Source organism: Prionailurus bengalensis, chromosome X (genome assembly GCF_016509475.1).
Source record: "Prionailurus bengalensis isolate Pbe53 chromosome X, Fcat_Pben_1.1_paternal_pri, whole genome shotgun sequence".
In the NCBI taxonomy this organism is placed as follows: Eukaryota; Metazoa; Chordata; class Mammalia; order Carnivora; family Felidae; genus Prionailurus; species Prionailurus bengalensis.
This window is the reverse complement of record NC_057361.1, coordinates 38925895-38997983: the sequence shown is the minus strand read 5'-3', so window position 1 is coordinate 38997983 and position 72089 is coordinate 38925895.

Genomic DNA, 72089 nt, shown 5'->3' with positions numbered 1-72089 from the left:
AGCCGAGATTAAGGGCTAATGAGAAGAAAAACTAACCTATCTGCAGGCTCGTTAACTATTATCGGCCTATCCAAAAGTGCCCCTTTTAGACATACATGAAAGCCTCAGAATCTTCCGAATGCCCAGTGCAACAAGTTACCATCGAGGGAGCCTTAGGAAAAATGCGGATTAGACAAAAAAAAAAAAAAAAACGTATGTATCAGAAGTTCCCCCATCCCCCATGTCATCCTACAAGTTTGCTGAGAGAGGTTTGAAGGAGCTTCGTAACTCACTGCGGAAGGCTGGAGATGAGCATGCAACCCTTACGCCCCTAGAGATTTCTGGTTAGAAACGTAGTCACTGTGAAACTGAAAAACCAAGGCCAAGTCTGAGGCTTACGACGGCCTGATGAAATCAGAAAGGCAAGGTGGTATGTCTGAGGATTGGAGATGTGTGCTATTTCCTGTGAATTGAATCAATCTCTAGGGCGAGCCATACCTGCGTGAGCTGCTGACTTCAGAGACCCCATCCCCCGCCCCCCACCTGCTTTCCCGATGTGGCTTCACTCTTCGTCCTTTTTTGTTCAGGGGACTTAAATGTCCAATCCTGCCTTTCCTGACCCAGGAAAACAAACGTAGAGTCTCTTTGTGTGAATAATAATAATAACCCTGCAATAAATGAATGTGGGAGAGTGAACGCGCCTCTGGGTGTGAGGGATTTTGATTTATTGTGGCAGCCTGCTGTCCTTCTCTCTGTCTCTCTGTCTCTGTCTCTGTCTGTCTCTGTCTCTCTGTCTCTCTCGCTCTCACACACACACACACACACACACTCACAGCCAAACAGAAGCACTAAATGATTGGAGGTACACGTGCCCTTGGAGAGCAACCGCATCATACTGGATGATCATGCCCAGAGTCTCCGAGCACGAAGGGAACTGCCATTTAGAATACCTTCCATTGAATGGAAAGTTAGCTTGATTTTGTTTTTCCACTTTATTTCAGGAAGGGAACAACTGACCAACTGATCGGCTCCTGATAAATCACGGTAAGCACCAACGTACCCAAACTCGATCCAGTCCCGAGGTGCGGCTGATGGAGGACAGAAGCACCGCGTACCGTTGGTTCACTATCAGTTAATCTTTCCGTAAAAAAAGGTCAGCCGTCTCCCTGAAGGAATCGCTCCCTTGTTAGAACAACATTTGTGGTCCCAAGAAACACGGGATGGTGTCTTTCGGGGGTAATTTAACACGGAGTGCGGTTTTATCTAGGTCCTTCCAATTCACTGTTTCTTTGGGACAGGTTATAATTCACCCTCCGGGTTGGAAGGTACTTCTGGGGAGCCCAGGACACCACTCGGGGCCTCAGGGACTAGACAGGCACACTGAGGCGTAACCCCTACCCTCAGGAAGCACGTAAAGTTATCAGTAAGACGAGACTGCGCATGTGCTAACAATGCTAAGTTGTGCAGCAGGAAAGAGGACGAAAAAGGTCCCAGTCTGCTGAACCCAAAAGTTCTATATATATCCCCTAGTTATTCCTCACGACAACGTAGACGAGGCAGTTGTGTTTAGCCCGATTTCAAAGATGAGGACACGGAAGCTTGGAGAGGCGAAGTGGCTTCTGTAGGGGAGCAAAACTTGCCAGTCCAAAATGTGTCACTTTGGCGTGTGAATTATTTCAGGATGATTCTTTTTTTTTTTTTTTTCATTTTAATTCTAGTATAGTTCGCATACAGTGTTATATTCGTTTCACATCTATAGTATAGTGATTCGACCCTTCCATACGTCACCCGGTGCCCGTCACAACTGCACTCTTTAATCCCCATCACCCATTTCACCCATCCCCCCACCCACCTCCCCTCTGCTCAGGCTGATTGTTTTTAAGAAACAAAAAGACTCAAGAAGTTTTTCCTTTTTTGCCTCTCCTCTAACTGCCAAAAGGAATTCAGATCGAGGACCGGCTCCAGGAGAGCACTGTCACCATAGATAACTACAGTATAACACAAACTAGGTGTGGTAGACAGGGAGGAATCTAGCAAAGCCCATTTGTTAAAATTCCTCTCTGCGTTCGGATGTTTCTGGATAGCCCAGCAAACATTTGTTTACCAGACATTTACTCTTTTTCATTTTCCTGTGCAATGTCTCCCTTCCTCCCTCCCTCCCTTCTACCCTCCCTTCCTTCCTTCCTTCCTTCCTTCCTTCCTTCCTTCCTACCTTCCTGTCCTAGACCCCTACCCCCTTCTCCTCAGCTCTGGATGGCGTGTAAACCTCAATTGCTTGACTGCCTGTGGGCCTCATATTCTTATGGAGCCCTCAAATGTAATGTCATTTTTATGTAATTTAAATTTTGTTTTCTCCTGTGAACCCCTCTCGTGTCAATTTATTTCTTAGACCAGCCAAAAGAACCTGGAAGGGTGGAGGGAATGTTTTTCTCCCCAACACTTCCCTAAGTTCACCCAGCTGGTAAAGGGTAGAGCTGGAATGGAAGGCAGGCAGTCTCACTCTGGAATCTGGGCAAGCTTCACCATGCCGGGTTGCCCTCCGTAGTCTTGCAGCACAGGCCATGTGAGTCAGGGGACTCCAGAGCGGAGGGAGCTCTCTGACGTTTCGAGTACAGGAACGTTTTCAGAGAACAGGTGGGATCCAAGTTGGTTCCCATGGGGGATAAGCAGAGGAGAGAATACCAGGTGAAGAAACAAAATGGCAAAGGCAGGGATGAGGGACACTCAGGAACTGCATGGTACTTTCTTCTTGGGCGCTCACTGAGCTGTTCTACCCAACAGCTCCTGTCCGTGAGAACCATCTGATGTGAATTCCCCTCGCAACCATCAGGATCATCCAAAACCAAATTCTCAGCCTTGATTTTACTTATTGGCAGCATTTGACCCAGTGGATCACGCCCTCTTCCTTGAAACTCTTGGACAGTTGGCTCTTTGAGGTTTCATCCTCTTTCTGGTTTTTCCTTCTCATTCTTCCTCATTTCCCTGACCTTTAATTGGAGTGCTTCAGGCCTCAGTTCTTGGACTTTTTTTTCTTTTTTTTTTTTTATTAAAATTTTTTTTAATGTTTATTTATTTTTGAGACAGAGAGAGACAGAGCATGAGTGGGGGAGGGGGGGCAGAGAGAAAGAGAGAGAGAGAGAGAGCCACAGAATCCAAAGCAGGTTCCAGGCTCTGAGCTGTTGGCACAGAGCCCAACGTGGGGCTCGAACTCACGAGCTGTGAGATCATGACCTGAGCGGAAGTTGGATGCTCAACCAACTGAACCACCCAGGTGCCCCTGGACTTCTTTTCTATCTAAACCCATTCCTTTGGTGACCTCACTCAACCATAATAATTGTTTCAATGTCATAACTATGTAATCTAAATGAGTGAAATACAATAAATATCATGCATGCACACGTGAACAAAATTCCCAGAATGTCCAGGGCCAGCCAAGATGGAGTAAGCTCACTTAGTCTATCTTCCTACTGATTACAATGGAAAATTCTGCTGTGGTGACTATGTTGGTGGTGGTTCAGGCACCTGAATCTTATCTCCATGACTAGTGGAACCAGGAAGAGGGACCCCCCCCCCCCCGTGTGAAGAATGTAGGAGGAATTCCCATTATTTTTTTTTCTTGCTGCTTCACCCCGAGGGTGGTTCCAGTGATGCAGAATTGTCTGACAGTGTGCTGGAGGGACGGAGGGCTGAGAGTCTGAGAAAAATCCATTTTTCTGGTCAAAGGAATTGGGGAAAGGGGAAAGTGGGAGACAGAGAACATGGAGAAAATCCTAACGAGAAGAAAGGTGGAAAAAGGGAATCCCTCTAATTCTGTGTATGAACTGATACAAATCCTGGGTTCATCCCTAAGCTGTGCATGAACAGCACAGACCCAAAAGCACAGGAAAATCTCTGATAACTGAGCCGTGATATTAAGCACTTCCAAGTCCCAAACACACTCCTGACGGTCACATATACTGGGAGAATAAAGACAATAGGATTGAATCCTGAAATGATATTTGAAACGTGATATTTGCTCCACAGAAAGTGGAACAAAACTTGTGGTCTTAGCTGGGTTGATTTCCTGCTTTAAACAACAACAACAACAACAATAAAATCTATTGACATTCCATTCTCAGGAGGATTTCAACAGAACCCAGTCTCATAACATAATAGTATGTCCAGAATGCAATCTACAAATTTTCAACATACGAAGGAGGAGGAAAATCTGACTAATTCTCAAGGGAAAGGACAATAAACAGAGGCCAACACCGCAAGGATCCAGATGTTGGAATTAGCAAAAACATGAAAGCAGCTATCATAGCCACGTTCCGTAAAGGTGAACATTCTTGAAATGAATGGAAAGATAGAAATGCTCGAGAGAAAAATAAGAACTATAAAAAAAGAACCAAGTTGAAATTTTAGGACATAAAATATGAGATCTTAAATTAAAAAAAAAACATCACTGGATGAGTTCAACAGCAGAACGGAGATGATAGAGTAAACGTGAAAATAGATCATCAGAAATTATCCAGTCCGGGTGTACCTGGGTGGCTCAGTTGGTGAAGCGTCCAGCTCTTGGTTTCAGCTCAGGTCACGTTCTCACGGTTCCTGAAATCAAGCCCCGCCTCAGGCTCTACGATGACAGCATGGAACCTGCTTGGGATTCCCTCTCTCCCTCTCTCTCTCTCTTTCTCTCTCTCTCTGCCCCTCCCCTGCTCATGCTTGCTCTCTCTCTCTCTCTCTCAAAATAAATAAATAAACTTAAAAAAAAAAAAGAAAAAAAAGACAAAGTATCCACTCTGAAGAACCAGAGGCAAATGTTAAAACGAAAAGAAGGTAAAGATTAAAAACATGAACAGCGCTTCAACAAATGGTGCTGGGCCACTTGGACACCCAATATGCAAAAAAAAATAAAAATGTACCTCGATTATACCTCAAGCTTTATACCAAAATTCACTGAAAATGGTTCATAGACCTAATATAAAACATAAATCCGTAATACTTTTAAAAGAAGATAAAAGAGAATATCATTGAGACTTTGAATTAGGCTTCTTGGACACGAAACCAAAATCATGATCTTTAAAGGAAAAAAAAAAATGATAAACTGGGCTTCATCAAAATTTAAAACTTTTCCTCTGCCAAAAACACTTTTAAGAGAATAAAAAGATACTACAGACTTGGAAAATAGATTTACAAATCACATGTCTGATGAAGGACTGGTAAGCAGATATATAAAGAATTTTCCATGCTCAATAAATAGCCCAATTAAGAATAGGCAAAGATTTTAATGGACATCTCACCAAAGAAGATATTTGGATGGAAAACAAGTACGTGAAAAGAAACTTATCATCAATCATTAGTGAAAGGAAAATGAAAACCACAGTGAGATACTTTTACACACCTACTTGAATGGTTAAAAATAAATAAATTAGGGGTGCCTGGGTGGCTTAGTTGGTTAAGCACCCAACTCTTGGTTTCAGCTCAGACCATGATTTCACAGTTTGTGGGCTAGAGCCCCGCGTTGGGCTCTGTGCTGACAGCACAGAGCCTTCTTGGGATTCTCTCTCTCTCCCTCTCTGTTCCTCCCTGGCTTGTGCTTGCTTTCTCCCTCTCAAAAAAAATAAAAATAAAAATAAATAAACATGAAACAAAATAAAAACAAATAAGTATCTTTTTTTTTTAATTTTTTTTCAACGTTTTTTATTTATTTTTGGGACAGAGAGGGACAGAGCATGAACGGGGGAGGGGCAGAGAGAGAGGGAGACACAGAATCGGAAACAGGCTCCAGGCTCTGAGCCATCAGCCCAGAGCCCGACGCGGGGCTCAAACTCACGGACCGCGAGATGGTGACCTGGCTGATGTCGGACGCTCAACCGACTGCGCCACCCAGGCGCCCCCAAATAAGTATCTTAAACCCAGCCTGTCCTAAACCAAACTCCCAGCTTTCCCCCCAAACCTGTCCCATTTATTGATTTTTGAGACACAGAGAGAGAGAGAGAGAGAGCATGAACAGGGGAGGGTCAGAGAGCTCAGGGCCATTCTTGATCCTCCCTCTTTATCTTACATTGAGAAGGAACTCAGAATCCCATTACCTCCCAGTCCTACCAACCTGGTCCAAACCATCATCGTTTTTGCAATGACATTCTCACTAGACCCGCTGCTTGGTGCGTGGAGATGCACCACCCAGCTGCCTCTTTCAGGAAGGGAGTTGCCACCAGCTCCTTCAGCTGTTAACTCCTTCAAAGTCTGCTTCAGCTGCAGAGAGCCCCGTCACTCCCTCTACCCCAGACACACGGGCCTCCTTGCTCTTTCCCAAGCAGACAAGCAAAAGACCTGCCTCAGAGCCTTTGCACCTGCTGTCCTCTCTGCTTAACCATTCTTTTTTTTTTTTTTTTTTTGCTACCCTCTGTCTTAGTCTCCTAGGGCTGCCATGATAGCACTGCAAGCTTGGTGGCTTAGAACAAGAGAAATCGATTCTCTCATTGTTCTGGAAGCTTCTGTCCGAAATCCAGTTTTCACAGGGCCATGCTCCCTCTAGAGTCTCTAGGAGAGGTCCCTTCCTTTCCTCTACCAGATTCTGGTGGCTCCAGGTGTTTCTTGGCTGGGGGCTGCATCTCTGCGATCTCTGTCTCCATCTTACCGTGGCCGCCTTCTTTGTGTCTCTGTCTGTGACCTCCTTGTCTGTTCTAAGGACACTGGCCATTGGATTTAGGCTAATCCAGGATGATCTCATCTCAAGATCTTTAACTTAATCACGTCTGCAAAGACCTTTCCCTCCCCACCCCCCCCCACCCCCAATAAAATCACATTCACAGGCTCCAGGGATTAGGAAACGGATATAACCTTTGGAGGGCTATCCCTGAACCCACTCCACCTCCTTAGCTCAGTCCTTCACTTCTTTCAGAACTTTCCCCTGAAGATGCCATCTCAGTATGTGACCTTTCCCCACCCCCCTACTTAAACCGGAAGCTCCCGTACCCCTTTCCCCTGCCCTGATTTTTTCTCCACTGCACCTAGCACCACCTGCCATGCCGTATAATTTACTTCTTTATGCCTTATTATTACAATAAACCCACCTCCCCCATTAGAATCGGAACGACTTTTTTGTCTGTTGCGTTCACCACCATATCCCCCTCCCCCCCAGTGCCCGGTGGGGTAGTCATGTTGAACGAGTGATTATCTCCATCTTATGAATGCTTAAACACAGGCACAGAGAGGTCAGGTAATTTGCCCAAGTGGGGCATTCAAAGCAAGGCCAAACCCATGTTCCTAGTGTCATGATAAACTGTCCTGGACAAGGACAGTTCCCTGGGGTGGCAGTGACTTCTAGGGATGTCTGTGGTCTTAGGGCTGAGGATACGTTGGGTTGTCTTCTTACCCTCAGACTATCTGGGACACATGGCACACCTCTGTCATCTCAAAGTTTTCCCATGCTCTTCCTTGTACTTGGTGACATTCCCCATTAAAGTTTTCCCTTCCAACTAGCCTACATCTTAACATGCTGCCGTGGAGGTTCGTTCTTCTGTCTTGAGGGGCAAGAGAGGGCAGCTGGTCTCCGGTCCCCTTGCATTTGGAGCCTATTATCAAGTCGCCCTGTGGGCATTGCTGGTCCAGACAAAACACATCAGACACGTTTTTTTAGCTTTTTCCAGAAATCTCGTTTTATTGTTTCCCGCCCCCTCCCTTCTCCCCTTCCCCGCAATGGGTTTCTGATAAAATACAGGATGAGATTTTTGGCTTGTAGCACGCACTGCCCTTAGGTGATGTTCTATAAATAATGAGTGGAACAGAACAACATTTTTTAAAAATGCATGTCTTGGCACAAATTCAATTAGTGGTGTTGGCACTTGCTAAACCTAGCAAATAAATGCATTTTCCCTGGCAACCAACGCCAGACTGAGCTCTCTTAATGCCTGTTTTCCGGGAGTCCTAGTTTGCAAACCGTACTTTCATAAACAGCAGAGAATGCTCAGAAGGAGGGGAAGAAGCAGCTAATAGTCCCACCCAATTCACAGGCAGGGAGACCGAGGTGGGAAGGGACTGTGTCCCTCCACGATGGACAGCCCGGAGCTTCCCATACGGGGTCACACGAATTCATACAGCTCCAGAGGCCAAAGGCATTTGCTCATTCCATCATGCAAGCCGCTCTGGAAAGCAAGGCCAGATAAAATCCAAGTTGATGTTTGGATGGACATTATTCCGGGCTCTGTCAGCCAGATTCTCAGCCTGTGAAGCTCTGTGGCAACGTGTGTGGAGCCTCATCTCAGGCTCTAGCTGATGGGAATTTCTATAATAGGGGTAGCTGAAGCCAAATTCTCAACCAATATAACTCTGTGAATTCCCATAGAATTACGTAAGTTGAGAATCTGGCCTGTGTGTACATGCATGTATATAACTCACATTATTTTATGAGGTCAATCATAAGGATGACCATAAAAGTATGGATGACCATAAAAGTCTCTCCGTTACATTACTCTTTTTTGTTTTTGGAAGGGTCATGATCTTAGACTGGGATTCCATAGTGGACTAAATGGGAAATTATATGTGTTTGTGTGTATGTGGATGTGTGTATACATATATATGAATATGTATAGATATATATTAATATGTATAGATATGCATGCATATCTATACATACATATATATGTGTATATATATACTGGATTCTGCACAAGAATTAAAAAATTCCACCTTGGGGCGCCTGGGTGGCTCGGTCGGTTAAGCGTCCGACTTCGGCTCAGGTCACGATCTCGCGGTCTGTGAGTTCGAGCCCCGCGTCGGGCTCTGTGCTGACGGCTCAGAGCCTGGAGCCTGTTTCGGATTCTGTGTCTCCCTCTCTCTGCCCCTCCCCCGTTCATGCTCTGTCTCTCTCTGTCTCAAAAATAAATAAACGTTAAAAAAAAAAATTAAAAAAAAAATTCCACCGTATTTGAATCCACTGGGGGCAGTTATGATTCCGTTTTGTTTCTGCCTTCCCAGGAAGTCCTGTTTTCCTCCATTTTTTTTGTTTGACTGAAGTACGGTGACCCCAGTCGTGGACAGTTCTAATCAACCTCGGACAGATGAGCTCCTTAAATTGTCCAGAAAGCGCTTGAGAATTCCATTCAGGAAGTTCCAGACACTAGAGCAATTTGGAGTTTTCTGTCCGTGCCTCCCCCTCAGTGCAGGTGGCTTTTATCTTTACTATAGGTTGTTCAATGAAACGTCTTGGTCATTGGAGTTCATGTGCAATGTAGCGTTTAAACCTGTAGAGAATAAATCCCATATGTGCAAGAGGGAATAACAGCAGAAAAGGAGACATGGAAACTTTCACCTTTTCCCTGCAGCCATTGGTTCAGGGCCAGCCCAGGCCTGCATCGGCAGGACCCATCTAGCCTTTCAATGAATACCATTTCTTGTGCTGTGTGAAAAAAGGTTGGTGGTCTTGGTCTGGTGGGTCTGTGCGGGTAACTGCCTACATCCCTGGCCTGAGCCCAACAGCTAGCGCCGACTCCATCGTACAAAGGCTGAAGGGCAGTTGGACTCAGTGTCCCTGGGGGGAGGCCGATGGGAGGTATTCTTCCACCGTCCCCGATGACTCTTCCCTGTCTCCTCTCATCTGACTTCATAGACTGGTTTTCTTCCCGGGGAAATGGGCGGTGTCTCCCCAACGGTTTCAAACTCATGTCGCATTTCAAGGGCATTTCAGCCAATTACTGAGCAGATTCTCCACTTTCCACGCCTCGGGTTGGGCTCTGAGCTGAAAGAGGGAGTCCAAGCCTGAAGGAGCTCATGGCCTGGGAGGGAAAAGGAAGACCGAGGGCATGCCCAGCTCATGGCTTCCTGGAGCTGAGAAGCAGTGGGGTGCAGTGAACTATGGCTTGCGGGGGGGCGGGGGGTGGCAGGGAGGGGAGAACCAAGTACCAAGACCTTGGAAGAAGAGTAGAACTTTGACAAGAAGCGGGAGCGGAGGTGGGGGAGAATGTTCCAGGCTGAGAATACCCCAGGTACAAAAGGACAGGATAGTGCAATATGCAAATGGTTCCGGGAGTCCCTTCAGTGGCCCTTCTTGGCCGTCATGCTAAAAGGCAAACAACCGCCACAGCCTGCTCCCAAAGCCCTTCACTTGGCTAACCTCTCTGCCTCTGAGATTATTCTTTCATTTTTTTCACCTTCCCTTGTGCCCCACCCCCATACATTAACTCCATGGGCCAAATCTTCTCACATTCCTGCGTATTTACGACTGCTACCTTCATCACCTCTTTCCTGCTCTTTTTTTTTTTTTTCTGGATAATTCTATCTCATCCTTTGGAACTCCTCCTAGGTTTTTCCCCTGACTCCTTCTCTCCTCCCCAGGGGTGACATTTGATGCCCCTCGTGGTATTTTCACAGCCCCTTGTACACAGACAGACAGTGTTGTCATTGACAGGCCCCTTGTGGCACAGACTGGGCCTCTGAGCTCTGTGTCCGAAGAACCTAAAGCTGCCTATCGTTGTGGAGGAAAAACTTTTCCTCCACCCTCTTAGGTTTAGAGATTGGGGGCCTGCAAATGAAACGGACAAAAGACAGATTAGCAACAGGGAAAAAAAAGCGGATCTAAATAAGTCCCTACGCTCAGGAGCTTACAAAGAAACGTGACCCAAGGTGGTTAGGATTTTTAAATACCACCTTCACAGAAGATGAGGAGAAGCAGGGGGGTACTTCTGGGAGAACGGATGACTTTTAGGAAAAACGAATGGGAATTTAGGAAAATAGATGGGAGATACGACAGTTCTATGACAATGTCTGTTTAAGTGATTTCTTATCCAGACGCTGACTTGTACTGACTTCTCTCTTCAGTGATAAGAGTCGATCTTTCCTGGTTGTGAAACTCCAGAGGGATTTATGGCAGTTGAATTATTTGGGGAGGCATTGCGTTTAGGAAGAAGGGGAAGTTTAGCAAAAAAAAATCTCTTACTGCAGCTGTGGACTCTCCAATGTCTTCAACTCAAAATAATCCTTATGGCACCATGGCATATTCTAGACCTCTTCACCAGCACATAGTGGAGGCTCTCACAACATTTGGTGAACAAGTAAAGTATCCCAAGCCTGCTCCTTTTCCAGTGTTTGGTAAAAGGCACCATCATTGGTTAGTTGCCCAAGCCATAAACCTAGGACTTGGCCTTGATTTCTCTCCCGTGCCACATCTCATCCATTAGCTGTTCTTGTCAGCTCTGCTTCCGAAATATATCACGAGTCTACTCGCACCCCACCCCCCCCCATCTCCACTACCATCCACTCCTCTCAAGAGCCATCGTCTTTCGCCTGGACAACTGCAAAAGCTTCTTCATGCATTCCTCATAATTTCCACACTCGTCCCGGCATCACCATCCACCCACACAGAAGCCAGAGTGACCTTTTTAAAGGGCAAATCTGCATATGTCTGTCTTAGCTCCCTAGTAAATAGAGTCTGTGGTAAAGCTTATGTGGTACTATGCTATTAGGATGTCTAATCCCAGGAAGTTGGAGTGAGGGGTGGTGGAAGTGAGGCAGGGAAGGATGGAAAGCCAATGGAGGGTGCCACTTTTTCGTATCAAGTGACGCCGATTGCTTGAGCTAATGGGCTGGCTTCCGAGAAGTCATGTAAGGACTGTATCTCAAGACCATCTGTCCAAGGGAAGGAAGGGGGGTCGGAATCTACCAACTCCTGTCTTCTGGGGGTCAAAAGAGATCAACTCCCAGTCAGATATCAACTCCCTGCACTTAGGAGTTGGCATATGTATAGGCTCTACACATGCCTCCTTGTCGAGGAGGGGAAAATTCCAGGGGGAGGTGAGAGCCACATGGAGGAGGCATGAGGCGAGGTGATGTTGGAGTGTGTCTATGTTATGTTAATCACAGAGCTCATACAGAGATGGTCGTCACCACTGTAGTCAGGGCGGAAAAACTAGAGAAAGGCCCAGTGGACCAGTGAGGCTGAGAAGATGTTAAGTGATGTCTGAGAAACATCGATATAATGTCCCTCCCCTACCTCAAACCCTCCGGTGGCTTCTTAGTCATATTGTCTAATATGCCTAGCCTACAGAGCTCCTACTTATTCCCCAATTCATCCCTTCCTATCCCTTTTTCAGACATCTACATCAGCCACCATGACCTTAATGGTTTTTGAATATACCAGCCTTGTTTTCACCCTAGGGGCTACATGTTTACTGGTGTCCCTCCCTGCAAAATTTTCCCCTCAGATTCACATAGCTACTTGTCATGGAGGCCACACCCCCAAAATCCCCTGCTTAGAGAACCCTTCCCTGGATCACCTACCCCCACCCAGTCACTCTCTATCAGATCATCATTCCTTTGCTTGTATGTGGTCTTCCTCCCGTGACTAGAATGCAAATGTTCTTATCTCACCTGGGGATCAGGCCTTCTGAGGCTTCCATGTAATGATTGGTGAATCCGAAATAGTCATTAGAGATAAAAATAGAGAGCTAGAAGAGATCCATCCCCCAGGGCACGATGGCACCCTCACTTCAATTAATAATAGTAATTCCTGATTTGGGTTCCCCTTCTTCCCCACTGAAAATCTTTTGGTGGTTTCTTACTGCCTCCAGGAAAAATCCCCCAACCCTCAGGATAGTAGAAGATTCTCCTTGATCTGAGCTCTGGCAACCTGCTTTCTTCCCCGCGTATTCTTTCACAGGAGCGCTGAGGGTGGATGGGCAGGTGGCGCACAGCACCATTCTCGAGGACGCCATTTTCATCTTTGTGAATGGCATCCCCTTGAGCTCAGGGTGCACAACCCGACCTGGACAGCCCTGCCCTGCCCTCTGCCAGTAGACCTCCAAAACACCCTGCTCGCTCTTGCCCCCGGGGCCCCCGTGCTTCCTCTTTGCCCCGCCTGAAAGGCAGAGTTCACAATGTCAGCCTACCTAAAACCTACCGTGTCTTCCAGGAAGCCTCTCCCTCTCCTTTGTGCCCTCGTAGCATCCTGTGGTGTTCTGGTCACAGTCCTCATCCCGATGTGCTGTAACTGGGTTTATTGGTCTCTGTCTTCCTCTGGTGTATCCAAAATGGCCGCATCAGGTGGTCCACCCATACAATGGAATACTATTCTGCCTTCTAAAGGAAGGAAATTCTGACACATGCTGTGACACGGGTGAACCTCGAGGACAGTATGCTAAGTGAAATAAGCCGGATGCAAAAAAGACAAATATTGTACGAGCCCACCAGTATGAGGTATTTAGAGTACCCAAGTTCACAGGGACCGAAGGTAGAATGGTGGTTGCCGGGGCTGGGGGAGGAGAAATTGGGAGTTCGTGTTTAACTGGTACAGAATTTCAGTGTTGCAAGATGAAAAGAGTTCTGGAGATGGGTTGCACAACGTGAATGTAGTTAATGCCACCGAACCGCACACTTAAAACTGGTTAAGATAGTAAATTTTATGTCATGTGTATTTTACCACATTGTAAAAAAAAAAAAAAAAAAACAAAAAACAAACGAAAAACTTTTAAGGCTACAACAGTATGTTGCATGCCCACATGTCCTTGTTAATCCATCATCAAATGATGGAGTCTACTGCTACTCTCCCTGAAGCTTTGCAAAACCACTGTGACTGCCTTGATAAATAGAATCCAGGAGAAACGCTGCTATGCGGCTTTCTGAGGCCGGGTCATAAAAGCTAACACAGCTTCTGCCTGGGAAATGGGCCTGGGGATCCCAGAGCTATCATGCGAGAACTCCAGCTACCTGGAGGCCACCGTGCTAGAGAGGCCACACGGAGAGACCACCTAGAGACGGAGAGAGATGCCTGACGAACAACTGTCCCAGACCCCAGCTGTTTGAGTCTCCCCAGTATCAACCACCAGATGTGAGTGAGCCTTGGATGGTTCCAGCCCCCACCCTTCCGAGTGCCCTCCCCCACCATGAGTAGAGCACGTATGAAGTCCCTCCTCTGAACCCTACCCATGTTACAGATTTGTGAGCAAAATAACATTTGGGGGGGGGGGAGGGAGAAGTGACCAATTTGTCCCGGCTTACCTGAGTCTTTCCTGGTTTTAATACTGAAAGTCCCACATCCCAGGAATCCCCTCGGTCCTGGGAAAATGGGATGGTTCCTATTACGGCTGGGTTGTGTGCCCCCAAATTCATATGTTGAAGCCCTCAGAACGTGAGTGTGTTGGGAAATAGGGTTTCTAAGGAGGTGGTGAGGTTAAAATGGGGTCATAGGGTGGGCCCTAATCCAATCTGACTGGTGTCCTTATAAGAAGGGATTTGGGCACAGAGAACGCACAGGCTGAGGGGTCACCGTGTGAGGACACAGCAAGAAGGTGGCCATCTGCAAGCTAAGAAGAGAGGTTCAGAAGAAGCCAATACTCCTGACGCCTTGATCTCCGACCTCCAGTCTCCAGAACTGTAAGAAAATACATTTGTGTTGTTTAAGCCCCCTGGTTTGTGATAGTTGGTATGGCGGCCCTAGTAGACTAATAGAGTTGGTCACCGTTTGGGAAGTGATTAGGTTTAGATGAGGTTTTTATGATGGGATTAGTCCCCTTATAAGAGCAAGAGTGAGAGGTCTCTCTTTCCGGGCACACACAGAGGAAAAGCCATGTGAGGGCATAGTACAAACCAGAAGCGGCTCCCCCCAGGAACCAAATCTGCCAGCACTTTGATCTTGGACTTCCAACTTCCAGAACCGTGAGAAATAACTCTGTGTTCTTTAAGCCGCCCCATCTATGGTATTCGTTATGGCAGTCTCAGCAAACTAAGTTACCCTGGTCGTTCTTAGATTGAAGCCCTGAGTTTCAGGGTGGGGTGGGCGGGGGGGGGGGGGGGGGCGGTTCTTACGTAGTAGCCAATCACCGGGCCAACTTGACAATGGACGTCTCGAGGGCCGGGATTTTATCTTTCATTATTATATTCCCAGCATTTCATACATAAATATTCTCCCCCCCGCCACCCGATGTCAGAATGACTAGCATAACAACTGGATACATTGTGGGGTGGGGGGGGGGCACACCTGTCCCAAATGGGCAGCATCTTAGGTGAATTGTATAATTGGATTTTAGAATGTCTGGATACATAAAACTGTGCCAAAACGGTTGACTTTAGCAGAGTAATTCCATCCCTTTCCTCCCGGCAGGCTCAAGCAATGTGACGCCTTCGATCTTTGCAATTGCTCAGTGACCTAATCAGACCTTTAGCAGACCCTCCCACCCGGCAGGGGCTATCGGAACCTATAAAAATCATCCTGGCTTACATCTGCTTCCCCAATCATGACTAGCTGGGATTTTGGACCACGATCTGTCTGTAATGATGCCTCTCTGCTCTCCGTAGCGTCCAGATTTATTGAATTTGAAAGTCTGGGATCCTTCTTGCTAAGGACGAACCCCCTGGGTTTACAAACTCCTCACCCAAGTCTCAATTCAGAGTCACCAACAGCTGCTCAGCATACGCGATGTGGGCTGCAGGTATACTTTGCTAGTAAAATAAACACCCGATTCACATGCGTGTGCGATCCAGAATATCACCCAGATGTGGGGACGAATACAATGGTATCATCTGTGGGAAAAGCACACTTCGCTGTTGCAATGGGCAAAGCCCTTGACAGAGATGATGTGCAGCTTGGCGTGTGACAGGCGGAGTCGTGAAGGCCACACCAGTGGATCCCACCCTTGAGCCACAGCCTGATTCTGTCATTGCTACAAGCTTGTTGATTTAGGGATAAACAATCTAGATTAAAAGAAAAAAAAATCCCACAGCTCTTTGCCCAGTTTGGAGCTGGGCTCTGTTTGCAGTCTCGGGATGTCGATGGTCAGTAGAATTGTCTTTGTCCAAGCAGGCAGGGCTGTGAGACACCGAGTCCACTCGGTTCTGGGCTGTCTGCTTCGAGCCTGTGCACGGCTACCTGAGCAAAGGCCAACAGTGGTGACGGGGGACAGCGGCAGAGACAAGAGCGACTTTCTGTCAGTGTCATGTCAAGGCCCCCAACCTCCCAGCTGGAGAGAGAGAGGAGGCAGCGGCTGAGAAGGAGAAGGTAATTTTTATGTTTTGAATATTTTATTGAAGTGTAATAGACAAACAGAGAAGTACATAAATTATAAATGTACAGCTCGATACATTTTCTCAAACTGAAAGCACTCACGTAACCAAACCAGATCAAGAAATAAAGCGTGACTGGAAGAATCCCAGAAGCCTCCTCGAACACTCCCCACTCACTATCCCTGTCCCCGAGGGAGACTTCTATCTTGACATCTAATAGTATCGGTAAAAGTTGCCTGTTTGAGGACGTTACATAAATCCAATCAATAGATACCCTTTTGGGGGGTCTAGTTTCTTTCTCTTTTTTGAGAGAGAGAAAGGGTGTAAGGGAGCGAGGGACAGAGAAAAGAGAGAGAGAGAGGTGGGGCTCACCTAAAGTGGGGCTCGAACTCACGAACCACCAGATCATGACCGAAGTCAAATGCTTAACCAACTGAGCCACCCAGGCGCCCTTGGGTCCAGTTTCTACTGCTTAACATCTTGTCAGTAAAATTCATCAAGACGTTGCATGAAGCGATAGACCCTTCATTCTCCTGGCTGTATAGTATCCCCTTTGTATGAGTACATCACGATTTATCCATCCTAATGTGGATGGGCATTCGGGTAGAGTACCTAGTTTTGACTATCATGGAGAGTGCTGTTGTGAACGTTCTAGCACTTATCTTTTGGTAATATGAGTACACATGTCTGTCGGATGGCGAGCTGGGGTCAGACTGGCTGGATCAGTGAGTAGGAGGCAACAGATCGTGGCCGCTCTAATCCATTTAGGAGACGCGTGGTTGAATATGGAAGCATAGGTGTTCGTTATTTTGGTATGGTGCCAGCCCAGGGCTAGTCTGAGGACATTCCAAGGGAAGAGGAGAAGGTACGGCCTTTCCCCCTTTGCTTTATTTTTGGAGCTTTCTCCTGCACACACACACACACACACACACGCACCCAGGCATGCACGGCACGGACTTGACTCTCATAACACGGGCTGGGAGGAAGAGGCTTCTTCTTGAGGTATAAAGAGGAACTGTCATAAAGACCGCCTTGCCCCCCAATTATGTCCCCCATTGGCCCGATGCTGATGTTGGAATTTCCTTGGTGAGACATGATAAGTGAATGACAGGCAGTTATGGAGAAGGTCATGTTTTAACTTGAGAGACCAAAGGAGGCCAGTCTGAATTCAGGCGCTGGGAGCACGGACTGGGCGCTAACACTGAACTGGTTAAGCCGGATGGATGCAGGACGGGGGAGTTACCGGGTCAGCACGGCACTGGGCATCCAATCTGAGTGCGGGTCCCTGTCCGAGTTAGCATTGGTGGCTGAATCGGAGATCAACCCTGGCACACATTGGAATCTCTTGGAAAGCGTTTAAAAATCCTGAAGTGCGGGCCACCCCCAGGCCAATCAAATCAGACACTCTGGAGGGGGGGTGAATCCCAGGAACCAGCACTTTCTAAAAATCTTTTGTTTTTTTAATGTTTATTTATGTTTGAGAGAGAGAGACAGAGACGGAGTGCGAGCAGGGGAGGAGCAGAGGGAGAGAGAGAGACACACACACACACACACACACACAGAATCCAAAGCAGGCTCTGGCTCCGAGCTGTCAGCACAGAGCCTAAGGCAGGGCTCGAACCCATGCACAAGATCATGACCTGAGCTGAAGTCCGACACTTAACCGACTGAGCCACCCAGGTGCCCCGGAACCAGCACTTTCTAAAGCACCCCCATCCCCAGGGGTTCCAGTGTGCAGCCGGGAGTTGATTTTGCTCCCCAGGGTAAATTTTGACCCCCGGGGGATATTTGGCGATGTCTGGAGACATTTTTCAGCTGCCACAGCTAACCATCCTACACCACGGGAGGGCCCCCACCTTGCCCCAAATGGCAATCCTACCTAAGTGGAAAAGCCCTGAGCTAAACAAAGTCTAGCCGAGTGGGACCCAGCACGATCTCTTTAAAAGTCTGAGGCTTTGTCTCAACAGGCTCCCTCGATTTGGATAATCTGGAGAGCAGGGATGACATTGCCTTTTCCTCTTCACCTCCCAAAAGAAGTCGCCTGCATGAAAAGAACCAGGAGAAGTGATATGGAAAAATTCACTTCCCCACCTGCAGGAACATCCCTGGGCTTGGGCCAGCTACCCGCGGCGTGTAGAATTAAGCATAATCCCCTTGAATCAAAATCCTTTTTCATAGGAGATTTGAAAAATTCAAATTGTTTTTCTCACCATACCGTAGGGCTTGTGGACAGGCCGCTGTTGGACTTCGGTGCGATGATACCCTAGATGGGGAGACAGAGAATGTTTTCACACAGCATAAAGAAAGGGCTTGAAAATGATCTGGACCCTCCCGGACATTGCCCCAGAATTTTATAGCACACATTCTCTGAACCACTCACTTAATTGAGATGCTGGCTTATAATAACATTTAAATGTATGACCTATTTGTATTTTACACCCTAAGGAGAAAGCTCTTGAGAGCAGGGACTCTGTCTTTTTTTTTTTTATAACACCTCCCTCCACAAATACACCCATTATACCCATGTCTAGCAGAGTGCTGTATATATTTTATTTTATTTTTTAATTGATTTATTTAACAAAAGAGAGAGAGACAGAGAGCGCACAAGTAGGGGAGGGGCAGAAAGAGAGAGAGAGAGAGAGAGAGAGACAGAATCCCAAGCTGGCTCCATGCTGTCAGCGCAGAGCCCAATGAGGGGCTCGATCCCACGAACTGTGAGATCATGATCTGAGCCAAAATCAAGAGTTGGACGCTTAACCGACTGAGCCACCTAGGCGCCCCGGTGCTGTGCATATTTTAAGGGTTCAGCAGGTGATTGTAAAAGGAAAGAGAATGAAATGGAGGCAGGAGGAAGAAAGAAAGGGAAGAGACAGAGGGAGGAAGGGAGAGAGGGAGGGAGGGAGAGAGGGAGGGAGGGAAGGAAGGAAGGAAGGAAGGAAGGAAGGGAGGAAAGGAGGAAGGAGACTTGATGTGAGCCCTGATAGATTTGGATCATCTAATTATACTAATATAATGACTTTCTACAAGATGTCCAATCATCCAGGAAACATAGGATAAATCTATTATCAAGCAGTCCAAATGTTTCTAGACTTGCTGGATGCTCCGAAGTATATGCATTTATGTATTTATCAATTTACACTCTTTTCTCTGTTTTTCCAGACTCTTCGGGTGTTCTGCAATATAGCTATTGTCATATATTCACACACACACACACACACACACACACACACACACACTATATATATATATATATAGCTTTTTTTCAGATTAACTATTGGACCCATTGCTTTAAGTTTAGGGCTATTTCATCTTCAAAGATATCTGGCATTTGAAGAAAAATTCAGTGAGTGTAGTATTTGAGATAGAAACGAATATATTATTGAAATATACATTTATCCTATGGGTTCTTCATTTTTCCGATACTCTTGTGCTAAAGAATTCGAAAAAAACGAAAAAAGGAAAAGACAACCCATCCATTATTTGGTGCCTTAAGGTTTGGGAGACCGTCTGCTGGAGAGGCTTATCAAAAGAGCAGGGCTCTGGGCCCTACTCCAGACTGGCTAGAGCAGCACCTTAGAACCCCCATTCGAAGCAAGCTTCCCTGGTGATTCAGCGCACCCAAGATCCGTTGTGTTAACAGCGACAGATTTTACAAGCCCCCGGTTTCGCTGCCTGAGCCGTGCAGATGTGTGGTGAGTAGCTAACTGAACGAGTCCCCTTGTAACCAAGGCCAACAAATAAAAGCAGCCAAGTGGAGAGAATTGCCATGGGCACTGGCAGCAGCCGGCTCACGGCCAGGAGCATCCTTTGGGGGCTGCTTTTATGAGAAGGAGAAATATGCAGTTTGGTTCCTGGAGGAAGCGTCTTGCAATAATAATAATAGCTGCAGAAATAGCAATAATAATAAATAGCGGTCACTGAGGGCTTACTAAATGTGACACGGCCTGCTAGGCACATTCCTTGTACATGTGTCTGACCCTCCCAGTGAGTCTAAGAGGCAGGTATGGTTATGATCTTCATCTTACAGGTGAGGAAACCGAGGCACGGAAAGGCAGCTCGATCGAGGCTCGGTCGGTTAAGCGTCCGACTTCGGCTCAGGTCACGATCTCGCGGTCCGTGGCCTCAAGCCCCACGTCGGGCTCTGTGCTGACAGCTTCAGATTCTGTGTCTCCCTCTCACTCTGCCCCTCCCCCTCTCACACTCTGTCTCTTTCTCTCTCAAATATAAATAAAAAAAAATTTAAAAAAGAAAAGAGAAGAAAGAAAGGCAATTCGACCAAAGAAGTCAACTCCTGAAATGAAGGCACCTAGAGAAAACTCAATAATAACAATGACTAGGAGGAAAACGTCCAGCAATAATTAAGGTTCCTAAATAGATCAAGAGAAGAAACCGGATGCACGAAACAAGAACATGACGTGATCCGCTAGAACAGACCGGCGAGACGTCCAAGGTCTCGGAAATTGAAACAGGGCGCCTCAAACGTTTAGGAGAGGGTGGCGGGATCCAGTTTGCAAATGACCTCTCAGGAGACACAACAGAAACGACCGAGACATGCCACGATTTCTGGGCAACCAGAAAACCGGGACGAAGGCACGTTTCGGCAGCCTTGCCCTTTCTGTGGGAGGCAGGGGTGGTATTCGGCCAGCGTCACGGCACAGAGCCACCTTTGGTCAGTACCTGTACGTGCGTCGAGCCTGGCACCATGTGGGCAGCTCCAGCACGGTAACCTGGACCACTCGGACAGCAATCCCCGAGAGCTTGCGGCCAACCGCGGCTGGGACGGACATTAACCGCCCCATCCCTCTGTCCCCCCGAGAGAGAGACTGGGGGTGCTCTGGGGTCTTGACACTCAAGGACGGGGTTACCTTAGCTGACACTGTTGTTACATAAACATGATTTCATTTGAACTCATGGCACGTCCGCAAGTTCATTACCGCCGTGAGTCTACAGACGAGGAAATGCCGAGGCTCTAATACGGAGGTTAGAAGACGCGCCCCGTTGTAAGTGGCTGCGCTGGGGATGCAGAGCCAGGCCTCGTCGGTTCCAAGGCTCACGAGTCTCCCACGAGACCAGGTCCCACGGAAGGAATGATATGCCACGTTCAAGGTTTCGACCCCGGGCTGAAGGCACTGCACTTCCAAACTGCTGGCTTTGACATGGCGGGAAAAAAACTCTAGTGTGGAGTCATTTTTGGTCTAAGGGTAGGTATTTATCTCCATAGTATCTCCTGATGGCTGGACGCTTTTTCTTCTCTCTTCCTCCTCTCCCTCCTCCCCGTCCCCGCCCTCCTCCACCTCCTCCTCCCCTTCTGCTTCAGTTCCAAAGCCTATTCTGTTTCCTTCCATAAGCAAAGCAAGCCTGAGATATAGACAGCCTCATTTATTCAAACTATAAAGGAAGAGCCCTGGGAAGTTAATCAGACTGCCAGGAATCTGGAATTTGCTGGTGAATGGACATTTGGCTGCGCATGGTAAATTCTCAGCTAATTGAAAGCAGATAACGAGAGTAATGCATCCACCTTGAAAAACATCACATTCCTAATAAATAATTGGAAATGGCCATCTTTTGACATATGAACTGAGAAGATAAAGTCTTAAATAAATTCTGAGCTAATTCCTGTCACATCTATTACACTGTATTTAGCATTTGTGCTATATGAGAAGATTAAAAGCCATAAATCTCTTTGCCACACTATCTATGGCTGTGGTTTAAACCCAGAATAAATAGGAGTGGGGTCCTTAGAATGCCTCGTAGAATATTGGCTCCCATGGTTTTAAGGTGGTGTGTATGCAGGGGGGTGGGGAGGGGAGAGGGGTTCTTATTTCCCTCGTCTTCATCTGGGCCCAGAGTCAGAGGAAACATATTTAAAGACATCCAGGAGTCATCCCAGTCACCTGACGGTTGACACAAAGTGCATCTTCCAGGAGGTTCTTGCCAGCCCCAGTGTGATCCGTGGGCCAGAAAAGCATGGGCATCACCCGAGACCTTGTTAGAAATGCAGAATTTCAGGCCTCATCTCAGAGTCCTGATTTTAACAGGATCCCCAAGCAGCTCCTGTGCACATTAACCTTTGGGAGGTGTCGCTGTAACGTTCAATCCAGGACGATTCTAGATAACTTGAACAATAGTAGGGCCAACTGCTTTGCCATGAGAGCTGGACTCTGCCTCCTGCCCAGACTCTGTCTTGGTGCTGAGGGTTCCAGAAGCCAGATCCTTGTCCTGCTCTACTCCCTGCCCCCTACTCTTCAGTTCAGTCTCTCTCTCAGGGGGCCCCAAACTGGGTCCCATTTCCTCTGGACTGAAGATCTCTCCCTAGCCAGGCCCGTCCTCAGCCTCCGGGGCTCTCTCAGGCCCATGTACCTACGGGTCCATGCCTGTTGCCAGCTTCCTCGGACGGTACCCAATGGCATGCTTGGTAAGGCGAGGGTGCCGCGGTTGGTAGGGAGCCCACCCCTGGACTACCGAAGGGGGAAGCAGAAAACCTCTCTAACATCTGCCCCTGCTCTGGAATCCTCTCGGATTTCTGGGCGATGCAGACTTACTGAGATTTCTCACGTCAGGTACTTTAGTTTTTTTCTTTAATGTTTACTTGTTTATTTTGAGTGCGAGCGAGCGAGCGAGCGTAGGCAGGGAATTGGCAGAGAGAGGGAGGGAGGGAGAGAATCCCAAGCAGGCTCCGCACTGTCAGCACAGAGCCCGACTCGGGGCTCGATCCCACGAACCGTGAGATCATGACCTGAGCCGAAGTCAGCTCAACCAACTGAGCCACCCAGGACTGATCTCCTTCCTCTTGCTTTCTGGGTGTTTCCCGAGTTTTACTAGAGTATTTCAATGCCTTGGTCCCCAGCTTTCTGGGTAGCTTCTTCCCTGGAATTCTCCATACGCAAATTCCATTATGTATAAACATCAACATGTTGAGCAGACTTATTGTCCTGTCCCCCAGGTCACTAACGGAAAGGCTAAAAATGTAACAGATCCAAGACTGACCTTCAGGGCCATCGTGCATTCAAGTGTGAGCTTATGTACTACCTCCCCATGGGTAGTAGAGTATGGCTGTTTAGAGCACTGCATTTATTTGTCCAGCCTTGGGTCTTGATGGGCAATGTAGATGAAGATACTCTGTGAATGTTATGTCCCGGTGCTGTTTCCAAAATGTCACCAGGCAGAGTAGTATAAAGGATTGGATGGACAGATCTAGGATTTAGAAGCAAGATCTGTCACTTACTAGCTGAGGGACCTTGGGTGAGGCACTCAGCTTCTCTGAACCTCAGTTGTCTCATCAATGAAACGGAGATAATAATGACGACTACACAAAGTTGTCAGGATTAATGGCGTTTGTCAGGTGTGTGGCACATCCAAGAGACTGCCGTTTGATGACCACTCCGTTCATAATGAGTCTCTCTGAGTACGAACTTTAAGCTTGTGCCCTCCCCAGGAACTGTGTGGTTTGGACCACATGGATTTTTCCACTTTGCCAATGCATCTGTTGTTCACAACAAAGTCAAAGGCTCTTTCAAGTCGAGAACAATTGCATACGTTATCCCGCAACTTTAAGATGAGAAATCCTGTCCCGTTAATTTCTGACAAAACTAAGAAGATTATTTTCCTGTATCCATTTTCTTCTTAGGACGTAACAGCTTATCTTGCTGCAATTTTCTTCCTGTCTTTTCTGAAAACCAGAAATGACAGGTGCAGTTCTCTAATTTCTGGGGCCATTCCCCTTCAGTTTTTGTTATGCAAGATTTGCACTTTTATTATTCCCATACAACTTTATTAGTCCAGACCTCCTTCCAGGTGGTGGGCCAGTCACTTCCATGTATCCTGGAGTGAGACCACAGGTCTGGTCCAGTCCCATATACCCGGACCATTAGAAAATGAACTTGCCCCATGCCCAACACCACAACACGCTGTTATCATGCTCCCCATCTCGGACATGGCCTGTCCTTGTTTCCAGTTCCGTGGTCATTCATTCACGGCTAGTTTGATCTACTTTAGGTCATTAGTGAAGATGTAAATTAAGGACTTATCTGATGGCAAGGCCCTCTCCCTACAGTTGGCTTGTTGGAAAGCTCTGGAATGCTGAAAAAGGACACTTCCCGCTATGCCAATGAACTATCCCCTTTCAGTGAATGACAGAAATGGTTGGCCCAGGGGATGTAGAACATGTTTACATGTTTGATGTCTAATGATGAGTTTGTTCCAGAGCCTAAGGAAATGTTTGAATCTGGACCCGGAGGTTGCTCAATGGATTCAAGCAGGTTGAAAAATCACGAACAAAGGGATGTTGGGATAACGCAAAGCGTCCTGCTTAAGTTCACCCTTCCATGGCTTTCTAACTTATGAAAGACATGTCTAACAAAGCAAATGAGTCTTTTCTACCATTTTTATTTATGGCCTAGAATATCAGCTTGCGACACCTAGTATATTCGTGGATCTAGGCATTGATCATTAATGGCTGGTAATATCACAAAGAGACAACCAGATATTATGTCCTCCTTGATGGAAGAACACCCCCCCCACACACACACACACATACACTTATGAAGTAATCTTATCAAAAAGAACAAACGTGGTGGGGCAGCTGGGTCGCTTGGTCGGTTAAGCCTTCAACTCTTGGTTTCGGCTCAGGTCCTGATCTCATGGTTCATGAGTTCCAGCCCCACGTCGGGCTCTGTGCTGACAGCGTGGAGCCTGCTTAGGATTCTCTTTCTCCCTCTCTCTCTCTGCCCCTTCCCTGCTTGCACTCTCTCTGTCTCTCTCAGTTATAAATAAATAAACTTAAAAAAAAAAGAACAGGGGTGCCTGGGTGGCGCAGTCGGTTAAGCGTCCGACTTCAGCCAGGTCACGATCTCCCGGTCCGTGAGTTCGAGCCCCGCGTCGGGCTCTGGGCTGATGGCTCAGAGCCTGGAGCCTGTTTCCGATTCTGTGTCTCCCTCTCTCTCTGACCCTCCCCCATTCGTGCTCTGTCTCTCTCTGTCCCAAAAATAAATAAAACTTTGAAAAAAAAAAAAAAAAAGAACAGATCTGAATCTGATAAAAATCTCTAGACCGTGCTACCAATTTACAGGATGAAGGCAGAAGACATATTAAATGAGACCATGGCAATGCCATCAGCAATGCCATTGTCCTCTGGGATGGCTACAGGACAAGAAAAAAGAGAGAGGAGGAACGTACAGAATTAAAGAGATTGAAGAGACAAATTATTCAACCACAACATGCTGACTTTATTTAGATACTAGTGCAAACAAAACTGGTTAAAAGGTTTAGGAGATCAATGGAGATTTGAGCTGTATTTGAGGGTATTTGATGATCTTAAGGAATTATTAATTTTTTAAGGTATGATAATTGTGGGGTGCTTACGTTTTTTTAAGTACCCTTATCATTTGGAGATGCATACTGAAATATTTACAGACAAGATGATCTTATGTCTGTGATTTGCTGCAAAATAATATGAGAAAAGAAGAAGGGAGTGGGGGTTACAGGTGAACGGAGATTGGTACTTGTTGAGATTAGGTAATAGGGGCTTGTCAGGCCATTCTCTTTACTTTTGTATCTTTAAGTAGATTTCAATAATGACCATAATGGTATACCAAGGCACTGTGAGATCCTGCATCTCAAAAGAGAGAGCGAAATCGAGAAGTAGTTTGTAATGATGTTAAGTATCAGGCACTACGATAGGCACTATATTTGAATTCTGTCCCGTACCTTACATATGCTTCCAAAAGAAGTGGATTAACCCGCTAGAAACCAGAGTTTCAACAAAGCTCGAACCTGGATCTCGCTCAAGGTTCTGAAATCGGTACTCAGCAGGGCCTGGCTCTGAACCCAACACTTCGTGCCTTAAGATTTGTACTTTTAACTCCCAAGCTGTATGTCTACTGTGTACAGGTGTAGAAGAAACAAATAAAGCGGGGCGGGGGGGGCAACACATATTATCTCATTTTAATCCTAACTCGAAACCTTTGGGTAGGCATTATTATCTCTGGCATACAGAGGGTGAAATTGAAGCTGAGAAAAAAATAACTTTCTCAGAGTTACCTAGCTACTAAGTAAAGGATCTGGAATATTCATCTGGTTCAGTCTGATGTCAGCACATCCTGGAGCCACTCTTAGGACAATGGGGGAAAAATACATGTGTAAACAGTACGTAGTAATTGGTGTCATAATGTGGTCATTGACGTTCGCTTGGCCGTATTGCCTTTAAAAGGTGAGGGGGGCTCCCACCTTCATTTCTTCAACAAACTAAGGATCTCCAAACTTCCGTTTTAACATCGTTTTTGTAGCAAATGCTTTTGGCGCCCCGCACCAGAACACGCATTGACAGGGTCCCACCCCCAGGGTCAGCCGTTTCTATCCGCTTTCAGGAACTTAGCATCTAGGACAGTCCAGAATTATATGTGTGTGTGTGTGTGTGTGTGTGTGTAGTTAATACTCTGGGAGGGCAGGTATGGGAAAGCAGGGCATGGAGAAAGACCCTCCACGATTGGGAGATGGGAGTCACAAGCTAAATGCTCCAGGTTTCCATCTTTTGAAGGAACAATTCCAATTCTGAGACACATCGGGTAGTTCCCCAGAAGGTCTCTGCTAAGCCTGAGCCTTGCGTTACTCACAGAGGTAACCAGTTCAACAATATAATTTGTCTTCATTCCATCTCACACTCCCTGTTCCTCCGTGCTTGCTTCCAGAATCACCTACCAGATGAAATCCCTGCACCCAGATTCCTGTCTTGGCTCTGCTTCCGGTGGAACTTGAATCTTTCTTTCTCAATTCAAAAAAAAAAAAAAAAAATCGGAGCCCACTCCTAATGTACGCGTATCTATTCACTTGGTTATATATACAGTGAAACATACACTAAGCGATTCTGAAAGGGTGATATAAACATAAAACGGGCGATGTTGTAAAAATAATTTTTAAAAATTTCTGCTTTCACATGTTCAGTACTTACAATACTTATAAAGGATGAATATGTAGTTATTGAGGATGTATACTCTAAACATTTTCCTGATGGGTTGCACATAAAAAAAAATGGAGTGATCGCGGCTCTCCACTGTCTTTGGCCATCCTGTGTTTTAAATAGAGCTTTTTTTTTTTTTTTTAATTTTTTTTTCAACGTTTATTTATTTTTGGGACAGAGAGAGACAGAGCATGAATGGGGGAGGGGCAGAGAGAGAGGGAGACACAGAATCGGAAACAGGCTCCAGGCTCTGAGCCATCAGCCCAGAGCCCGACGCGGGGCTCGAACTCATGGACCGCGAGATCGTGACCTGGCTGAAGTCGGACGCTTAACCGACTGCGCCACCCAGGCGCCCCAATAGAGCTTATTTTTTAAAGGAGCTTTAGGTTCACAGAAAACTTGAGCAAAAAAGTCAGAGAATTCCCATCCATCCCCTGCTCCCACATACCTACAACCTCCCGCACTGTCAACATCTTGCATCAGCGTTGTACATTTATTACAATCAATGACCCCACCTTGACACATCATCACCCAACGTCCATGGTTCACATTAGGATTCACTCTTGGGTACATTCTATGGGTTTGGGCAAATTTTAATGGCATGTATCCACCATTATCATAACATATAGACTAGTTTCACTGCCCTAAAGCATCCTCTCTGCCCCAACTATTCTTCCTTCCCCCTCCCCTAACCCTTGGCAACCACTGGTCTTTTTATTGTCTCTATAGTTTTGTCTTTTCCAAAATGTCATATAGGTGGGGTATACAGTCCGTAGCCTTTTCGGATTGGCTTCTTTCACTTAGAAATATGCATTTGAGTTTCTGAGAATCTTTTCATATGCTCATTTGCCATCTGTACATCTTTGATGAGGTAGGTGTCTGTTCAGATATTTTGCCTATTTAGTTAGTTATTTAGACCTTTTAATCTTAAACATTTTTTTAAATTTTGAGATAATAGTTCTACATGCATTTGTCAGAAATACTGAAGACAAATATCTTGTATCCTTTATTTTCACTGATGCTACTATATTTAAAAAAAAAACCCACCAAATAATATTTTACCCGTCTTTAGATCAGGTTTTTGTTTTCTCATTGTTAAATTTTAGGAGTTCTTTGTACATCTATCAGGTATGTCTTTAACAGACATCTCCCCCCCAGTCTGTGGCTTGTCTCCTCATTCTCTTGACAGTGTCTTTCACAGAGTGGAAGGTTTTACTTTTGACGAAATCTAGCTTATCACTGATTTTTTTCGTGGATTCTACCTTTGGTGTTGTACCTAAGTCACCGCCAAACCCAAGGTCATCTAGATTTTCTCCTATGTTATCTTCTAGGAGTCTTATAGTTTTGCATTTTACACTTAGGTCTATGATCCACTTTGAGTTAGATTTTGTAAAGGGTAAAAGATCTGTGTCTAGGTCCATTTTTTTTTTTTTTTTTTGGATGTGGGTCTTCAGTTGTTCCAGTAACATGTGTTGGAAAGACGATCTCTTCTCCACCATATATTGTCCATGTTCCTTTGTCAAAGATCAGTTGACTATATTTGTGTGCGTTTATTTCTGTGTTGTCTCTTCTGTTCCACTGCTCTATGTGTCTATTCTTTCACCAATATCACACAGCCTTATTGTAACTTCATAGAGTAGGTCTTGGGATAGGGAAGTGTTGGTTCTCCAAGTTTGTTTTCCTTCTTCAATACTGTGTCGGCCATCCTGGGTCTTTTGCCTCTCCATGTAAACTTTAGAATCGTTTTGTCGATATCCACAAAGTCACTTCCTGTGATTTTGATCGGGATCGTGTGGAATCTACAGATCAAGTTGGGAACAGCTGACGTCGTCACGATACTGAACACTCCTCTCCATGAACAAAGAACGTCTCTTCAACTGATTCAGTTCTTTGATATCTTTCATCAGAATTTTGTCGTTTGCCTCACATATATCTGACGCATACACTGGTAGATTTCTATCTAAGGGTTTTATTCTTGGAGGCGCTAACGTAAGTGGTACCGGGTTTGGTGGGGGGTTTTTTCTTACACCAAGAGAATTTTATTTTATTATTTTTTATTAAGTTTTCAATTTTCATTCTGGTGTAGTTAACATACAGTGTAATGTTAGTTTCAGGTGTACGATATAGTGATTCAACCGTAGTCATCATGACAAGTGCCTCCTTATCCCCATCACCTACTTCACCCATCCCCACACCCAACTCCCCTCTGGCAACCATCAGTTTGTTCTCTTTAGCTACGAGTCTGTTTCTTGCTTTGTCTCTTTCTCTCTCTTTTTTTCCCTTTGCTCGTCTGTTTTGTTTCTTTAATTCCACATATGAGTGAAATCACGTGGTACGTTCCCTCCGACTGGCTTATTTCACTTAGCGTTATGCTCTTTCCCTCCATCCGTGTTGTTGCAAATGGAAAGATTTCATTCTTTTTACGGCAGAATAATATTCCATTGTGTATATATGCCACATCTCCTTTCGCCATTCGTTTATCAGCGGACACTTGGGCTGCTTCCATAATTCAGCTATTATAAATAATGCTGATATCAAAATAGAGGTGCATGTATCCCTTTGAATTCATGTTTTTGGGTTTGGGGGGTAAATATGCCATACTACAATTACCAGATCATGGGTTAATTCTGTTTTTAACTTTTTGAGGAACCTCCATACTGTTCTCCACAGTGGCTGGGCTGGTTTGCAATCCAACCAACCTTGCATGAGGTATTGTGTTTTTAATATCAAATTCCACCTGTTCATGGCTGGTATTTAGGACAGCGATTGAGTTTTGTATATTAACCCTGTATCCTTCAACCTTGCCGAAATCGTTTATTAGGTCCAGGAGGGTTTTTATTTATTTTGAGGGAGAGAGAGAAAGAGAGAGAGCACGAGTGAGGAGGGGCAGAGAGAGAGGGGGAGAGAAAATCCCAAGCAGGCTCCGCGCTGTCAGCACAGAGCACGATGCGGGGCTCAAACTCACCAACCGTGAGATCATGACCTGAGCTGAAATCAGAAGGTGGACGCTTAACCAACTGAGCCACCCAGGCACCCCACGAAGATTGTTTTATTTCTTTTATGCCAGTCTGTATACTTTCTACTTCCTTTTTCTCTTTTATCGTATTACTTAGGACTTGTAGTGCAAGGTTGAAAAGGAGTGATGAGAGGGCACATACTTGCCTTGCTCCCAAACTTAGTGAGAATGCTTTAATTTTCTCACCATTAGTATGATATTAGCTGTAGTTTTGTGGGGTTTTCTGTACATGTTCTTTATCAAGTTTCCCCCATTCCTAGTTTACTGAGACCTTTTAATTATGAATTGGTGTTTGATTTTATCAAAGGTTTTTTCTGCATCGACTGATATGATTATGTTTTTTCTGCTTCAGCTTGTTGACATGATGGATTACATTAATCAGTTTTTGAATATTGAGTCAGCCTTGCATACCTGGAATAAATCCCACTTGGTGGAAACTAATTTTAATTATTATTAACTTTTTATTATGTTGTATTATCACTAATTTTTATTATAATTAGAAAGGAACAAAAACTCGCTTTGATCTTACTAAAATTACTTTACAAATGAAAGCAATGTAATTGAATATGATTTGTACTTTTTGAAAACCTCGGTTTACCACTTTGGTCTGGTTCTAAGTTTAGTTTATTTTGATGACATCTACTTGATGAATTTACTTTAATGGTTCGACATGGCTGGGAAAGACACTGGCAAAGATACGTAAATTGAAAAAATGTCTTTGAGAGAGAGGGGGAGAGCGGGTGCATCCGTCTGTGCGCGCGCATCTGTCCGTGCGCACGCGCCGGTGTGGGGAGGGGCAGAGGGAGAGAGAGAAAATCCCCAGGAGGCTCCACGCCCAGGGCGCCATCCTACGACCCTGAGATCATGACCTGAGCAGGAGCCAAGAGCCGGGGCTGAAATGACTGAGCCACCCAGGTGACCCAAAGATACGTAAAAATAAAAGGAAAAAGTAGATCATTGGTTGCGTTGACCAATCGCAGTAATCTTTCTTGTAAGCCGTGTATCAGTCATGCAAAGATTTTTGTTGAAGGTTGGCGAGTGAATTTCTTTTAATGTCAAATTTTTCTAGTAAAACAAGCAGAAGATGCAGCATTTGAGAGATACCTTCATTTGGGAGATACGGAAACAAGACTGAAAATTCCATCTCTATGTTTTTTTTTTTTTTACAAATGTGACCATATGAAAGCTTTTGTGTCACCCATGCATATTGTTTTCTGCAACAAAAATAACACAACGGAGGAAACTTCCAAACATCTCTGCTCTCTCCATGGCATAGATTTCTTTCAAAACAATACTCAATTTCTCATTCATTTAAAAAAAAAATGTCAATGTTTAACTCTCAAAGAGGTTATGTGCTTTTATAAAAAAATCTCTGCTAAACAACAAAAGTTATGATTACTTGCCATCCTGGTACAGGTCAGCGAATTCAGAACCCTTATTAAAAGTAAAAGAAAACTTCAGGGGAGCCTGGGTGGCTCAGTCGGTTAAGCGTCCGACTTCAGCTCAGGTCACGATCTCGCGGTCGGTGAGTTCGAGCCCCGCGTCGGGCTCTGGGCTGATGGCTCAGAGCCTGGAGCCTGCTTCCAATTCTGTGTCTCCCTCTCTCTCTGACCCTCCCCCGTTCATGCTCTGTCTTTCTCTGTCTCAAAAATAAACGTTAAAAAAAAAAAGTAAAAGAAAACTTCAGAATTCATCTTTTAGTTTCACTACTTTTAAAATTGCTTTTCCAAGGGATACTTGGGTGGCTCAGTCGGTTAAACATCCGACTCTTGATTTCAGCTCAGGTCAGGATCTCACGGTTCAAGCTTCGCATGGGGTTCTGAGCTGACAGTACAGAGCCTACTTGGGATTCTCTCTCCCTCTCTCTGCCCCTCCCCACTGGCACTGTCTGTCCCTCTCAAAATAAATAAAAACTTTAAAAAAAACATTTATTAAAATTGCTTTTCCATAAGATCTTCCCTTTATGGCAGAAGGAATTTTCATGATTATTGCCCATCCCATCAGGAAGTTTTATACACATCCTGCTGTTATATATATATATATACATATATATATATATATATATATATATATATAATCCAGGGGCGCCCGGGTGGCTCAGTTGGTTAAGCGTCCGACTTCGGCTCCGGTGATGATCTTGCAGTTTGTGGGTTCAAGCCCCACGTCGGGCTCTGTGCTGACGGCTCGGAGCCCAGAGCCTGCTTCGGATTCTGTGTCTCCCTCTCTCTCTGCCCCTCCTCTGCTTGCACTCTATCTCTCTCCCTTTCAAAAATAAGTAAACATTAAAAAAAGAAAAGATAATACAGGGGCACCTGGGACGCTCAGTCAGTTGAGCGTCTGACTGCAGCTCGGGTCACAGTCTCGCAGTTTGTGAGTTCGAGCCCCGCGTGGGGCTCTGTGCTAACAAACAGCTCAGAGCCTGGAGACTGCTTCAGATTCTGTATCTCTCTCTCTCTCTCTCCCCCCCTGCCCTGTGCATGCTCTGCCTCTCTCTGTCTCTCAAAAATAAATAAATGTTAAAAGAAAATGTTAAAACATGAATATGAAAAAAAAAAACAAAAACATAATATAATCCAAAATGCCACCTAACCGAGCGTTCAAGCTGCAAACCCTTACAATGCACAGACAGCATCCCACTGCAGTTTTATAAATCTTCCTTCTAATTGAGATGAAACTCGAATAACATAGTTTACCATTTTAACCACTGTAAAGTGTGCACTTAGTTCACCGGCAACCATCCCCACCGATTCTAGAACCCCCCAAAGCAACCTTGGACCCAGTAGACAGTCACTCCCTACCCTGTGTGTCCTCTCCCCATGCCCTGGAAACCACCAATCTGCTTTCTGCCCCCACTGCATTTTTCTAAGTGTTTATTCATTTAATTTGAAAGAGAGAGAGAGATTGGGAGAGAGAGAGAGACAGAGAGCACAAGTAGGGGAGGGGCAGAGAGAGAAGGAGGGACAGAATCCCAAGTAAGTTTCCTGCTGTCAGCACAGAGCCCAACGCGGGGCTCAATCTCATGAACCCTGAGATCATGACCTGAGCCAAAGTCAAGAGTTGGCTGCTTAACCGACTGAGCCACCCAGGCGCCCCCCGCCCCCCCCCCCCCCCCCCCGCCACCACACACTGCATTTTTTCACGCTCTTTCTCTTCCCTCAGAATACGGTGCCCGCTGTGTGTCTCATGACCTCTGGGAAGATACCAATTCAGCCAGCATACTAAGTATCATCAGAGCCTATTTAAAATTTGTTTTTATTTATTTTGAGAGAGACACGGAGTGAGAGAGAGAGAGAGCATGTAAGTAGGGGAGGGGCAGAAAGCGAGAGAGACAGAGAATCCCAAGCAGGCTCCATGCTGTCTGTGCAGAGCCCAACGTGGGGCTCGATCCCACAAACCATGAGATCGTGGCCTGAGCCAGCCAGGGACCCCCCTCAAAGCCTCTCTCCCCAGCGTCGAGAGTCGGACGCTTAACCGACTGAGCCCCCCAGGGACCCCCATCAAAGCCTATTTAATGTCCTGTTCTTTAAAAATGAAGAATATGAGAGAAATTCGAATGATTTCTTTAGGAAGGTTAAAACAAATCTGTGTTGAGCACAGTTCCCAGAATGATGTAGGTGTTCTGCAAATCATTGTCTCTCTTTTTCTTGAACACACACACACACACACACACGCACACACACCCCTTTTCCTTTTCCATCCGAAACAAATCGAAGCTAATAATAACTTGTTCCTTAATTTTCAGGTAGGCAGAAAACTGAATTAGTCACCAAGCTCCTTTCTAGGTCTAAAATTCTGTGAGGACACCCACTGGTAGGGTCAACTGTCACTGTTTCCTCGGAACCGAGGGGTTTCCTGGGGCTTTGGGACAGTCTGGGGGTAAAGCAAGACAGGTTGTCCCCTCTGTCCTTTGGGCATCTATGTCTTTGCCGGATGCTGTCACACAGCCCCTCTCACCAGAACCTCGGCCTTTGAGTGTTTGGGGGGTGGGGGGAAATGGACGCAATCAACAGGGTGTCTTTTCCATCTGCTACGCAGGCCTCTTCGCATCCAGAGCATGCTAGAACCCCGCCCCCTGCCAGAGCCAACCATGACATTGGGGGTGTCTTCCGGAGCATGTCAAAATTCCCCCGGCCTAGAGGGGGTGGGATCAGCATGTTAGAATTGTTTGACAAGCATAGTGCAAGATTTCTTTCAGGGAGGGGACTCACTTATTAGTTACTTGTACACACAAAAAAAATATTTAGAAAAGAAAGTAAAACCAGAGGCTTTCTATAAAATCTCATTTTTTCTATAATCTTGGTAGATAGATTAAAAAAGTAAAGCAGATACATGGTTAGCAAATTCAGGCGGCCCAGAAATGAACCAATTTAAAGGCGAACAATTTCCCTCCCTTTGCCTCCAGTGTCTCTCTCTTAACTGCTGTTAACACATTTTTGTCTCTCCTTCCCTGTCCCCCAGATTATTTAGGCATATACCAAGAAACCAATCAATCAGTCCATCTGTCTCTATCTATCTATCCATCCATTCATCCAAATCTCCACCCTTATTTATACAAAAAGAATCATTCCATACACACTCTTCTGCACCTTGATTCTTGGAGATATTTCCATGGCAGCCTAGACCATCGTTTCTTGGTATTTCAAAGTGACAACAAGGAGCATAGTATAAGGGTTAAGAGCATAAACCCTGAAGCTGAAGGCAGGAAGAGTAAGAGGGAAAAGTGGAAGGCGAGTGGAGAGGTGGAGGAGGGGGAGGAGGGGGAGGAGGGGGAGGAGGAGGAGGAGAAGGAGGAGGAGGAGGGGGAGGAGGAGGAAGAGGGGGGAGGGGGAGGAGGAGGAAAGGAAGAAGGAGAAGAAAAAGAAAAGGAAGAAGAGGAGGAAGCAGGGGGAAGAGGGGGAAGAGGAGGAGCAGGGGGGAGGAGGGGGAGAGGACAACGGAGACATGGAGCCTAAAATCTACACGTACATTCTGAAGGGTTCTATTCCAGAAAAGCTTTTATTCAGATGAAGCTTTCTACCTCATAGGAGCAGGCTTTATGCTAAGATAGGTCTGAGTGCCAAGCTGATATCCCCACCCCGGCCAAAACAGGGAAGGAGAGAAGGACCTGGGGAGAAGAGCAGGTACGGCTCAGTAGATACCCGCACACCGTAGAAACATTGCAATTCTTAATTGTACTTAAACCAATTTAATTTCTACTGTAATCCCATCATCCTGGATTGATAGGAAATCCAAACCTTTAGAAGCTAGCACTACTCCTAGGGTGATGCAAAGGTCCTGTGGTTGTACCAGTGACAAGATATTTGGGATCATGCACATGCACACACACACACATTTAAGTCTTCGGGCTAACTGTCTACACTTGTTGCAGTTGAGAAGCCCTTCCTCACAGGCCCCGTGCTCCCATTTTCCCCGAGAGATGCTTGGAGCACAGCACTCTTTTCTGGAATGGGAGCCCCTGTGGCTGGAGCAAGCCTCCTTATGGCATTTCACAGTCCTCTCCTGAGGTTTGCTTGGCGCCTTCCCCCTAGTGCAGGCCTCCTCTAGTCTCAGAAACCACCAAATGTGGCCCCTTCTGGGTCTCCCTGGCTCTCTCCTCTCCAGCTGCCTTTAAGCACCCCCCCCCCCTTTTCCTGTGCTCCCAGTGGCCCTCCATATAATCCACTTCGGCTTTCTCTGAGATGAAGAAGCCCAGAGTCTGATTGTCTGCTGGCAGCAGGAAAAGGAAAAAAGAAAAAATGCGTGGGGAGAGGGAATGCATAAACTAGTACCTCAAAAATTATCTTGTGCCATTAAGATGGAACTAGAACGTTCCTTCTGAGACACTCCTATTCAGGGATATTGTAATAAGTATACTATTTTTATTGTCCAGGTGTGAACATCAGTCCCTCACGCTTAGATTTCTCTCGTTTCACCATCAAGCAGTCGTGGTATCTATTCCGGAGGGGCCAGTGTTAACCTCTGACAGAACCGCCAAGGCAGGCCAGAGCTGCTTCGAGGGGGAACATGGCACAGGGGTTGAGGTATACAATGGTCAGGCTTGGTCAGAAGAGGTAGTGAAGCCTCATACACGTTGGCCCAGGTTCAATTCTGGGAATCCGTGTAGAGAGCCATACGTCCCACGAGTCATACCGGACGGCACGCACAGAAAGTTCTAGACTCATGTCCACCCAACCTCCGCCTCTCTCCTACGACGAAGCCGTCAGGGACCTCTCGTGCGGTCCAAGCCAGAAGAGAAATTCAGTTCGGCCCGAGGAGGACTTAAAGTGCCCCGTGGTGTGGAGCGGACCCTTGCAAGGGCCCTTCTGGAATAATCTAGAGCTCAGCGCTTTCAGACCATCCCTGGACCGTCTCTACTGAACGCCCATTGAGGGCAGGCCCCCGGGTCTTGGCTGGCGTCGTGGCGTCGTGTCCCCCTCTCCCCCCCCCCCCCCCCCCCCCCCCCCCCCCCCCCCCCCCCCCCCCCCCCCCCCCCCCCCCCGCGCGGTGCTTTCACGGCGCTTGACCCGCAGCAGTGATCTCAGCCGAATGAGCGAGTGAGTGAAGGAAAGAACGAAACGCGCCCATCCGGGTGAAAAGAGCCGAAGCGAGAATCTCTCCGTGAGGACGCTCCTCGTCGCCAACAGCCCTGCTTCCCCAGGAGCCCAAGAACATTCGGTGCAGGTGCCACCCCGGGCCCGCGGGAGGCAGAAGCTGGTGTCTCCCGGGGCGACGGCGGTGTCGCCCAGCCCCGGGGAGCCCCGGCCGTAAATCTCCGCCTCTTCCACTTCCTGCCAACCTCGGCTGATTTATTCCCCTGTGGTTTGGGGATCGGAGGCTTCTCACATTGCTGATACATTACTCATGTTAGCTCTATAGGCGGCGGGGTCAGACGGGTGGCCCCTTGGAGCTCAGAAGGGACTGGCAGGCACGCAGCCGTGGCTCTTCCTCGGAGGGGTCGCCTCCTGCCATCGCACTCTGCGGGCTCAATTGATACCCTTGAAAAGGGCCACGTCCACCTTGCTCCCGGCAGACGCCCCCCCTCCCCTCCCCGCTGCTGCCTGCCACACCCCACCGCCTCCTCCCCCGGGGGTGGGGGGGGGGGTGCTAGGTAAATTCTATTGCCCACTAATTGAGCTCCGTAATGAGTCAGAGGGACTTGGCGGTGTCTGCTCTTCTGGCTCATTCCTCTCATAAACATTCAGTGACAAACTTTTTCTCTGGCCTGGGGTCATAGAGAGGAAAAAAAAAAAAAAAAACAGAGAAAAACCTCTTAACTTTTTTTTTTTTCCAACTTAAGGCTTCAGTGAAATATTTTCCACCATCCTCAGTGAGACATAATACTTCATGTCAGGAATAAGTTAATGAGAAAAATATGGATGGCCCCCCGCCCCCCCCCCCCCCCCCCCCCCGTCTCTCGGGGACCTGGTGGGCATTTTGCCCCCACCCCCAGCCGAGAACCGGTTCCTCCGTAAGTCCGTGGGGCCCATGGAGAAGTCTCTGGTTCGAGTCTGGTCCCAAGGTCCCGGGGACTGGCCTATCTCTCGCGGCGGTCGGCGATTGCATTTACCTTGAACTTGGACACCCGTCCCTAGGGAACCTCCCTTAGAACTCCCCGAGGAGCTGTCAAGTGGGTGAATGGCCCACGGCAAAGCATCGCCAAGTACCAAGTATTTCAATATGGCCCTTTTCGAATTGTATTTCATCTCCGGATCAAAAATGTGCTTACCTAAAGAACATCCAGACTCTTAGCGAGGCATGCGGCTGGGTCCCTACCATCTGGCCCCAACCTGCTTTGGCAATCTGACTTTCCACAACCCGTTTCCAGCTCTCAGCAAACACTCCTACCACCGCTGCCTGAACCCTCCTGCCTAAAATGTTCTTCCCTTCAACCAGTCTAAATCCTTTTCCTTTAGACAAAGACAACGGGGTAATGAATTGGTGCTCCTTCGCACAGATATTCTTTAAATATTTACTCAACGCTTTTAGCGTGTGTGATGGAGGGAAAGGCTGGTGTTTTCACTAATGCAAATAATAGAAAGAAACAGAGTCCCTTTCTAATTCCCTTCCAAGGGCTAAACAGAGTCAATGTTCTAAAAAAAAAAAAAAATCAACAAAACCTTTCTGTCTTTAAATAGTTTCTGTCCTCTCTGGTTTTCTTTTATAATGTCCCAAGTCACATAACTTTTGAGGAAGCGTATTATGAGGTTTAAAACACAGCTTATGGGGGCGCCTGGGTGGCTCAGGCGGTGGAGCGTCCAACTTCGGCTCGGGTCGTGATCTCACTGCTGTCAACACAGAGCCCGCTCTGGACCTTCTGTCCCTCTCTCTCTCTGCCTCTCCCCTGCTCGTGCTCTCTCTCTCTCTCTCTCTCAAAAAAAAAAAAAAATTAAAACACAAATTATGAAGTCTATCACTCTTTCCTAGTAGACAATCCCCACCAAACATCATTCAAGTTCAGAACTTTATGTGATTGTAACTGGTCTTAGGTGGGTAGTGAGGCCACTATATATGAGATATCATATATAAAAAGTATTTATATAAATAAATATTATATCTATATAATATACATATTATATATCTATATACATACTATATCTCATCTATACATATATACGTATTACTATGGTGTATTATATATATGTGTGTGTGTGTGTGTGTGTGTGTATATATATATATATATCGTATTGGGACCTTATCTTCTTAGGTGGGAACAGAATCAATTCTATATTTCACCAATTTAATGAGAGTTTGCATGAACAAACCTGAGTTAAGGGGCACCGTGTTTATAATTCACTCTAGGATTCTTTTAGTCTCCTCACGGGGCCTTTCTAAGCGAGAATCTTTTGTGAGACGTTGGGCTCTGTTACGTGTACGTTGTTCCAGAATCTTCCTCTGTGCGTACTTTCTCTGTGAAGAATTCCTCACCACTTTTACCTTCATTATCTCTCTCACCTTTACGTTCCTACCCAAGATTCCGGTATGTTCCATAACTAGAACTTTGCTACTCAAAGTGCGGGCCACAGACGAGGAACCCTAGCATTACCCAGGAGCTTGTTAGAAATGCAAAATCATGGGCCCCACCCCAGAACTTTTGAATGAGAGGTGATTTGTATGTACATTCAAGTTTAAGGAGATCTGGACTAGAACACACTATACAGTCTGGTATTTTTTTCTGGCAGCTTCCAGTGTGTAACTTATGGATTCTGAAGAGCAGTCCCCCACTGTGTTTTAATTCTTTTCTCTCCCCCACAGCTCTTAACTGGGCCCCCCAAAAGTGTCAGGGGCACTTTTGTTACAATGTTGGTCCATTTTTTCAGTCCAATCCAGCTCAACCTTTAGAAGTTCAACTTTGACTGTTTTTCTAGGAAGTAAAAGAGCTATTTTTCCTTCAAGGCCTATGATTTCTATGATTCTGTAATTGAGCTCCAAAGACTGTTTTTAATTTGACCTCAAGTGCAATTCATGAAGACAACTTTGACAATACGAGTTCCCCTTTGGGCAAAAATACTCCCATTGGAAATTCAGAAAGGGTCCTATTGAGTAAAATGCTTCTTAATTTACTGTAAAACGTGTGTTTAGAAAAGCAAATAATCTATGACAGAGCAGAGAACTGTCCACTATTATGAAATCCAATAAAGAAGAAAAAAGTAAACTGAGCCCTCCCAACGTTTTTTATAACAAAGCCAACAACTAACTCTCAGCTTCCTTGGTGGATCCGTGAGCAGCACGCATCAAATGTAATCATCCAAGGGGCCTACTCTGCTGTCTGCCTTCAGATATCTGGGCTTTCAGGACAAGACTTCAGTTGGAGGTGCCTGAGGGCTTCGCGGCCTCCTGGGGGTAATGGGATTAAGGGTTAAGACAAAAAGGGAAAAAAAAACTGTATAAATCTCTGTGGATTGGGCGTAGGGAGTTAGAAACTGTTACTGGGATCCCATTCTGGAGAGAGACAGAGCTGAAAGGTATGTGACTTTCCGATATTTTCTGGTCATCGCTCAAATACTCTCTGGATCTGTCCCCCCAAAACTTGCTTCGCCCTTCTTGATGGATGACAGTTTGATGGTGGAGAGAGAAGGGTGACTTCTGGAGCCCTAAAAAGACTTGTGGTTCAGTGACCCAGGCTGCCTACACACTATGATTATTGGAGAAGCAAATACTTTCCGTATTTAGGGGTGAAACAAAACAGAGACTTGCCCCTGGGTGTGAGAAGGTGAGATGGGTTAGAAGGTGAACTGGAGCTTTGGAGTGAGAATGAAGGCAACCAGTGAGGAGGCCAATGAGCCATTCACGGCAGAGGATGCTGTCTGGGACGCGGGTCCCTAATGATGCTGGATGGGCTCATCAGCGACTTCCAAAGTCCCAATCACCTTAAACCGTGCTTGCCCAGAGACTGATGAAGAATAAGGAAACAAAGGCAATGAACATCCACCCACTTACGAGCACAAACATGCCCGCATTGATGAAAACCAACACGCATTCATGAGATACCTACTATGTGCCAGGCATTGTGCTTGGTGCTGAGGATAGAGAAGGGAATAAAACACCACTTTTCCCTTTGAAAAACTCCTAGTCCGGTGGGGAGCCCAGGACACTGATATCTAGAAGCTGGTATGGTTGAGTGCCGATGTGGGTGGGATTTAATATCTTGGGGCATCATCAGGGACTGCTTTCTGATTATTGGTCCTGATTCTTCACCCCTTCCTGTCACTACGACTTTAGCCCGTATGGCTTTGTGGTTCTCCCCACACAGTGTATTTCTTCACACTGTGGCTTTGGACTCGGCCACGTGACATGCTTCACCAATGGGGTGTTTGCCAATGTGACTTGAGCAGGGGCTTGAAACGCGCCTGTGTGATTGGCCTTACACGCTTGTGTTTCCGGCACCATGAGAAGAGCGTGCCTTGACTAGCCACTGGGTAGACCTTGACTAGCCACTGGTCCCCAAAAGAGAATGAGACGGAGTTGGAGCTCCCTTGAGCCGGCTGGAGCTTAGCTCTTCGGCTGACTGCCAGCCCAACGGAAGAGGTAAAGGAAGGAGGAAGAGGTAAAGCATGTGCCATTACTGAACATGACACCACACCTCAACTCTGAACTCCATGGCCGCAGAGAAGTGAGGGAGAACACTTTGCTCGGGCCCGAATGTGTGTGTCTGTTGGTCCCCGCCAGTCTTATGCCCACCCGCCTGTGAACTGGGCCCCACTGTATACTGGAATCAGTGGAGGCTTGGCTTGATGGGGGACCCCCCTCAACACTGGTTTGAAGGACTGGATGTGGCCTCTTGTTCTATTAGTAGCCACGCCAGGGGGGGAATCATGATGGGCCATGGACAGGCATTAACTAAATGAGCATTGACGTGCGTTAACTCAACTAATGTCATCCTGTTAACAACTACCCTTTGAGATGGGTACAGCTGTTGTTCTATCCATTAGTGCTCTAGCTTTACCAGCTGGCCGGGCAACCCCAATCATCTTATTCATTCCCCCCATTATTTTTTATTTTTTTTAAATAATTGTTTTAAACGTTGATTTATTTTTGAGAGAGAGAGACGGGAGAGAGGGGCAGGGAGGGAGGGGGACAGAGGATCCGAAGCGGGCTCTGTGCTGACAGGCTGACAGCAGTGAGCCTGAGGCCGAGCTCGAACTCCCGAACGGGGTGATCATGACCTGAGCGGAAGTCGGAGGCTCAACCGACTGAGCCATCCAGGTGCCCCTCCACCCGCTATTACTGAGCCCCTAATGTGTGTCCAGCCCTGTCTGGCACAGGGGAGTGTGTAAATGAAACATAGGACCCGTGCCCTCATGGAACTTCCAGCTAATCCTCATGGAGCTGCCATCCCCTTTCCCCAAGCCTGGTCCCATCTTTCAGGCCCACTGGTGTCCACTTAAATACACACCACGAGGGGCGCCTGGGTGGCTCAGTCGGTTAAGCGGCCGACTTCGCCTCAGGTCACGATCTCGCGGTCCGTGAGTTCGAGCCCCGCGCCGGGCTCTGTGCTGACGGCTCAGAGCCTGGAGCCTGTTTCAGATTCTGTGGCTCCCTCTCTCTGACCCTCCCCTGTTCACGCTCTGTCTCTCCCTGTCTCAAAAATAAATAAAACGTTAAAAAAAAAAATTAAAAAAAATACACACCACGAATGCCGCTGCTTGGGGGCCTCATCACCTACCCGCCCCACGTTTGGCCAGGCCTGAGTTTGCTGTGCCCACTTAGATTTAGACATTTGCTCTGACATACACCCCCCGCAGAGAGAGACACATTTGCTGGCCCCAGAAGGTTCCCTCCTTGCTCCCACTCTAGCCCTTGTTGGCCCGTGCCTTTCTTGGACCAGAAGTTCCCAGCATTCCCTGGGGCTGGACCCTTGGCACAGCACAGATCACTTGGTCCAACTTCCTTTGAAAGCAGCGTCCCTGGGTGGGCCACTCATGTAATAGGCCACTTCGCGCCTGAACAGAAGTTTCCCCCACTTTGGGTTAACCTACACTAGACCTACGAGTCGAAGCAAAGTCAATTCCTGCTCCAGAATCCCCAGCAAAAGAAATCGCTGGCCTCCCCTAAAATGCCACTCACAGTGCCAGAAATATATATACATGGGAGTGCGTCTTCTCAGAGGAATCGTAATTTACTCGACGTGCTCTCTAGACCGGAGTCCCTTCGAGTAGCTATGAAATCGTGAGGCCTTGGTAATGATGTCCCTTTTGGAAATGGCAGCCTGCCTCTGATTCCCAAGACTTCCCAGGACAGTTACTCAAGCGTGGGCTTTCTCAGAGTTCTCACCAAGCAGAACTCCCGGTCGCATTAACGGAAAAATGTGGCCCGAGCCACAGGCTGCTGAATCTAGCTGTTTTCATGGGGAAATAATTTAATATTCAAATAGGCAGTAATTAAAGAGCAATTCTTCCTCCGGCTCTCCACCCTTCTCTCCCTGACCCATGTTGCTTCTAGAGGCAGGCCCTGAATCCTGGGATTGTGAAGGGATTGTGAGGGGAGCGACTTGATCGCCAGCACAGTTAAGCCAGGCAGCAGAGAAGAAAAGGGCGCTACGGCTCGTTGGGTCATAATACCTCATAAATCAAACCGATTCTTCCCATAATCAAACGGTCATGCCACATTCTGCCTTCCAGTTTAGATTTATGAGTGTGTCCTCTACATGAGATACATGCCACGATGGACTAATTGGTGCAGAAACCAAAGAAACGCAGAGCACTTAGGAACCAAAATATAGGGAGCCCGTTGACCCCAGTCAGGCTCGTTTCCCTGACAAGTTAGTTGTTTGGATTCCCATTTGGGGACAGCCCGGGTCACTAATAGCTTCTCCGTGTCCTAGTGAAGTCGAGGGGAGGGAGAAGGCGCCCCCGTTGCCGGAGCTCTTTCACATGACTTTCTTCTTGGAGAGTGATTTGGGCTGGCTCCGTAAAAGTTAGCCTGGCTCTCATTGGACGTCCTGGGCCAATAAGGAGAACAGAGTTGCTGAGAAGAGAAATAACCTTTAAGCCTGAGCTGCAAAGCCCTGGCGTGGACAGCCTGTGGGTTAGTCTGAGTTTTGAGACTCCGAGGAGAGTCCGATTCCCGCTTCATACAAGCGCCGTAGGGAGCCTACCTTCCAAGCTAAGTCGGTACTGATTCTCGCCCTCCTTAAGGGTTCCGAGGGCTTTGTGCAGGCAGAGAGATATAAAAGGCTTTCTTCGGGAGGGGGGAGAAAGTATCAAAATAATTTGGAGAAAACGGATGTTTTCCTCTTTGAGCTTGGGGAGCATAAATCACACGCAATCGCCACAAAGGGGAGGAACATCTTTAAAACCAGAAGGAAAAGGAAAAGGCTCCGGTACATTTAGTGACACATCGGCATTCTCTCAGGCTTTCGCGATCCCGGATGCCTCATCCTGTATGTTGCACTGGATGCATTTTGCTTTGTTCTTTCGGCTTCGGTAAAAGAAAATAAGAATCATCAGAATAATAAATAATAAATATGGAAAGCCTGGCTCACCCCAAGCTGGGAAGCAATTAATAATGCGTTGCGGGATGGTGACCGATTCTGGACTTACCATCAAGGCCACCATCATTCATACGGCTGTACATTTGGCGAAAGGCTTTTGGAGAGTGGGGCGTTCTAATGTAACCAATTTACTGCTCTAGATTTACTGCGCTGTGGTCAGTCAGGTAACCGCCAGTGCACAAGTTTCACAGAGAGTAAGTTCCAAAGCCCGCTGGCCAGTCTTCTCCGATGTGATTTGCAACACAGGATCGAACATGACGTGAAAGAAAGAAAGGTGACTCAGGGGCAGGGTGTTTAAACCCAGGGACAAAACACACACTCCCTTCCCTCCCCCCTTTCTCGATCTTCCAAACACAGCATTGTTATTAACTTAAAAGGAGGTTAGAATGAACCCCAGACAGCCTTGAAAAAAAAAACCCACAACAAAACAAAAGCGTGTAGCTTGAACGGGCGTGCCAAAGGAGAAGGGGCAATACCACCCACAGTCTCCAACTGTTTTCAGTCCCCGCTGAGAGAGACACCTCCTGCTCCCCTCTCGTGCCCCCGAGTCTCTCCAACATGAGGGGCCTGCAGGGCACCGTCTCCATTGCCCTGGATCGGTCTCTATTCGGGCCTCTCTTGTGGCTATAGAAACTTTGCCTAAACTCTCTCAAAAGATAGGAAGTTCTCCCATTGGAGGGTATCTTTTATGGGGGATTTGCGTACCAGAGATAGACCCTGTGGCCCCCAATACCCTTATTGAAGTGAATCACTTAAAGCATTCTCTGGTTGTTTGCGTGCATAGGGAACGTACGACAGGAAAAGTCTGGAAGAGCCGACCTGCTTTCCTCTAACTTCTGCATGGCCACCGAAAGGACAACGTCTAACCAGTTTGTAACTTTTCCAGAGCCTACGTGACCCCCACTGGGTTGAACATTTTCCAGGGACATACAGTAGGAAGGACGATAGGTTCGTGGGGAAGGTTTACAGCTCTGTTTCTGCAGCGTTGCTGTGAGAAAGGAGTGCGGGTTCTCCTCTGTATCGCTGCGAATTTTATCCAGTACCCAGCGTGTCACCGAGAAGGAGCAAATGTGAATGTAGCTGGGTGCAGTTTTTGTGGCTGTCGTTACATAATCTAGGAAAGGCAAAACACTTGAATCTGAGGAGGTTGTAGGCACGTCAGAGGAATTTTACGGACTCCCTTGGGGAGTCGTGTATACCCTCTCGCACAACAGGATGAAGAGAGTCTTTTATTAGAACCAGGGGTCTGGGCGCACTGGGCCCCAGAGATGTTTGGCCGCGTTGCTGACCCCTATCATTCGTGTTTACTTTTACCAGACTGGAATGCTCCGATAAGCCAGGATGCACCCGTAACTTTTCATTGGTTGGTACTATTCTTAACCCTCAAACATGCATTTTAATTGAGGAAGCAGGATTTCGGGAGCATCATTTTGCCAAACTGAAGCTGGCTCGCTTTCTTGCTTGTTTATAACAGTCTCGAGAGAGTTCTCCCTTCCTCCTCCCTCGGGAAACGAATCTCCCTTGAGCTACTTTTCTTTGTTCAAGGTCAGACGCTCCTGTCCTCGGTAGCGTAAGCCCAGCGTCAAATGCTCACATGTTGGTCCCTCGGAGGGCACATCCCTGACTCATCCCGGGCGAGTCATTTAAAGATTCTACTCTTCGGTTCCTCCACTATCATAAAATGATAACCATTATAGTTCCTTGGGAGGGAAGCCTTTTGCGATCCCGAAATGAAAGGAGCCATTGTTTAAGGGCAAAATCAAGGGATTATTACCAAGGCTTCAGACAACGGTCTTGGTCAGAATACCCCCCAAGGAGAGAAAACATGGGTCGACCTGTACCATTCTTGGGACTTTAACATCTTCTTCCCGATTCAAGAAACAAACGTGCCATTGAAGCTGATCTTCTCCGCAGGTGTCCTGCGTTTTTAATGGAGGACGGAGGGAGAGGCAAAGACAGTTGTAAACGACCAACATCATCGTTTTCATCCTTCATGAGTGGAACCTCCTAAGAGGGACCCAGAGGATGTTTGCGTCCAAATGGAAAGTGATGTCGTACAGCCACCGTGCAAAACGGGGCATTTCCTCCAGAAATTAAAAATAGAATTACCATATGATCCAGCAATCCCACTTGTTGGTGTATATACCCCAGAGAACTGAAGGCAGGGTCTTGAAGAAATATTTTTACAGCCATGGTCAGAGCAGTGTAATTCACAGGACCCCGAAGGTTGAAGCTACCTAAGTGTCCACTGATTGATAGATGAATGCATAAGCGAGAATCCAAAGCAGGCTCCACGCTGACAGCTCGAAGTGGGGCTCGAACCCACGAACCCACTCAGACTCATAGAGACAGAAAGCTGAGTGGTCTTTTCCAGGGGCTGGGGGCAAAGAGGAGTGGGGCGTTATTGTTCAACGGGCCCAGAATTTCAGTTTGGGAAGCCACGGGGAGTTCTGGAGATGTCAATGTGCCGAACACCGAACCGGGCACTTGAAGATGGCTAAGATGGTCAATTTTATGGCGGGTGCGTTTCACTATAATTTTTTTACACATGTTCTCATTTTAAAAATTAAAAACAAGAGGTGGAAAGCGGGAGTCCTGGGGCGCTCTAGCATTCCCCCAGGCCGTGGTGCACACGGAGTGTGGGTCGGGTACAAGGCCAAAGCCCTGTTCTTTCTCTGGTCTTAGAGCAACGTACTCTAACTTAAAGGCGGTTAAAGTTAAAGGCAGTTTTTACCGAGTCCAGGGAACCTGTACGTGGGCCGTGGGCCGTAGGCGTTTTTCACGAGACAGGCTATTCACCTTCATCTCTGAAATTCCCGAGCGCTCTTAGACGCCATGATAAGATAACTCAGAGATATCCTGTCTTCCTGGGGAAGAGAAAAGTCACGTCCTCACTCCAAAGGTTGACTCTGTTCACTGGCTTGACAACCGTGTGATGACTTCAGGCCCTGCCGGAAGCCTCGATGGTACTAAAAAAGGCCATTTTCCCCCCAAGGCTTTATGAGGAGAAGTCACCCAAATGGCTGGCTTCCCCTCAGGTGGTTGCAAAAAGCAGAAAGTCTTATCACCCTCTTTCTGGACAATTTCTCTTGTTCCCCCCAAAGAGAATCGCCTGTGGGATTCGCTGGAGGGTCCTCGGCATTCCTCCACAAAACACATAAGGAAATTCTACTGACTTCCCTTAATTAAAAAGAAAATCAGGGGCGCCTGGGTGGCTCCCTTAGTTGAGCGTCCGACTTCGGCTTAGGTCATGATCTCCCAGTTCGTGAGTTCAAACCCCGCGATGGGCTCTGTGCTGACAGCTCGGAGCCTGGAGCCTGCCTCGGATTCTGTGTCTCCCTCTCTCTCTCTGCCCCTCCCCTGCTCATGCTCTCTCTCTCTCTCAAAAATGAACAAACATTAATAATAAAAAAAAGAAAAAGAAAATCGGACCAAAAGGTTCCTAAATAGGCTGAAGTCTATGAGGCCCCCTGGGAGGGGGTGGCGGTGAAGGTGGAAATTCTAATTACTTCCATACACGTGTCTGGGCCCTGGGGCCAGATGACTCTCCAATAGTGTGACCCAAACGTCAAACAAAACCGTTCCCATGATTCCTCTAAACGCGGTAAAGACTGACTGGAACTTCTGTCAAAGTTTTATACGGTTCTAAGGAAAACCAGAGGAAATAAACACAGATAGCGGTACCGTGTTCACAAAATGGGTTTTTTGGACCTTGATTTGAGCCGTGCGTTTCCAGGGCGATTAGCCCCTAGCCCGCTTCATGCGCAGCGTTGGTGGAATTTGTGTACTGAAGCCCAGATTGCCAAGTTCCTGCCTTACCCTTTTATTTATTTTTTTTTTAATTTTTTAATTTATTTTTGAGACAGAGAGAGACAGAGCATGAATGGGGGAGGGTCAGAGAGAGAGGGAGACACAGAATCGGAAGCAGGCTCCAGGCCCTGAGCCATCAGCCCAGGGCCCGACGCGGGGCTCAAACTCACAGACCCCGAGATCGTGACCTGAACTGAAGTCGGACGCTTAACGGACTGAGCCACCCAGGCGCCCCCTGCCTTACCCTTTTATATCTCTGCTCCTGTTGCCATGTGGCTCATGCCATCATGAAGCCTGCCCCCCCAAGGCCTTGGCTAGCCTATAAGGCACTTTGTGAACTTGACAAAGCTGCCTTCTCTGTGGCTTTGCAAGTTCTTGTCTTAGCACAGGGCAGCGTGGATTTCGGCCTCTACTTACTCCCTCAACCAGGCACCCTTGTTCAGTGAACAGCTTGCCCAACTGTATTCAGTGGCCCATCACTCAGGGCTTTTCAAGGGAACTTGATTACACATACCAGGTTTCTTCTACCTACCTAAGATTTTGGCTTTCAGACCGGGCTTCTGATCTAAAAAAAAAATGCTTCTTCTCCAGGTAACTGTCAGTAAGAACCGTCCAGCCCAGGATACCACTCCTTATATAGACTTTCTGGCCAGCCTATCACTGTCTCAGTTTAAGGTCATGACTATCTCATTTATACAGTAAACTATGTATTTGAAGTCATAAAGGGGTTATTCCTGCACTGAGAGAAGTTTAAAACAAATGAACAAACAAACAAACAAACAAAAAACAAGTTTAAAGGTCCCTGGATAAGAAATAGTTGAACTCAGTTTGGACTTCTAAACAGCAGGTCCCCCTCCAATAAACCAGCTCTCCAGTTAAACAGCATTCACGGTGAGCCAGCATGGAGCCCCCCTTGTTGATTGCCATCCAATTTTACAAAAGCTCAGAAATATGTTTTTTTGAGCAAAGCAGATAAGCTTTGTGCCTAGGATCAACACGCTGATATTCAGCAAAACACACATCCTGCTGGGTCCTGCTGTACTCACTCTCCACACGTCTTGAACAGATTATCTTACAAAAGCAAAGGATTGTTTCCTTGTAGAAAAGCCCATGTCCCTTGCAAGGATTGTACCCTGAGTTTCAGCATATGCATGATGCTTGGGGCAATCTCTCGTTGCCCAGGCGTCCCTGGGTCTAAAAAGACACCAAGTGACAAAAGAAACCCATAATTTAAACTACTTGATCATCAGCGTAGACAAGGAGCTCTACATTTACAAATAGTTTGTGCCCTACCATGCTCTCCCCTAGAAGCAATGTTATGGGCCACTCAGGTTTCCAGGTTCTTCTGCGTCACCCCCCAAAAAACGACACTGATAATAATGGTACATTTTAGTTAGAATCGTGTTAGGGTATTTTCAGCACCACATTTAAAAAAAATTTTTTTAAGTTTATCTATTTTGAAAGAGACAGAGATAGTGGGAGTGGGGGAGGAGCAGAGAGAGAGAGAGAGAGAGAGAATCCCAAGCAGGCTCTGCACTGTCAGCACAGAGCCGGACTTGGGGCTCGAACTCACGAAACCGTGAGATCCTGACCGGAGCCAAAACCAATGGTTGGACCCTTAACTGGCTGAGCCACCACTTTTTTGTGGAAAAAGTTTTAAACATGTGTTTTGCTTTTAATTCCAAATGCTGGGGTTTGGGATAAAAGCATACTTGGAAGCATTTGAAAAGCTAAAGGGTGGGGCACCTGGGTGACTCAGTCGGTTGAATGTCCAACTTTGGCTCAGGTCCTGCTCTCGTAGCTCCTGAGTTCGGGCCCCACCCACATCGGGCTCGCTGCTGTCAGCCTGTCAGCGCAGAACCCACCTCGGATCCTCTGTCCCCCTCTCTCTCTGCCCCTCCCCTGCTGGCACTCTCCTAAAAATACGTAAATATTACAAAAAAGAAAAGAAAAGAAAAGGTAAAGGATGATTGAGGGGGCTTCCAGGTGGGAGAATCGACAGAGGGCATGTGGAGTGACAGAAAGAGACGAAGCCAAAAGGAACGAAAAGGAGCAGGATCGCCCAATGTGCAGTGAACCAAGATGCACATAATCTAATTTTTTTTTGAAAGTTTATTTTTGAGAGAGAGAGAGAGAGAGAGAGCAGGACAGAAGCAGAGAGAGAGGGAGACACAGAATCCGAAGCAGGCGTCAAGCTGTGGGCACGGAACCGGACGCGGGGCTCGAACTCACAAACCGCGAGATCATGCCCTGAGTCGAAGCTGGACGGTTAACGGCCTGAACCACCCAGGAGCCCCAAGATGCGCATAATCGAAAAGGCAAGAAGGGAGGGAGGTGGTGGCCCAGCACCATAGTTACAGCACTGTAGTTACTGACTAGAGCAGTCACGGCGGGGAGGGGGGTGGCGGGGTGGGGGGTGGTGCAGGCAAAGGGAAAGTTTAAGGAACAGACCACCGGCTGTTCATGCGTATGCTGCATCCCTGAGTTAGGTGTTTTTATGGCTAGCGGAAGACCTTTTTTCCTCCTAGTGAAACAAATCAATTGACAGAAAATCCGGAGAACAAGAATCTATCAGAACTAGTTAACATTTATTAGGCTCTAATCACCAGCCAAATATTCAGGTAATACGCTGAACACACCGTTTCCTCCTTTCTCGCCACCCCTCTTGTGACCTACACGCTATGGTTCTCCCCATTTTGCGGAAGACGACATTAAGGAACAGAAAAACTACAGAGCGGGTCCCAAAGTTACAGAGCTTGTAAGTTTAAGGAACAGACTTCACACCAAGAAATCTCAGTCCCAAGCCGCATGATAAAGCCCTCATGGAAATGCTGAGATACCTAAATAATGATTTGTAATCAAAGTGATAAAATAAATTAACACATTTCAAACCGCAAGAGTGTTCTTGTGACTCTATCAACGGCTTATCTGTAGTTTCTCGGAGGAAGCAGCTTGAGAGCGCTTATTCAACATCCTTCCCTTGAGGCTTTCCCTCTCTCCCTCCCAGCTTCAATCAATACAGAATTCATTAAGCCCCCTCCTCTGTGCTGGGCACTGTGCTGAATTCCAGGGATATAATCGCGAAGGAGATCAGATCCTGTTCTCAAGGAGCTCTCAGGGCAGTAAACAGACTCTTTTACAACAGAATGATATCTGGGTAGGAACCCCAGAGTGGTAGGGGGGGACCTCGCCTAACTTGAAGGTTGGGAACCGGAGAAGATTTCTACACTGACCTAAAGGAGGAGTAGAGCTAAAGATATCCAGAGGGTCGATCTGTCATTTTCCTTCTGAAACGGAACCTGGTCAATTTCCTATCACTCAGCGGAGTGCCCCATTCAAGGGGAGCGCTTGGGGATGAAGGAGGGAAGGGTCACACTCCGATGTCCTGAAGCCAGCTTCACATTTCTTCCCAAATCTGCATTGGGCGAGGCCGGGCTGGCGGCTGGGAACTGACCACGGTAGGAGTATCTATACTACGGAAATCGGCAGCCATCACAGAGCGGGGATTTTTATGGCCTGGAGATTCGAGCCCATCCTAACTGCAAATATGTCGGCGATGCAGCTTTAGTTCTGCTTTTCACCTGGAAGCAAACGTATTTTGCTTGATCTTCTGCATCAGCCCCCAGCCAGCTGCTCTTGAGCAGAAAGCAGAGTGGATGGTACCCCAGTGGTTTCATCACCCAGGTCCCCTTTGACTGTGAATCTTACCGCACTCACACGTGCTAGCACCCCGTGAGTTTTCCCACGTGCGCAGCTTTGAAAGTCAAACATATGGTAAAAAATAAATAAATAAATAAACTGACACTGTTTTCCTCAGACATTAATGCTCATTAACGCGCACCTAGACTCCCACTGCTTCGTCCTCACACCTGTAATTTGATTTACATGACTAACCAAGTCTTTGCTTCTGTCTGCTTCAAGTGATCCAGAAGGAACTACCAACTCGTTTTCAGAAGCAGATTTCTGCGGCACCCGTTTCACCAACCTGCTCTTCATATGATCCGGGAGGAAGAATACATTCAAAATACACCTTGCCCCCACGGACCCTGTTTCCATGGCAAAGGTCATGGGCCATGATCTTAAATAAGAAATAGACCAGAAATAAGGAAAAGACGGGAGGTCAAGTAGGTCAAGCATATGACACTTTGTCATTTTCGGTCATTTGACCTCCTTTTCTCCCCCCCCCCCCCCGCCTTTATTGATCTGGCACAGATTTATATGCCCAGAACGGACTGAGCAAATTCCCCTGTGCCCGGTGGATGGTGTCTCTCTGTGTCCCTGAAAAGAGAGGCAGCAAAGATAGATCAACTCATATTGACATGGCGAATGGAGCAAGACTGTCTCCATCGGAGAGGTAGAGAAGAAAATTCGATCCAACTCACGGCATGCTGGGGGTTTGTTTATTTCTCATATCCAATGTAAATTAGCATCTTCGAATTTATCCGCATGCTTTTTCAGCAGGAAGAGGAGATTTTTGTCCTGGAATTCATTCCAAATGTTATGCATGAATATCTAAATCATTTTACTTCTGCAGATTTAGATGTTAATGCCTTGATACACAGGCGCTGAAAACATATCTTAAAACTAATTGAAATGAAGCAAGGCTGTTCCCTTCGAACAGCCCATCAAGGAGTGGGAAGGTGGAATAGAAAGAGGTTGGATTACCCAACTAACTTAGCGGAACAAGACTCCCTCCTAATTGAATCTCCTAATTAAATGCTTTGTCTATAGTCAAAAGTCACTAATAAAACCAATACAGGGGCGCCTGGGTGGCTTAGTCAGCTGAGCGTCTGACTCTTGCTTTCGGCTCAGGTCATGATCCCAGGGTCGTGGGAATCGAGCCCCTTGGGCTCTAACCCCTGCCCCCACTGCCTTCTGGCCACGACACCTCTATACATTCAAAGTTTCATTCCCTGTGTCCAGTTTGGAAGTTCTAATTTGTAGTCTGGAAATAAAGAAAAAAAAGTGCATCATTCAAGACCTTACAGAAGTGATCAAGAAATGAGGAAAGTGGGATTAGGGTCGTCATAGCAGACATTCAAGCCCATATTCTTTTGCCATGATGATCCCCACGGGGAGGATGCGGCCATGTTTCTAGAGAGATATTTTTGGGTAACCTCTCTATGCAAAATATTTCCTATTTTTCTCAATAATTTTTGTTCCTGTCCTTCTTTCCCTCTTTCCTTTCTTCCTTATTTCCTGTCCCAATATTTAACAATATCCTCTCACATTCTCTATCCTGCAACGCTGTGTGTTACACGTGAACGTCAAAGCGAAAATCCAACCTCCAGGAATTGAACTTGTCTTTTTTCCCCGACCCACCCGTGGCCGGGCCTGATTAGATCAGTGATCTCAGCTGGGCTTTAAAATATATACCCTCCTTTTCTAGATTGGCTTGTGACTTACCGATGATATTTTAGGTGACTCGCCATGCATTTATATAATCTTGTTTCACACGAAAGAGAGTTTTGAATAAAACCATAACCATCTCCATAATTGGGGGGGGGGGGGAAAGCAGTCAATACAAAGGAGTTCTCCAAAATCTACTCTACAACCCTCAGGGATCCAGACCGCTCACATCAACTTTCTCCAAATTAAATTTCAAAAGACATAAGGGCCAGATTGGCAACGGGCCCGGCATCCTTCGTTTGTGTCAGCTTAGAGTCTGTCCTCTTGGACACCTGAAAGCCAGTCTTCGTGTCAGCCAGCCTGCGGCCCCATGGCCACTATGCCTCTTTGATTCTTCAAAGTGCTTTGAGGGCCCTGATCCCCTCCATCTGCCTGTGAGATATTGTTGGCCCCAGGCCACCATGGCCCATTAGGAGAGCACAGTCCCCCAGCCAGATGGAATTCAGACGTCCACCCCCAACAGAACTGCGAAAACCCCTTCTCTTCCCAGTCCTGGGGACTTCGTCCCCGGGACGGGGCCCCTCCTGCTTACCCTCTGGAGACACTGGGCGGCCATTTGGCACCGTCCACTTTGCAACGCAACTTCGCTTTTGGCTGGAACGATACCAGCTCAACACGGGGGCTCTTGGCTTTGTGTAGGTGACGAGCTATTAACAGCTATGCGTCTCTCTAATTAATAAGAAATGTTTTAATTGTTTAAAGATAAATGCGGTGTGTTTGTCTGTCGGTTGAAATCTTGATCAGCTGGGGTCCTGCGGGAAACAGATGACACACTCCAGGGACGACCGACGGGAAGAGAACTACTTACAGAATGGCCGACAGGGTTAAGGGAACCATGAAGGTTGCTGAGGCGCCCCAAGCACTAGAAACCAGAGGTTGGGTGACCCCACTCGTGCGGCACCGTACGGGTCAGCCTCCAGACACAGAGAAGGACAGAGAGGAGAGGAACATGGGCCGGGAAGAACAAGCCGAGGCAATCACCAGGAGAGCATCTTTTAATGCAATAGAAAATGCACAATGGGTGAAAAGATTGCGTATTAAGGAAAATAAAGGATTGGAGCGCCTGGGTGGCTCCGTCAGTTAAGCGTCTGACTTCGGCGCAGGCCATGATCCTGACCTGAGTCCGTGAGTTTGAGCCCCGCATCAGGCTCTGGGCTGACGGCTCAGAGCCCGGAGCCCGCGTCTCCCTCTCTCTCTGCTCCTCCCCTGCTTGCGCTCTGTTTCCCTCTCTCTGTCTCTCTCTGTCTCTCAAAGATAAATATTAAAGAAAATAAAGGATGGGTGCTGGTCAGTAGAAAAGGTAAGAAGGGACGAATTGAGTCATGAGGGTCAAGGGAGCCCCTCTCTTCCTGGCTGCTTCCCAGAGAGAAATCCTAGAAGTTGTAGCTAAAGAAATCCTCTTCTCACTATATCCATGTGAAGAAGAGACCCTTCCCCAAATGAGCTCACCTTCCAATCCACCATTAGAAATGCGAGCGTCAGTTACTGGCTGAGATACCTTCAGGCCATCTATAATCAGGCCATCAACCCCCAAACGTAAAGACTAACGTCTTATACTTGCCCGTTTTGTGGCTGGGGAAGGGAAGAAGTGGTCTGGTTACCTTCTACTTCATAGCAAATCACTCCGAAACTTGGTGGCAAACAACCATGACTTACTATTTCTCACAATTCTCTGGGTCGGCAAGGCTCAGCGGGGCCACCTTAGGCTCCGTGCCACAGAGCTGAGGTCACTCCTATGGCTGCATTCAGCTGGGAGCTCAGTGGAGGTGGGAATGGCCAAGGTGGCCTCCCAACGTCCTTCCGGCCATCTAACCTGGGTTTCATCACAGCATAGATAAGAAGCTAAGAAGAAGATATCTAAGAAGAGAAATCCCAGGACGCAAGTATCTATCCAGCTTCTGCTTGCACCTTGTTTGCTAATGTCCCATTGCCCGAAGCGGGTCACGGATCACATGCCCAAACTCAAAGGCATCGTGGGAGGAGACTACAGGAGGACACAGATGCAGAGGGGGATGGTCAGTCGTGAGGGGCCACTGATGTCAGCCCACCACAAAAAGTGAGAGACCCTGGTCTCTGAAGAGTGGGAGGGCTCATCACCAAAGTGAAATGGTGTCGAAAGGAATCAAGACATCAAAGCCGGCCAGGGTCATCGGTTTTCTTAGTTTTATGAAGGTAAACGTAGGACGTGCTCAGAAGCTTGTTACCGTGACCGCGGGCAGTGCTGCTTCCGTGTTTCGTGAGGGTTTGACCTGAAGCAATAATGCAATTCTTTACCCGGGACAGTCATTGCTGGAGCTCTCGGTGGGGCCGGCCCGCTCCCTAGGTTTGGGGAGAGGGAAAGAGGTGTCTGGGGGAGGGAGAAGGGGTGACCGGAGGAAGCAGGAGGATGGAGCTCAAGGTCATAGTGCACGGGCTGAGGAGTCGGCACACAACTAGAGCCCAGCTTATCACCTCCAGCCTTGGACCTAGGAAAAATGGAGCTTAATGGAAATAACAGCTTCGCTAAGTTTGACAACATCTGAGACATCTATCTAACCATCGGGAAGCATTCTGTTCATAAACAGTTTGTAATCTTGAAGGTTCTGAGTTTGGAGGGGACCTCCCCCCCCCCAAGAGTAGTCCCCCTCGGTTGTGAGGTAATGTCACTTTGCTCCTCTCTCCTCCCAACCAGGTTAAGGATAGTGGCTATGGGGGGTTCTCATATTGACTCGCTAACGATAAACCTGAAGGGGGTCTCAGATGCACGTGTGGACAATCCCTCTGTGCTGGAAAAGCACCCTGTCTATTCGTGGGGTGGGGGTGCACTCTGGAGCCCACTCGGGTCTTCTCTGGGTCTCTCCCTAGTGCCCCTTTCTGTTCCATGTCCCAACACGGCCTCGTGCTTTCTATTTGCCCCAGAGTATCGGGTGCAAAGTCAAATGTGTAAACACATAAACCGTAGCTATGAAGGATGCAGATTGAAAATCTTCAGATTTTAAACATCCAGCAGAAGGCTAAATCAAAATAATCCTTTTCAGGCACTGCCTCCCGGGGCAATTTATAAGCCACATATGGAAATCCGTCTTTTTATTTCATATTTACCAAAGCCAAGACTAAAAACCGGCATTGGCGACCTTGATCACTAACCTTATTTACCTGAATAGCTCTTAATTCTTTCTATTATTCAAATCTACCTGCAAAGGAAGAAATGATTGACCCACAGGCACTGAAGGCAACCCTGAATAAGAATTTAAAAAATCGATTTGAAAAAAATTTTTGAAACAATTTTTTTAATGTTTATTTATTTTTGAGAGAGCACAAGTGGCATGGGGTGGGGGGGGGGGTGTCGCGGCAGAGAGAGGAGGGGACAGAGGATCCGAAGCAGGCTCTGCGCAGACAACAGAGAGCCCGATGTGGTGCTCGAAGCCACGACCCGTGAAATCGTGACCTGAGACGGAGCCAGACGCTCAACAGACTGAGCCACCCAGGCGCCCCGAAAAATATTTTCAGTGAGGATATATATCACTGTTGGAATGTCTAGAGCCTTGTAACTTGTCTGGTTCAACGCGGATGGCATACATTTATGTCTTCAAGTTCTAGCATGTCTGTCTAAATACAGACTTTTTCTGTACCTTAAGCCACGTTTTAGTAAATGCCAAAAGCTCTGTGTCAGGCAGCCTCTAAAAGCCCCATCATACTCTCCACCTGCTAGTATTTGCATCCTTGAGCGAGGGCTGGACCTAGTGACTTGCTCCTGGTACACAGAATACAGCAAAGGAGGTGGGATGTCACTTCTGAGATTAAGTTACAAGAAGAACGATTTCTTTTCTTGCTTATGAAAGCTACCCCGTGGAGACGCCAATTTGGCAAGAGACGGAAGGAGGCTTCCAGTCAACGGCCAGTGAGAGTCTCGGTCCAATCACCTCTGAGGACCCGAATTCTGCCGACAACCACGTGAGCGAGCTTAGACGTAGACCTTCCCCAAGCAAGCCTTGTGAGAGCTCCTAAGACAGGGGATCCAGCTACACTCTGCCCAGATTCCTGATCCACAGAAACTGTGGGCTAATACACGTTGCTGTTCCTAATGAATAGTAAATGTGAATTATAGTCAGTGTAAATGTTGCTTTAAGACGCTTAGTGTAGGCGTAATTTGTTGCATAGTAGTAAATAGTTAATACAGGATCCCTAGCATGGTATAATCAAGGAAAGAAACATTTCTTTCTGCTGTCCTCTGCTTGTAGAGAGCATTATTCCAATACATTTATATAAAATTTAAAATAATGAGCTTTCTTTCATAGTTCAAGATTCTAAAATGCGAATGAAGGAACCTTTTAAAGGAGCTAACCAACCAGGGGAACAATTCTCCCAGGAAGTTCTGGTAAACTGGATGATGGCCACCTACAGCAATGCCCACTGTTGGTAATGTAAAATGTTAAAACTCACCTTTGGGGCAAAGACCAATTTTGATTCCATACATCCCTTTTAAAATTTCCACTTCCTCTTGAAAGGCAAAGCTATTTTTCGCTAACTTCATCTTGTAACATTAAAAAAAAAAATCAATTTTCACCAATAGAACACCCTGGAATGCCTTCCAGAGAGGATATTAATTATCGCAATCACATAAACAGAACCATATCTGCTCTGAACAAGTCTTTATTTCATGCTTGAGATCATTTCCACAACCTTTGGAGACAACCCTTTTATTTTCAGGAGTAGTTCTAAGCCTGTGTCCCTGTTGAGAGAGGATCACGGCGGTCCGCAGCCAGTAGCTTGTTTGTACGAGCCTTTCTTCCCTTCTCTGTCCAGGAAGTTCACTCAGCTGAAGCTATCTGGTGTGACAGTGAGGCAGCTGGACGAAGTCATGGTCATCATTCAGCCTGAATCCAGCCCATGGTGGTTTCTCACAGGTTTGGTGAATGACTGCCCACGGAAGGAAAGTCTTGCCATCTGAAGGGAATTGTATTTCTTGGGTTGAGTCTCGGAAGACAGATACAAGCTAAGCTTCTCGCCCACCCTTGATTTCACTAATGGCTCACTAAATAAACCGAGTTTTAATGACAGAGTGATTCCCCTACAGGTCTTAGAGTTTGTCAAAAACATCCAGTTTATAAACTCAAATCAAGGAAGTTTACATTATGGTTATGCGTCTTGGCAGATTAGATGCAAAAGAGAAAATTACAGACGCGAGGCCTCTCATAGAGCGTGCAGCTAGAGTTCAGATGGTGCCAACATTTCCCCTGCAACCCATAATTCTAAGCGTCAAAATGGGAACCGAAATAGAATATCCCATAGGGCCCTGGCCATTTCTGAGAAGGGTAGCTTGGTGATTTTCCCAGTTCACACTTGGATGTGCATCTTTACGCACGTAGGAACAAAGATCAGATTTCAAGAGGACTCGGTCAACTTTGAGTTAGAGATGAAACTCCTGATTTCTATTGATGTGAGTCTGGCGATTTGCATTTCTGGCAGTCACCGACACTGCCAGGCCTTCTGGGCCAGCCACGGTGGGAAATTTCTACAGTTTTCTGGCAAATTTCTTGTGTGAGAGCTTTTGAGAAGAGCTAAGAAATCTATTTCACTGAGGAAGCTGAAGCCTGATGTGGAATTATTTGGGGCTGCATCAGGGTAAATAAAAGATCTCTGGGACCTGAAGACCTCTCTCTGCTGTCCTGAATTTAGATAAACGAGATGATCAAGGCCAATGGGGTAGTAGATTGGATTTGTATTCCTAATTCTTAATTCCTTTCTTGTAACAGAATTACACATCCACACCCTTTGCCGATGGGGATTTGCAGTGCCTCTTGGGGAAGAAAGATTATCCCTCACCCATTGCCTTTGGCCTTAACCATGTGACCCGCTTTGGCTAATGGAATGTAGGTAGAAGTGAAAGGGTGTCAGCTCCCAGCTGACATCGCTAAGAGGTATTGTGCATTTCCACTCATTCCTTTGTGTGTGTGTGTGTGTGTGTGTGTGTGTATATGTGTGTGTGCCTCAGGTAGCTGCTGGCCCCAGAGAAACAGGGTGCAAACCCGAACCCGAGTCAAAGCTTGGAGCTGAGCGCAGCTGAACTATAGCTAGTTCAGAACTAGTTTCAGAACTGTAACTAGTAACTTTCAGAAAATCTGGAAGATTTTCGGATCCCCGAGCTAGGAATCAATGCGAATAGTTATAAATCATCAAGTTTTGGAGTCGTTTAGAACACAGAATTATTTTGGCAGAGTCCTGATTAATGCACCTGGGACGGTCCGTCTTTCGTGTGCAAATGGTAGGATTTTAATTCTACCTGAGGCCGCTGCTTGTCATCCTTTACTTCTAGCCCCTCATGGGAGCATCAAATCCATGTCAGCGAGATGACAAAGTCCTAAGGTAGAAATGTTAGGTGATAGAGTCAGGGCCCAACCTCAAATGTCTGTATTTCCACATCATGATAAAATACATCCTTAATTTTTTTCCGGTTTATTTATTGATTTTGAGAGGGAGAGAGAGAGAGAGAAAGAGAGAGAGAGAGGAGGAAGGAGGGGCAGACAGAGAGAGGGAGAGAGAGAGAGAGAGAGAGAGAGAGAGAGAATCCCAAGCAGGCTCCACACTGTCAGCAGAGAGCCCGATGTGGATCTTGAACCCACAAACTGTGAGATCATGACCTGAGTTGAGATCAAGACAGAGCCACCCAGGCACCACCCGCCCCCCCCCATCCTTAATTTTATTTAGAAAACACTTCCCACTCAAGAAATCATATGTCATATCCACATAAATGTTGGATATACAGTGTAGTAAAAAACAAAAAAAAACAAAAACAAAAACAAAACTAACCAAGACGATCAAGCCAGGAGGCATCAAAATGATGGTGTCCTAGTTCCAGAAATTCCTCCTAGGACATTTTCTCATCAGCCCAGACATAATATATATATTTTTAAACATGAAGCAGGTGTCTGCTTCCTGAATTCCAGTGCTGGATGGGCGAGACAGGAAGAAAAACATTCTGTTAGAGATTGACTGTTGACCTGGCCTACCTCATAGTCACCACTTATACAATCTCGGTTACAAAAATAACCGTTAGCTCCCCGTTTCTGTCTCCGTGCAGACCTGGAGAGTAAGAGAGACGGTCATCTTACCATTTCTCTGAAGATCTTCTACAGTGGACAGAGTCGGGTGGAACAAATGTGATCCTACCTGGAGACGGCACGTTGGCCCAGATGGTCTCTGACAAGTCTTCGTTTCAGGGTCTTCTACGAAACGTCTGGTCCGGTCAGCTAATTTGCCATTTCTCCGCTTCCATAAATCCACGGGCGCATTGTCTCAGAGTGTTCCAATGCCACCTCTCTACCATAAACATAGCTTATAACCTTTCATTGCTTGGCTTTTTCCTACAGGGTGTAAAAGATTTAAGGAGGCACGGGCGTGCGTTGCTGTGACTCAGCGTTCAGGCGGCCTGAACTTGTCCCTGGTCCTGGACTTGTGGGGGTCGACACGCAGAGAGAGAGAGAGTGAGAGAGACCTGGGGGACCTGATTCCCACAGACGCCCAGTCTCTTCCCGTCACAGGCCCACAAGGGGTCTAATTACGAAGAACTTTCCCTCCCTGTGTCATGACTGCAGTACGGGGAACCCCTAACCCCAGGAGAATGGTCTGTTGGGCTTGGGCTTCCCCTTTGACCACAGGCCTGGATGTCTGGGAAGCATGAGGGCAGGAGGAGTGCAGCGAGAGAAATGCACAAAGAGAAAAACAAAAAAAGATTGAAGGAAAAGAGTCTTTACGCGCTCAGGACGCATTTCCCTGGAAGGAGGCGTGACATAGGAGACTGAGTCCCTTTCTCTTGGCCCCATGTGCCCGCCTTGTCGCCCTCTGCCTACGAGTCGAGCAATAGATAAGCGCACCAATGACAGTGGGCAATCATAAATTATAAAAAATTCGACTAGCCTTCCCGGCCACATCCTCCACCGCCCCCCCACCCCCCCCACACCCCCCGGCCTGCATCCCCCAACCTAGACCTCAGCTCCCACAATTCCACACTGATCTTGTCAATGGTTGGCACTTCCCTTCCTTTCATAGTATGTAGGTGTATCAGTCAGAGTTCTAGCAGGAAAAGAGTTGACACACTCACAAAAGGATAATGGAAGGAGGACTTATTGACAAAGTTGGTACAGGGGAGCCACAAAGGATAGTGCAGTAACCTGTAACCAGGAGTCACCAGGTTTTTGCTAGGGCTTGGCCCGAAGGTTGCCGGAATTTGGAAAGAGTGAGTCTTGGAATCGTCAGAGAGGCGGCCACCCGGAAAAGGTGGTTTGCGGATGTAGCCAGCCAGAGGGAACGCTTCGAGGAGCGAGCCAGGAGCATAAATACCCTGACCTCACTTTCCTTTCTCCCCGATCATCTGTAGGTGTTCTCTGTTGGCCAGACACGACCGGGAGCCAGAGGGGATGGGAGCCCTGGTAATGGAGTCCAGACCCGCAGGGTCCTGGCAGAGAGCAGGGAAGACAATGGCAGAAGAGTGGAGCTGAAGGGGCGCCTGGGTGGCTCAGTTGGTTGAGCATCCGGTTCTTGATTTTGGCTCAGGGCAGGATCCCGGGATCACGGGATCAAGCCCTGCATCGGGGTCTCGGCGTGCAGCCTGCTTAAAATTCCCTTTTTCCCTCGGCCCCTCTCCCTTGCACGTGCGTGCACACACGCGTGCTCTCCCTCTCTCTCTCAAAATAAATAAACTTAAAAAAAAGTGGAGCTCAAGGAACCCGGGGGAAATATGTGACCAGTAGATTCTTTCATGCATCCTGACTGTCTGCAGGTCCTTGGACACACGTGGGCACATAAAATGCCTCTCAACCAGTTGGTTACTCGAGGCTAACTCATGCCTGGTAGTATGATTTTTCACGTTTCAATTATTGATGCTACTTTAAATCGTGTGACTAATCCTATAGCTCTTTTGAATACATTTGCTTACCAATCTCCCCCACTTTCTGCTGGATATTTTACTCCGGGGAGTGGGTGAAGATTATGTGGTTTAGGATGTGAAACCGGGCCATCTTGGCCGGGACCATAATGTCGTCCTCCAACTGACAGGCATCCCAGAGAACCGTGTCATTCTTGGGGATAAATTAAGGTTTTCCCTGAAACTGCTAGGGAATGCACGTTTTGTGTTGCTGAGCCTGGTGATAATCACACAAAAATTGTACAAGACTTAAATTTTAGATTTTTCTTTTGTACATAGAAGTCAATATTCCCTCTGGATAACGGCACAAAAACACATTTAGATATCTCACCCACTGCGTTCGAAGGCTTGACAAACGTGGAGAGAAAAGCCCTGAGGTGCCCTTTAAATAAATCAGGGAGGGATGCCTGGGTGGATCAGTCTGCTAAGCTTCTGACTTTGGCTCAGGTCATGATCCCACCATTTGTGAGTTCGAGCCCCGCATGGGGCTCTCTGCTGTCAGCACAGAGCCCGCTTCGGATCCTCTGTCTCCCTTTCTCTCTGCCCCTCCCCTGCTTGCATGTGCATGCTCTCTCTCTATTTCCACCTCTCTCTGTCTCTCTTTCAAAAATAAATAAACATTTAAAAAAATTTTAAAAATCAGGGAAACAAGAGCTCACACTCTTTTCTAGGACAAAGCTGAGTCAGGCAGACACCTAACCCTCTTCCCTTTACCTCCTGCATGATAATAATACGATCATGTCTGTGAATGACCCCTAGAAATATACGACAGGTAATGGGCAAACACTGCTGAATTCACCATCTACTGTGATAAATATGCTACTGCGACGGGACTGTCCCTTGTCTCCCTGCTTGAGAGGTTCAGCATTGTTAGATGTTGACATCAGCAGACGGGATAAAATATCATATTTGAAATTGGAGTCGGGGTGGGATTAAACTGGAGGAAGTAAAAATGTATTAAGTGTCATACTTTGTACATACAGACTGTCCTGAGGTCCTGAGGCAGTCTCTGTAGGTGTGATATCCATAGAAGATGTCAGGCATCACCGAGGAAACGATGGTCAGTATCCGGGGACATCCAGGTTGAGAATTTCGATGACGAGTAGGAAATGCATTCATTGGCATTTGCTCTTGAAGCGTGTCTTGAGTACCTGTGTCCCCAGCATTGTCCTATCTTGCGATGGGCGACGCCAAAGGAGCAGACTCCACACTTGCCCTAAGGAGACAAAGGAGAAGCTGGTGGTCAGGAAACATATTGACAAAATGGATTGGGGACAGGGATGCATATAAGAGATAGAGTCATTCTTGCCTCAGAAATGGAAAGTCCGTGTGAGTCGGCTATGCCAAGAAAAGGTATTGGGAAACGTGGATGTTGATGGCACCAGGTACATGGGCAGGGAGGGGTGGCAAGAAAATGTGCGCGTTTTTATATACGCGTGCGCATTGTGTAAAAAATGCGATCCAATGGACAGCCCTGAGGGCTGTCCCTTTTCTCATTCTTCGTCACTATTTCCTTATATTTCTTTCACGGGGGCTGTGCTAGCCCCACACTCATACAAAAAGAAATTGAGTACCACGGGAAGATTAAGGGCTTGTTTGTTTTGTTAAAAAAAAAAAAAAAAAAGGGTCCGGATGGCCATATTCTTTCCTTCATGCAAGCCAAGGGAACATTTCTCAACACTTACCCCATGCCAACCACAAGTCCTAAATCTGATTTTCCTCTGAATCCAATTTTTAAAGAAGAGACTCTCCAAATGTTATACCACCAAGGTGCCTGCCTTGAGGTGGATCCTTGAAGCAAGCATTAATTGGAAAAGGAAATGCAAATAATAAGACCGTATAATTTGGGAGCTAGGGACGGATGGCTAACGTATATTTTGTTTTAACAGATATAATCTCTCAAATAACAAGTGAGCATTTAAGGGAAACATAGCGCCGTCTTTTGTATAGGACCTCGATGAATTCTAGCTCCTTCCTTTAGCATGAGTGAGTCACTTCAAGGGTCTGAAACTTTGCCATATGAGATGATCTTTGGCAGATAAACAATCCAGGGCAGTATACCTGGACCCATGTGTAGAGTCCTTCAGTACACAGAGGGCTTTTTCTGTATTTAATGGGCACTCTCTGCTGATGGCAGAACTCTCAAGATAGTGGAACATCTTTACTAGCAACGAGGGAGGAAAGGTCCTCAGTTTTGTAGAGGATCGGGACACCCAATGGAAGGGAAAACAAAATGGTGAGTACGTAGACAATTTGTATCACTACAGTCCTCTCTCAGTTATGAGTGGCGATTTTTAGATAAGCATGAAGGGGGTAGGGGTGCAGGGTAAGTTATTCTGCTGAACAGCACCTTGTGGATTACAAAATATTTTCCCTACACATTTGGTGCCTCTCACTGATTCAGGCTTTCTCAAATTATTGGGGTAGGGTTTCTAAAGTTAAGACAACAAGTGAGTGCCTTGGGCTGATCCAGAACCGGCAGGTGGACAAGGTTAGAAGCATGTATGTATTTATAAACATATAATCAGATAGGAGGCAGATAATGTGTTTCCTTCATGCAGAAGAGCACATTCCAAGGAGGAACCGGGGTGCCGCATCCCATGGGTACCTTGGAGAAACAGCTGTGACCAGCAAGACTGAGCCGGGCGGAAACGTTTTCGGTGATGAGTGGGTGCCCAGCAATGTAGCAGCTAGAGTTGGAGGCCACGATCATTCCAACCCCTGCCTTGGCCGGTCCCTTGACCTTGTCCAGGCAACACGCTGGCTGAGTCTCACAAGTGAGATTTCAAACCCAGATGTTCTTCTGAACTTTCGCTTTAAAAGATTCGTCCTGCCCTCTGTTATTCTGCAAAAACGAGTCTCCAATAATCATTTGATAGGATTCAGCCAAAGCAGCCAGGAGAAGACAGGGAGGGGACGATGAACGCATTTGTACTAAAGATCATGAAATCATGTGATGATAATATTCAGAGAGTTCATAGACTATTCCAGAATTTCCCTTCCTACCCGTATGCTGTTTTGAAATGAATAGTCCAGAGATTGCACGGGCTGATTATGTGGGCCACTTCGAGGCCTTTCTCTCACAGACTTGAAGCTCTTGGCTGAGGGTCTTTTGAAAACCTGCTTCTTTCTTATTTTTTTTTTTTAATGTTCATTTATTTTTGAGAGAGAGAGAGAGCGTGAGTAGGGGAGGAACAGAGAGAGAAGGAGACACAGAATGCAAAGCAGGCTCCAGGCTCTGAGCTGTCGGCGCAGAGCCCCACGCGGGGCTCGAATTCCCTAACCGCAAGATCATGACTTGAGCGGAAGTCGGATGCTTAACCGACTGAACCCCACCTGCCCACCCCGGGCACCCCTGAAAAGCTGCTTCTGAGGCTCATCAAGCCATGTGCTTCAGGTCCTCCTCGTGGGCAGTTTCTATAGCAATAGTCCTCAGAGTCCAGTACCTTACGACTCTGTGTTATCATTACGGGCCTTCAGAAAAGTAAAGGAAGCACACAGTTTATCAGAAGGTGGCCTTTTGCCCCATCTCCTGAAGCTGGGCCATGGGCTGCCAGAACCAGCCTCCGCCCACTCGTTCCTTTGGGAATTTTGGAATTATTTGTAACTAAGTAATATGCTTTTCTTGGCTAAGGAACCACTAATTGCTTATTTTCCTTGGTGCTTTGCAAATCTGACTAATGTTGACTCAGGTAGATATTATAAAGTTATTTATGCGGCGGGGGTGACAATTACTTGCAAATACCCTCATAGCTAGAGCGAAGCTTTAGCGAGTGGGTACGATTCAATTATCTAGGTAACGATTGCTGGGTCATGATTGCTCCCTCTCCTTTAAAAAAAAAAAAAAATGTTACGACTTGTTCTTGATGCAGATGGTGTCCTGAATTTCACCTCCCCAGCTCATTACGCAGGGCCATCGATGTGAAAAACGGAGACGAAGGTAATTTGTATTTCTTTTTGGAATACAGCTTTGTGATGGCTGGACTGCCCCCTTGACAATCATTTATATACGGAATACATATTGCGTGGCACCAAGCTCATTGAAAAAAATCCAGTGGCTCATTGAAAAAGAAATCTACAGTTTCTAGAAGTAGACAATGGGCTACAAGTGGTAGATGAATTTAGTGGTTAATTCATTGCCAGCACGTCCTTGCTCTTCCCCAGCGGGCTACACGTTACTTTTAGAAAAGATACATACTTTAGTACAAAGTAATTGACTTTCCTCCGGGTAATAGCAAATTATTTTTCCCCACCCAAGATTTTGGCTTGTAGCTCAAAATATTTTAAAACTGAGCTTTACTACCAGTCACGGTTTCCACAGGAAACTACCTCTCTGGTAAAAATAACTTACAACACACATTTTTTCGTACAGCACTACCCATCCACATTGATTTTCATTTTAGCTTATTTCCCCCCCACCCCCCCACTCCCCTAACAGGGAATTTGAAAATAGTATTTCCTCGGGAAAATTACTTGGCGGGGGGGGGGGGGGTGTGCGAACAACCCAACCTGTGGTATTTTTTTAAGTTTCGGAAAAGCTGAATTCACAGGCAGTAGACAGAAACGTGAAGGTATTTAAGATGAATGTCGCGCCAGATTCCCTCAGTGTAAGACAAAAAGAAAAATGTAACTGGAATAAGAAGGATGTGTGGGTGGGTGTGTGGGGAGGGGTGGTTTCTAGGGACACAATTTTGGTGGGAAGGAAAGAGCCCCCGCCGCGCTCTTCTGCAATGTGGCTTTGACGCTCCCCCCATCATGAGTGGGGACTGTGCCCCCCCTTCCCATGAAACCGGATGGGCTGTTGGAACTAGTTCAACCAACAAAATACGGTCGAAGTGGCATTAGAAGGGCATTCGAGGTTAGGTCATGAGAGACGACTCAACTGCCACCTTGCTCACAAGCATGAGCCTCCATAGTTGCGGACTGACGGGCTCCCCGGAAGTCCCCAGGCTTGGCCCGCGTGGCCAAACCCGAGTTTGAGGGGTGATTTGTCTTCCAGCGACAGCGACTGGCACCCTGGCTCAGGATGCGGCACCTGAGTGGGGATGGAGGGGGGCAGGAGAGGCGGAAAAGGAGGCTCATGTTTCTCGGACTTCCCTATTTTCACCATATTTCCTCAGGGCCCTTCCACCTCCGCATCTGGTTACCAGAGAGTCGGCTCCTTTATTCCTCCACTCTGGCTTCCTTCAAAGGCAAAGGCCCTGCCTTACAGTGGCTCCGTGACCCTCCGTGAGGCCTCAAGTGGCTCCCAGGGCTGAGAGAACCAAAGAACCATGCTTTACCAAGCAGCTGAGGCACTTGCACCTGACCTGCTTGAGGAAGGAGCGGTCCCTGGCCTCAAGGGGCTCATAAGTCCTTGTAAGAGAAGTCCAGGGGTAAACCAATTTATAGTTGCCTCCAGGCACTAGTTGGAGGTGGGACCACAGAGGGGTCAGGCACAAGATGGTGGACTGCATTCTGTCCTAGCCTACGCAGCTTGCCACAATTCTCTCTCCATCTCCTCCTCCTTCTCAGACCGCTAATTAAATTGCTTGTTCCCGAATGTGACGAGGTGCTTTAGATTCTCCAATTTCAAAACTCCAAACTGGAGGGGCGCCTGGGTGGCTCCTAAAGCCTCCGACTTCGGCTCAGGTCATGATCTCACAGCCGGTGAGTTCGAGCCCCACGTCGGGCTCTGCGCTGACGGCCCAGAGCCCTGGAGCCTGCTTGGGATTCTGTGTCTCCCTCTCTGTCTGCCCCTCCCCAGCTCATGCTCTGTCTCTCTCTGTCTCAAAAATAAAATAAAAACATTAAAAAAAATTTTTTTTAATCTAAAATGGAGTTTATATCTCATTCCCAGACAACACCTGGGGAGCAAAGGGTGATCCAAACAGATCTGATGCAACAAGTACTCAGGCAGGCATTCCTCAGCTGAGATCAACTCATTTCCGAAGTCTTTTTTTTTTTTTTAATCTCTTCCTTCCCTGCAGGCAGTCCTATTTCCTTGCACAAGAAACAAGACATGGTTGTTGAACTGAGTTAAACTTAGGTGTAACTAGTACGTTTACAGAGTTATATAATCCCTTCACCGTAACCGACAAGTGTAAGATTATGAGAATAAAGCCGGAACTCTCGGAACTTGGTTTATAAGAGAAGGAAAGGCCGCATATGGGAATGGGGATGCTAGACAGAGATTGATGATGGTAAGGATTGGTGAAAATGTGTTTTGAAAATTAAAATACGTTCCACATTTTTTTTTTTTTTTTTGAAGCCCCAAGCAGGCCTTTTCAAACTTAAACTCTGTTTGCACTGGGTAAAGTGCGACTTCCTGTTTTGAAGAAAAAGTTCCAGAAGGTTCCTAAGGCCTCTCGGGGACTCACTCGTCTCCTACCAACACAACATTTGAACAATTTTAAATGTAAATTAGGGAAAACGTGGATTGGATTTCATCTGAAACCCAACTTAAGGGAGAGAAAGAAACAAAATAGATTTGAAAATTCTCGCCACCATTTGAGAGCTCCAGACCCACGTCAGTTTCCATTATCTTCCACCAGCAAGAGGCCGGGCAGGACAAAGGCTATCAGTTTGCTTTCCCCGACCTCACTGTAAACAAACAGCCACTTAGGGCTCATCTCCCCTCCTCCTTGGGGCCAGCGACAGTCTCTCTGGACTGGGGCAAGATTTTGAAAACAGGATACAGGTTTGCCCTCCCTGTCCAAAAACAGGGATACCTTAGGACACCTCTCGCCAGCAGATGCACAAAATAAATCGAGATAAAGCACAAATGCTCCTAGACACGGGGCAAAGCTCTGGTGGCTGGATGCTGAGATCCTGGGTGTAGCCGCCGGGGAAGGAGCTTGGAGGGACCACTCTAGCTACTCAGGGCGGGCGCCGCCCCTCTAACAGCTCAATTGCAAGACAAATGCTGAACACTGTTTTTGCTTTGCGGCTTTTTTCCTAAAAGCAAAAATTCCCTTCGGACTTCTTCTCATTAGCAAAAACAAGTGCCAATGTAGCTGTTTTTGTAAAAGCGAAGTGATGGGCTGCGAACTGGGTTAGGTACGATTGCTTTACGACGGAGGTGTCAAAGTTTCTTAAAATAATTACTGTGCTTACCGGAGATGAAAGTGTTTTCACCTATTCTTGTTTACCCTGTACTATTTTCCTCAACACGTTCTTTCTGCGGAGAAAGGGCAGAGGTCAACGTCAGCCGGAGCCAGATTCAATCATCATGAATTAATGGACTCCAAATCAATAAAACCTTACTGCATTTGATGGAGAAATTTTGTATGTTTGAATTTAATTATCTGACATGGGAGCACTTTGCTAGGACTGGATTCTACTAATGAAATAATTTTTTCATCGCTTCTTATTTACACACGCTTAGACGTTCCGTGTTAAATGCGACCGAAGGGCAGTTGGTTTATCCACGAGATCGGCTTTGAACTAAGAAAGGGCAATGTTGGAATGCCGACTCTGATTAAAGTATACTTCTGTGCACGTGGAGAGACAACACCAATGCTCATTAAATACTCACTGTACAGAATAACAGGAAATTATAAGGAGGAAAAGCTTCCTGATTTATTCTTATCTCCCTTCCTGGTATAGAAACCTTAGCTTTGTACGCACCCCCCCCCCCCCCATCAATTTAATGCTCTGGAAAAGAGATCTCACATCCATCCTTATATCCAGTTCAGTAGTTTTGTATCCAAACTTTTTCATGTGTTTAATCCATAAACACGAACCTGTAGAACAAATGGCTGCCACTGTCTTCGTGGAAAAAAAAAATCTCTTATTTTATAACGATGCTCTAAGATCTCAGCATTTGGGGCTCCCGTAAAATGGAAAACATGGAGAGGCAGCAGGAAGTCGTGAAAGGGGCATGGGAATATGGAGTCAAAATGCCTGTGTTTGAGGGGCACCTGGGTGGCTCAGTTGGTTAAGCGTCTCTTAATTTCGGCTCAGGTCATGATCTCACTGTTCATGAGTTTGAGCCCCGCATTGGGCTCTGCGTTGACAGGGCGGAGCCCGCTTGGGGTTCTCTCTCTCCTTCCCTCTCTGCCCCTGCCTCACTCCCAGCCCCCCACCCCCGCTCAAAATCCATAAATAAACTTAAAAAAAAAAAACCCAAAAACCTAGGTTTGACGGGTACCTCTACAACTGAACTTCTTACTGACATTCTCTGAAATAAGAAAAATAGCTCTATGAGGGGGTTCTTGGGAAGCTTGGAGAAAAAATTTAGCCAAGACTCCAGCGAATTATGAAAATGCTATTACAAACAGTAACTATTTATCGTATTGAGTTTTGTTACAGGTGTTGGACTGCGTCAGGGAAGATGATGCTTCTACTATTTTTGATCGATGTGTCAGTTAGGTCCTCTTGGCCTGGTTTTCAATGCTTGGTATTTGATGGTGAAACAAAATAAATCTCATTCAAAAGAAACCGTTCACTCAAAGCTCCCTGATGCCACGCTTTATGGCATACATCATTGAGGGTACATCCAAATGGACCTCCGAGATGACAACAGTGATGTCTGTTGGCAAAATTTACACTGAACGGAAAACCAATGTCATCTATTGACCGGGACCTCAACCCGTATGTATTCGTTTGCCAGGGAGGCCATAACAAAGTGGTACAGACTGAGGGGCTTATGCAACAGAAATGTATCGTCTCACAGTTCTAGAAGCTGGAAAGTCTGCGATGGAGATCTTGGCAGGGTTCGTTTCCTCCGAAGCCTCTCTCCTTGGCTTGCAGACGGCCACCTTCTCTTTGTGTCTTCACTTTGTCCTCCCCCTCTACGTGTCTGTGTCCGAATCTCCACTCCTGTTGCATTAGGGCCCAAACTGATGATCCCGTTGTGACTTAACCTCTTTAAAGACCCTATTACCAAATCCTGTCACGTTCTGAGGTACTGGCCGTTAGAACTTCAACATATGACTTTTGGGGGAAACGCAACTCAGCCATATATATGCCCATAACTTCTGGTCTATCTTAATGGGATGGAGATGACAATACTCTTCAGTGACTTCTCTTAATGCTTAAATAAAGGTAGTCTCTTGAGCGTGTTCTAGAAGCGGTTTTGACCACCAGAGGGCTCCTGTATTTATGCAATGAAACAATTAGAATGACGTGTTCCGAAGTAAATACGAAGTGTATCATGAAAGTTAAATACTCGATGTCTGTGTTTCCTTAGTGACTCAACCTACTATTAATTAATAGCAACTAGCAATTAACCCGATGATAATGACAATGATGATGATACGTTTATTGAGAGGCGATGATGTGTCCCTCACCCTATCGGGTACTTTACATAGATGATGCATCTTAAAGGTCTCGACTCCTCTGTTACTTACATTCGGTGTTTTTGTTACTTCAGAATCCCAACTGATGAATCTAAGGCTTGGCTCAATAGCAACACACTGCTGGCGAGAGGCCACATAGAAACATGAATCTCCAACATCATCATTAGCACCAGTGGCATCTTATAGCCCTTGGAAGGTAATTCCTGATTAGGTCTGAGAGGTTTGTGGACTTCCTGAAACACTCTGCAAGATTTGCCATCCTGTGAAGTTCAGCTCTGTTCTGTAGTCTAGGAAATGTTGATTATATATACAAACAAGAGTCGAAGTGGCTCTGAGCTACCCTCTGTGTTTCTGTGTTTTCATTGCTTGATTGAGTCTCCATAGTCTGTCCTCTGGAAGCTTCTCAACGTTTTTTTTTTTTTTTTTTTTAATTTTATTTTTGGGACAGAGAGAGACAGAGCATGAACGGGGGAGGGGCAGAGAGAGGGAAACACAGAATCGGAAACAGGCTCCAGGCTCTGAGCCATCAGCCCAGAGCCCGACGCGGGGCTCGAACTCAAGGACCGCGAGATCATGACCTGGCTGAAGTCGGACGCTTAACCGACTGCGCCACCCAGGCGCCCCCTCTGGAAGCTTCTCTACTGGATCTATGACTTCCATTATCCTTTCAGTGTTATCACCTGTGTTGTCCTGAGTGGCTGAGTTTTCTTTCCCCATTGGTCAGGACTCTTGGTTGCAAGTGACAGAAACCCAATTCAAACCAGCTTAAGACCCAGGAAGGCTGGAGCTGGCCC